Source organism: Camellia sinensis, chromosome 13, assembly GCF_055761805.1.
Source record: "Camellia sinensis isolate YWXY chromosome 13, ASM5576180v1, whole genome shotgun sequence".
Classification (NCBI taxonomy): domain Eukaryota; kingdom Viridiplantae; phylum Streptophyta; class Magnoliopsida; order Ericales; family Theaceae; genus Camellia; species Camellia sinensis.
This window is the reverse complement of record NC_138973.1, coordinates 146,697,501-146,769,589: the sequence shown is the minus strand read 5'-3', so window position 1 is coordinate 146,769,589 and position 72,089 is coordinate 146,697,501. Positions and strand designations below refer to the sequence as shown.

At 35.8% G+C, this 72,089-nt stretch overlaps 4 protein-coding genes and 1 non-coding gene across 10 annotated transcripts in view; 2 read left to right on the top strand and 3 right to left on the bottom strand.

Annotated features, from left to right (window-relative positions):
* Positions 1–14,867: 14,867 nt before the first annotated feature.
* LOC145805774 (cell division control protein 2 homolog) lies at positions 14,868–17,641 on the bottom strand. The gene is made up of 8 exons (XM_082900982.1): positions 17,633–17,641; positions 17,368–17,546; positions 16,399–16,513; positions 15,765–15,938; positions 15,497–15,660; positions 15,301–15,388; positions 15,156–15,209; positions 14,868–14,993 (listed from the first exon to the last, which is right to left on the bottom strand). Exons 1-8 carry the CDS (start codon positions 17,639–17,641, stop codon positions 14,868–14,870), a joined length of 909 nt encoding a protein of 302 aa, XP_082757108.1.
* An 11,062-nt stretch (positions 17,642–28,703) lies between these two features.
* On the bottom strand, positions 28,704–53,984 carry LOC114257842 (putative F-box/LRR-repeat protein At1g56400). 3 transcript variants are annotated; one of them, XM_082903721.1, is made up of 5 exons: positions 53,805–53,984; positions 53,302–53,394; positions 45,419–46,354; positions 45,167–45,310; positions 28,704–29,283 (listed from the first exon to the last, which is right to left on the bottom strand). In XM_082903721.1, the coding sequence occupies exons 3-5, from the start codon at positions 45,515–45,517 to the stop codon at positions 28,942–28,944; spliced, it is 585 nt and encodes a 194-aa protein (XP_082759847.1). In that variant the 5' UTR covers positions 45,518–46,354; positions 53,302–53,394; positions 53,805–53,984; the 3' UTR covers positions 28,704–28,941. The 3 variants fall into 3 exon arrangements, with proteins under 3 accessions (XP_082759847.1, XP_028053446.2, XP_028053445.2); XM_028197645.2 differs by having other exon boundaries at positions 53,805–53,959; XM_028197644.2 differs by lacking the exon at positions 53,805–53,984 and adding an exon at positions 53,487–53,600.
* Positions 38,390–40,644, top strand: LOC145806490 (uncharacterized). The gene is made up of 2 exons (XM_082903719.1): positions 38,390–40,108; positions 40,216–40,644. The coding sequence occupies exons 1-2, from the start codon at positions 38,529–38,531 to the stop codon at positions 40,517–40,519; spliced, it is 1,884 nt and encodes a 627-aa protein (XP_082759845.1). The 5' UTR covers positions 38,390–38,528; the 3' UTR covers positions 40,520–40,644.
* Positions 53,985–55,916: 1,932 nt separating the features above from the next.
* LOC114257841 (uncharacterized) lies at positions 55,917–68,546 on the top strand. Its single transcript, XR_003627738.2, has 3 exons — positions 55,917–56,811; positions 56,920–56,985; positions 68,031–68,546. It is a non-coding gene; the product is annotated as an uncharacterized LOC114257841 (transcript).
* A 2,517-nt stretch (positions 68,547–71,063) lies between these two features.
* The window catches only part of LOC114257899 (cell division control protein 2 homolog), a 4,848-nt gene continuing 3,822 nt past the window's right edge, over positions 71,064–72,089 (bottom strand). For all 4 annotated transcript variants that reach the window (XM_028197718.2, XM_028197720.2, XM_028197722.2 and 1 more), the window contains exons 6-9: positions 71,978–72,089; positions 71,782–71,869; positions 71,637–71,690; positions 71,064–71,473 (exon numbers count right to left, since the gene is read on the bottom strand). The exon at positions 71,978–72,089 is cut by the window's right edge and continues 52 nt beyond it. In XM_028197718.2, coding sequence (XP_028053519.1) covers positions 71,348–71,473; positions 71,637–71,690; positions 71,782–71,869; positions 71,978–72,089 — 380 coding nt within the window. In that variant the 3' untranslated portion in view covers positions 71,064–71,347. The remainder of the gene's footprint in view (positions 71,474–71,636; positions 71,691–71,781; positions 71,870–71,977) is intronic.

The following is a 72,089-nucleotide window of genomic DNA, read 5'->3' as shown; positions in this document are numbered from 1 at the left end:
GTTTTGGTTAGCATGGACATGTTTTGGAAGCAACAGACAAAATGAGAATCGAATTTGGAAACATATGGAAATATTTAGAAACACAAACTAAAACCTGTCGAGGTCTGTGCATATCTTTACATAAAGGGCACTACTATGCAATCCTGAAGTAAATGCTATCCAAGAATTGTTATACAATCTGAATGTATAAGAAGGTGCATACTTTAGGATTGCATAGTTGTAACAAAGAAAGAATTTTAAGTGATTAAACATGCTTGTTTATCTTCTCGTCTCTCTCCTTTCCTACTTCCTGATAAATTTAAGAATTTTCTTTGTTTTTAAATGTCTTTCTATTAACAAAAAGCGGCAAATAGAAATAATTATTGTTGGATATTCATAGTAGGTGGTGAAAGGACTCATTGTTTCATTGCCTATCAATGGAAACACAGGAATTTCGGTATTGCACTAGTTTTTTGTGTTGGTTTTCTAGGAAAAGGAGCCATTTCAACCACTTGATGGAAAGAAAACAAAGTTTTGTTCCATGCTTGTGTCTGATTTTCAAAATGTTTATGAGAAAATGTCATAAATCAAGATATCTCTGGGAGCTGTAACAAAGATTTCAAAAAGGCTAGACAGTTAAGTAATTTTGCGGCTCATGGTCTGCATCACGTTATTGTTTTTCATGGTGAATGGTTTTTGGGTTCATATTGGGGAGTTGTGTTGAGATTTATTTTGCAGATTGTAAGGCCTATATATATATATATATATATTTTGAAGTTTTTGCATGTTCTTATGGCTTTGCATTTTTAGTTGTGGTATGTGTCTTTGTTCTAGACACTCAGTATGACATAATGAAGTTTCGTTAAGCGATAGGTTAGGTTATCTACCATAAAAGAATATAAATATATTTTTGGTTGGTGGCAGTTGCACACTGGGAGATCCAGAGGTCGAAGAATAGAGCAGCAGTTCTCAAAACATGTACATTGTGAACTGAAGGACACGGTTTCTTGGGGAGATCGCGATAAAAAAAATGCATGTTTGGCGACTAAAATTGGCGACCAAACCAATTTTAGTCGCCAAAAACACCACATTCATCGACTAAATGACGCATTAACCAAATGATGTAATTCAGCTGAAAACATCATGAACTTAGCCGAAAAAAGGGCTTCGAGGGCCGAAAATTGACAGCAGGCCCCGAAGCACTGCGGGGATGGCACGGGTAGTTTCCTCATGTCAAATAGGACCTGTGGGTACAGACGGGACGTAATTAGCACGTGTACGTTGGGAGTTGGCGTGAAAAACGCCATAAACTTAGCCAAAAAAGGGCTTCGAGGGCCAAAAATTGAGAGCAGCCCCCGACGCACTACGGGGATGGCACGATTAGCTTCCTCGTGTCAAATAGGACCTGTGGGGACAGACGAGACGTAATTAGCACGTGTACGTTGGGAGTTAGCGTGAAAAACGCCATAAACTTAGCCGAAAAAAGGGCTTCGAGGGCCGAAATTTGAGAGCAGCCCCCAAAGCACTACGGGGATGGCGCAGGTAGCTTCCTCGTGTCAAATAGGACCTGTGGGGACAGACGGGACGTAATTAGCACGCGTACGTTGGGAGTTAGCGTGAAAAACGCCATGAACTTAGTCGAAAAAAGGGCTTCAAGGGCCGAAATTTGAGAGCAGCCCCCAAAGCACTATGGGGATGGCACGTGTAGCTTCCTTGTGTCAAATAGGACTTGTGGGGGCAGACGGGACGTAATTAGCACGTGTACGTTGGGAGTTGGCATGAAAAATGCATAAAGCTTATACAAATATATTAAAGCTTAGCAATATATATATGTTCTATAACGATCTCTATATATGTACAGTCATGAATAAAATATATGTATGTTTACACATTAGAGTAAACTTGAGTTGGGGTTGACTTGGAAATTTGTTTGCACTTTAAATAAAAGTTTACGTGTACAGAAACTATATTGAAATTCCTAAATTCAAACTATATTTACATACAATTTCAATTACAATTGACATCCTTGCAATTTGTGTTTTGTAGATGGCTATAACTTTTTGTTTACAATGGAACTAATGGGTGTAATTTTTGTTGTGTAGATGGCTTTTGGCATTGACATGTGGATCTTCTAATTTTTTCTCGGAAGATACACTTATGCAAAGTTGGGAAGTTTTTTGTCGTCCTATACTTTTTGCTGTGGACTGTGGATGCATCGAACATATAATTTTTGATGGGGTACAAAGTATTTTTGGAGCTTGTATTAATTGCTCCGGTGGTATAGCATGAATGAACCATGGAATTTGGATGCATCGTACATATAATTTATGGTGGGGTACATAATATTTTTGGAGCTTGTATTACCTTTTGTCGTGGTACATATTACCATAGTAATTTGTACCTTGTCAAATGGTCATTACAATGCATAGTATAGTGAAAATGTTGTGTATAGAGGACATAATTTTGGTAACGTATTTGGAATGTATGATGTTATTATTTGTAAATGGAATGTATATAGTTCGTTCGTACATAAGTTTACATTATTATTTGTAGTTGGAATATATATAGCAGGTGTTCATTTTTGTTTTATGGTTCTAAGTGAACCATGTAGATGATACATATAGGTTGTATACGTATTACAGGTTGCGGTGGATACATACAGGTTTGGACGAAATTTAGTAAAATTAAACAAACAAAACAAAAATATAAAATGACGCTTTTGGTGACGAATCAATTTGTAGTTAAAAAGAAAAATCTTTTGGCGACTAAATTTTTAGTAGCCAAAATGAGTAAAAAAATAGTTATGGCGACTAATAATTTAGTAGCCAAAAAAACTGGAAAATAGTTATGGCGACTAAATGTGTAGTGGCTAAAGCTCAAAAGACTTTTGGCGACTAAATATTTAGTAGCTAAAACAACTCCAAAACAGCTATGGCGACAACCTGTTTTAGTAGCTAAAACCCAACAAATTTTTGGTGACTAAAGATTTAGTCGCCAAAATATAATAAAATAATCAAGGCCGACTAAACATTAGTAGCTGAAGTTGCACTATTAGCGACTAATAATGTCGCCGCCGTAGATATTGTATTTTTTAGCGACAAAAACCTTAGTAGCTAAATAGTTGAGTTAAAATATTTAATGAACGGTTTGGGTGACTAACGTGTTAGTCGGCAATGTCACTTATCCGCGACTACGACTGTTTTCGTCGCCAATGCCTGTTATTTTTGCCTACTAACACGTTAGTCGGTATTTTGTACTACTTATGGCGACTAAATGGATTTTAGTCGCTAATTCCTTCGGCGACTATGTATGGCCGACAAATCCAACGACCAAATTATTTATTCAGGAAATACTTTCAGCGACTAAAATATGTACTTTTGGCGACGAATTTTTTAGTCGCCAAAAGTGTATTTTCGTGTAGTGTTGAATGAGATGGAGCTGCTATTTACTTGCTTAAGAATGTTGTCTCACTTGAGCGAATGATTCTGAGCACCCAAAAGAGATTGTACCATGGAGGTGGAAAGTGGACGAGCTCCCGGTGCCCATGGTTTGAATGGCAAAGAAAGAAGGCCTGTACCTATGATTTGCTCCAAAAAGAAAAAGTCAATTCACATACAGAACTACTTTTCTTATGACATATATTTATGCTACAAAATCTATTTAGCTAGAATCCATGCTTTGTAAAACATAATAGATAGTTTTTCTTTAAAATTTTAGTTTAACTATTTATTAGTGTAGACATGAATATGTGGATGTAATTTATTGGTTAAAATGTTTTTACTAATATTGTCATCTCACAGTTAGGAATGCAACATGAGCAAACTCAACTCAAGTCTAGTTTGATAAATTTTATTTCCACTTTTAAGGGGGGGAAAAAACAATTTGTTGGATTTTGAACAACTCGGGTGGATCCAACCCAAGTTGCATGGTGTACTACTTACATTTAATTCTTTTTATTTTTTTATTTTTTTTATTCATTTTTAGTGTTTTCATAAACAATGGAAATTTGAAGAAAAAAAAAATCGTTGTTTTCATATTTGTGCAAAAAAAAAATGTTGAGAATGATTTTTGGTGCTTTTTTAAAAATAAAATGGCCAAACGATATTTTTTCAGTAAGGCTCTGTTTGTTTTGACGTAAAATATTTTACACAAATAATTTTTATAAATTTGAAAATAACATTCCACTGATTTTAGAATAATAATATTTTAGTGATAAGAACATACTAGAAGCAACAAGAATCACCAAGCCTCAACATCTTACAATACTCCAATCTAAATGGATTCAGCTAAAACAGAGTATTCACTCCATACCCCCTTAAGTTGATATAGCTCATTTTTTTTTTCTTTTTTTTCAAAAATTTCAAGCCAAATACTTTAGAGGTTATTGTTCTTGGCCATAATGCCTTACTTAGCATTTTATGTTTTACTATATAATCGAAAGCTAAGCAAAGAAAAACCTCATCAAAACTTTCCATCTTCGTTATTTTTATGCCTACTAATTGCATCAACTACTTGTCTAAATTTTTTCTAAAATTGTTGAGATATTTGACTCATCATTAGTGTCACGGCTTCGCTTGTGATATTGTCTTGACTGGGATGAAGTAACAATTGAGGATGCAAAATTGTTTTCAACCTATTTGTATTTTGATATGCGTCTTCAATGTCATCATTCAAATGTACTCTTTCATACTCCAGTCTAGAGTCCAAATCTCTATCAACAATTGATTTTGCAAAATTCCCTCTTTGCCTGATCCTTGCCAACCACTGTAGCTATCTCACCGTACATCTTAATTTTCTTGTTAAGATATTTCGTATGAGATGGATGTGTAAGTTTTCAAATAATAGAAGTTATATAAAAAAGAATAAAAACTAAAAAAAATATATAGATTCAAATAATAGTGATCTAACAATCACACTGAACATATTCTAAGTAGGTTTTTGGGCTCGCTGTTACCATCTTCATATTGTTATCCCATCCAAATTTGCTTTTACCTCGAAGTTGATCTATAACAATTCATGCAGTTTTTACTGTTCTAAGATGATGTTGGACGTGATCTGCTGAGCATTGCACTTCATATTTCTCTAATATGACATTTGACCCTCGAGTGAATGAACTCATCCTAAAAGTGTAATTAGGTCTTTTTTTTCATTTTTCACCTCATCTGCAAGAATGTCGAACAACATTCACTCCATCCATTGATTTTGTCCACCTAAATTGTTTGCTCTTGCCTTCAACTTTTTTTTTTTTTCTCATTTTTGTCAACATACCACTTTGCATGATTAAATTCCAAGCATCAAGAAAAAATAACCCAAACTCCAATGTTAACAAAAATACACTGCATCATCCAAAACTAGTCAAGTAGTAATGTATATAGTCAAAGAAATATGTGTTGTAGCTACAAACATGACATGTAATGCTCCTTGCTTTGATACATTCATTTAATAAAACAGAGCATGCTATCTTCAAAATAAAGAAAAACTAATTGCAACCACCACAATTGTTACTAAATAACACTACTGCTGCAACCCATCATAAGAAACAAAATGGTCTAGAAATCATCACTACATGCTGCATTCACTTGCAACAAACCTGAGTATACAGTCCACTAGCTAACAGGTCATAAATCAAAAGCATGAGTACGAGTGAAGCAAAAACTTGCAATTCTTCAAATAACAAAAACTTAAAAATTTCCTCATTTGGATCATCAGCCATATACACAAAGAATTGGAAGTCAATGCAAATAATAAAGCTAAAAATTATCACAATCTGTGATCAATACGCATAAATGGGGAAAAATAGGAAATCAATCCAAAATTCAATTGATGTTTGTTTTTGCTAAATGAAATCTTTAACTAAAACAAAAAAGAAATAAATAAATAAATAGAAAAGGAAAGATCAACTAGTTAGTTTCTTGCATAATTCAGTGATTGGATTTTTAAGGAGCCATTCCTAGGTACCCCAAGACTTGAATTGCAAAGGCACAAATATATTGTCCACAGTTGGAAAATGCAGTCATATCCACACAATCCACAAATCAGCTTGCAAACTTGAATTGCAAAGGCACAAATATATTGTCAAATTCTGTCTTAAAATTCTATGTTTCTGCAGTTGGGTTTGGAGGTATCAGCATGCAATCACAATTCAAGGTAGGGATGGCAATTTAAACCCGGCCCGATGGGGACCCGATCCCCCGACCCCGATTAGAACGGTTTTTCCCCGAAAATTATCCCCATAGGGGCGGGGATGGTATTGAAAATTAAATCCCCGGTGATTTTCGGGCCGGGGACGGGGATAAGTTCCCCAACCCCGGCCCCGGCCCGGCCCCGCCCCCGACAGATCCCCGATTGATCCCCGGGTATAGTTATTATAATATATATATTATATTATATTATATGTTTAGGGTTATATATATATATTATATTATATGTTTAGAGTTATTATAATATATATATATATATTATATTATATGTCTTTAGGTCCTCTCTCTCACTCACATCACACTCACATCTCTGATCTGAGCCCCTTTCCCTCTCTCTCTCGGCTGTGTAGCTCTTGTGAAGATCAATGGCAGATAAGGTGTCTACAGAATCATTGCCGAATAAAGTGTCTACAGCCGACGACGACGTTCCCTCCTCCTCCTCCGACGTTCCACCGAATCAGAACCTCCTCATCCTCCTTCGACGATGACGACGACGACCGCCAACTCCTCTTCCTCCTCCTCCTCCTCCGACGAGGGCCACCTCCTTCTCCTCCGAGACCTCCGACGACGACGTTCCCTCTGCCACGCCAGATCTGAGCAGATGGATCTCTCTCTCTCTACTTAGATTTATCTCTCTCTACTCAGATTTATTTGTGTGTTGTTAATGTTGTTTGATGATATTGTTGTTGATGATGTTGATGTTGAGGATGTTGTTACTACTGTGTTTGCTTCTTTTTTTTTTTTTTTTTATGGATCCGGGGAATTTTCGGGGTCGGGGAAACCCGATCCCCGTTAGGGGACGGGGATGGGGATGGTAATAGGTTCCCCGTCGGGGATCGGGGCCGAGGCCGGGGACATTCTTACCATCGGGGATCGGGGACGGGGAGGGTGATCCCCGGCCCCGCCCCGCCCCGCCCCGCCCCGTTGCCATTCCTAATTCAAGGCCTCCAATCAAATAGGCTCGCAGAGGCACAAGGAATGATATCATGCAACATACTGGAAGTCTGAAAGGACAGAGGAAAGAATAATATCATGGCAGATCAAAGTCTAGGATGGGGTAGCTATGTGTCAAGGTAAGGCTTATGTGCAGCCGGTGTGTGACACTTGTTGGAAAAAATGATTTTTGGGGACTTTAATTTAATATTAAAGTGTGGTGACTTTAATTAAATATTAAAGTGGGTCCTAACCATTTTTTGTGTTGGGTCCAAGTGAGCCAAAAACCATTGGGTTTTGAATAAGAAATTGCCAAGAAATTGCTTCATGATGTTAGATTCATGAATAGAATTTTAAAGAGTTTTTAAATCTTTTTTCTTGGCTATAGGGTGTTAATCTTTTGGGCATCCATATTTTTCATTTTGTGGAAAGGGGCTATGGATGCTTGGTGTTTTAATGACTAGCCTTAAAGGCTGGAGGCTTTTCCTCTCTCCCCTATACATGTATAAATTGAGACCCTCATGTCAAGTTTCAATATAGAAATTTTTTGCTTCCATTTTGCAAGTCAGTTTGCCTGATAGTTCCTATTGTGAGAGAGTGCTGCCATTGTTTTGTTCGCTAAGCTAGACAGATAGTGCTTCTGCCGTAGCTGGTTTTGACCGTCGTATCATGTGCGACAGACGCCGGGTTTCCTCAAGCACTCGACCCGTGAGGCGGCGAAATCTGTTTTAAGGAAACTGCTTCCGTGCAGGCTTCGGTTTTGTCTCTTTACCCTTTATTGTTTTTTGTGTATTTCTGTTGAAATTTAGTTGTAATTATCAGCATATGTTCTTGGTATATAATTTATTTTCTTCATAAATCTATTTATTTAATTTCACAATTTTGAACAACAAGCTTAAAACAAATTTTTTATATATTTTCTATGAAATTGATCGAATAGATTTATATAGACTATTAGGTTAGCTTTCTATAATGTTACTAGGAATTGTTGCGGAATTGCTCACTATTTCAATAATTGTAAATTATGCAATGGTACTCTCTAATTGCTTAGTTTAATTAGAATGCTCTATTATAAGTTGCATACTTAATTGTATTAGTATGATCTTGTTTTATGCGTATGGTTCATCATTTCCCTACCATGATTTGCATGAATTTTAAGGTTATAAAACATAATTTATGGATGTTGCAATTTGGACATGCTAATTCTATTCTAGTCTCAATTTGTTGCATGCTTATTATTTTCTAGGCTAGATTACATAATTTAATGTATTTGGAGTTATAGAGTTTTATGAATTGTGTACATGATTAATCTAAATTATCTAATTGTGTGCATTAATATGAATTATTTAATTGGGTGCATTAATCTAAATTATCTAATTGGCTGCATTAATCTGAGTTATTTAATTAGGTGCATTAATCTAAATTATTTATTTAGGTGCATTAATCTGAATTATTTAATTAGGTGCATTAATCTGAATTATTTAATTGGGTGCATTAACTTTGAATTTGACTTATCTATTTGGAGTTATTAGTTTAAATGTTTATTATGAATTAATTTCATTCATGACTCATGAGTATTGAACTTTATTTTAAAGTTGTAATTTAATTTTGAAGTTGCAAATTGTATTTTGTTTTGGTACCTTATATTAGTTGGTTACTTATATAATTAATAGTAGGCTAGATGGTTTCAATTATTTATTATAATTAAATTTTTTAGATTATTTGTTTATATTTTGTTGTGGTTTGCTACTAACTTTCTTTGTAGGGATACCAATGCGAAAAACAAATATAAAACCAAATGAATAGTATTTGGGATGTAAAAACAAAAATGTTTGGACTACTAACTTTTGTGTTAAATAGGAATACCTAAGCGTGGAAAGGCTTTTGGACTAAATAGAATCCTTATGGATTGGCTATTTTATTTAAATGTTTGAAGAATGTTTTTTGCTTGAGATGTAGTTGGTTTGTTTATCAATTTGTGGTAGCAAGTTTTATTTGCTTGTTTTGTTAGAAGCATTTTATATGTGTGTAATTGTTATAGCAATTTTTTAAATTGTTTGTAAGTTTGGAACTTGGTTTGGTTTTCTGTGATAGAAACCAAAGTTTTAGCTTTGGCTAAAGAGTAGTTCTTATTTGTTCAGAAATGATAACTAAGACGGATTTGGTTTCAAACCTTTGGAGTTTGAGGAAGTCTTTGTATTTAATCATTTTATTCCCAAAGTGTTGGAAAACCAAATTTGGAGAAAGTCTTTGGTTATAATCTGATTATGTCCAAAGTGTTTTGGTTTTGAGGAAGGAAACCAAATTTTAGCATTAGCTAAAATATTTTTGATTTTATTCAGAAATAATGGGCTTAGTTCCAGGAGTACCGGTTAACTTTTATGAGTGGTGTAATTCTGGTAGCAAATTTTATTTGCTTGGGAATCGGTTTGTTATAACCTGGTTTATCTTCTGGAAATCTTAATTTTTAAATTGTTTCCTATGGACTAGGAGTCAACATGCTCTTGAATGTTTTGTCAAAAGGTTAACTGGGTTTTAAGTGGGACCGATGTGACCCCTCCAGTCTTCCTGGGAACATTCCTGACCATGTTCGATTCTAGGTTAAATGGTGAGACTAGTTTTGAATTAAATTTCCATCTAAGGGATTTTCTAAGGGTTAAGTTTATTTTCTGGAATCACAGAAGTGAAATTCTGTTGTGATGTTTCAGAAATGGTTTCAAAAGGTGACAAATAGAAATGTTGTTCCACCTGACAACCTTAGCCTCGCGAGATTCTTAAAGAAAGATCTTGAGAGATCAAGTATGATTAAAGGAAATCATAAGATTGCATTAAAAATTTCTCTGATTTGATCAGAGGCAATTAGTTTGGCATCCTTTTGATTGCTATGTGACTTTACTTGAAAGCAAATATGAGACAACCTGTTATAGTGGGTGAATATTTTTTTGGATTTTTAAATTCCAAATATATTCTTAAATTGGTGGTTCCTAGTGAGTACAAGATCACTGATCACAGAGATAGAAAACTGGTGGTTCCTAGGAGGTGTTAGACCACTGGCTACACAGTTATGAGATTGTGGTTCCTAGTAGTGAACAGATTACTGATCACATGTCAAGACATCATGATTCCTAGTAGTGGAGAGGCTACTGGTCATATGTCAAGACATGATGATTCCTAGTAATGAAAGAGTCTATTGACCCTATGTCAGGACGTTGTGATTCCTAGTAGTAAAGTGACTACTGATCACAGGTTAAGACATTGTGATTCCTACTAGTAAAAAGTCTATTGACCACATGCTGAGAAATTAGTGATTCCTAGTGATAAGACTACTGGCCATGTTATGAAGTTCCGAATAGTAGACTATTGAACACTGGATTTGTGTTTCCTAATAGTAAGACTATTGGCTTCAGAGTGATAGGTTGGACCAAATATATTTAGGTGCCTAATTCGGTTGATAACATTCTGAGAATGTATTTACTGTGATATGATTTTGAGAGTTTCATAATCATTGTGACACAAGGATTTGTTTAAAACTTTGTATAAATTCTACAAAGAAGACCTGATTATCCGACTCCGTAATGAGGAGGATAATAGAAAGAAAGAAGGGAGTACCTCCTCAGTGAAGGCCAATGTCATTGAGCATGGCAAATTTTCTGGGATGAGGAAGAAGCCCCCCCCTTGAACAAGGGCTCTTAGTTGGGGCCAAGGGGTGGTGTTGCAAAGAAGCTGGCATACAAGCCGCGGGAACCTGGTTCTCGGTTCTTTGGGAAGTGCTACAACTGTGGTAGCGAGGCTTTTAGTTTTACTAGGGCTACACGCCACATCTACTCCGAGAAGGAGCTGTTTACAACTTTCAAACCGGTTACAAACGGTGAGAAGTTGTTTGTGGGAAACTCTACTACCTCATTTGTTGAGGGAAAGGTGGTCCTGATGTTAACCTCAGGAAAAGAGCTAACCTTGAACGAAGTCCTGTATGTTCCGGACATTCGTTAGAATCTTGTCTCAAGGTCTCTTCTCAGTAAACATGTTTTTCGCATGATTTTTTTTTGAGTCCGACAAGGTTGTTCTGACGAAACACAAGTGTGAAACTTGTGTTGAAGCGAAGTAGACAAGATCCCGTATGAGCTATAGAAAGGCGTTAAGCCTTCTTATAAATTCTTACGAATGTGGGGGTGTCTTGTAATAGTGGCGATTCTTACACCCTAACAGGTTAGGATGGGCCCGAAATCCGTGGATTGTATATTCATTGGTTATGTACATAATAGTAGTGCATATCGATTTCTTGCACATAAGTCTGAAACTTCAGACATTCACAGGAATACCATCATGGAGTCAAGGAATGCATGTTTCTTTGAAGACATTTTTCCTTGCCGAACCCATGCAGGGGTTCCAAGGTCTTTGGAGCAATTTGATGAGCTTGCTAGTGAGGATGATCATGTTGATGATCCAGGTGATGATCAAATTGAGGTTTTAGATGAGCCCAGACGGAGTAAAAGGGCTAGGACATCCAAATCTTTTGGTCCAGACTTCTTGACTTATATGGTTGAGAACGAACCTCAAACTTTCCACGAAGGTGTGACTTCTCCTGAGAGTCCTTTATGGAAAGAAGCGATCAAAAGTGAGATTGACTCCATCTTACAGAACCACACCTGGGAGTTGGTAGATTTACCTCCAGGTTGTAAGCCTTTAGGCTGCAAATGGATTTTTAAACGAAAGATGAAGGTCGATGGGTCTATAGAAAAGTATAAGGTGAGGCTCGTTATCAAAGGGTACAGGCAACAAGAAGGCCTAGATTACTTTGATACATACTCACCTGTAACTAGGATAACATCCATTCGCATAGTGATTGCGATAGCAGCTTCGCGCAATCTTGAGATACACCAGATGGATGTAAGGACAGCTTTCTTAAATGGGGATTTGAATGAAGAAATCTACATGGAGCAACCTGAAGGGTTTTCAGCTCTAGGACAAAGCAAGAAAGTCTGTAAACTTGTCAAATCTTTGTATGGTTTGAAGCAATCGCCTAAACAATCGCATGAGAAGTTTGACAATGTAATGCTGTCAAATGGGTTTCAAATCAACGAATGTGACAAGTGTATTTATGTCAAAGACACTGACAGAGGTTATGTCATTTTGTATCTATATGTTGATGATACGCTCATTATAGGTAGTAACGATGAAATGATCAAAACTACCAAGAAGTTGTTAAACTCTAAATTTGACATGAAGGATATGGGCATTGCAGATGTTATTCTGGGAATTAAGATTACCAGAATCTCTGGCGGAATTGTACTTTCTCAGTCTCATTATGTTGATAAGATACTTGAGAAGTTTAGTGGATCAGATACGAGTGTGTCATCGACACCTGTAGACTTAAGTCTACACTTTACCAAGAATAATAAAGAGAGTGTCTCTCAGTTAGAATATTCTCGGGTAATTGGAAGTTTAATGTATCTGATGAGTCTCGGTTAGCAGGCTTAGTAGATACACAAGTAATCCTGATGCTTCTCATTGGAAGGACATTATGCGGGTGTTAAGGTATTTACGCTACACTCAGGATTATGGGCTGCATTATACTCGATATCCAGCGGTGCTTGAAGGATATAGTGACGCGAATTGGATATCAGATATAAAGGACTCAAAATCTACTAGTGGATATGTGTTCACTCTTGGTGGGGCAGCCGTGTCTTGGAAATCTTCCGCGCAAACGTGTATATCTAGATCAACGATGGAATCAGAGTTTATTGCTTTGGATAAAGCAACGGAAGAAGCAGAATGGCTTCGCCATTTCATTGAAGATATTCCACGTTGGTCTAAACTTGTGCCAGCTATTTGTATTCATTGTGATTGTCAATCTGCAATTGGTAGGGCACAGAGTAATATGTATAATGGAAAGTCTAGACATATCCGTCGTAGACATAATTCCATACGACAACTACTCTCGAATGGAGTTGTCTCTTTAGACTTTGTAAAGTCTAAGGACAACTTTGCGGATCCGCTAACCAAAGGGTTAAGTCGAGTGTTAGTCGAAACGTCGTCAAAAGGAATGGGGTTAAGGCCTTTGGAAGTTACCGGAATGGAAACCCAACCTAGTTGACTGGAGATCCCAAGATCGAGGTTCAATGGGACAACCTAATTGCGTGTAACGGTGGTATGTCACTGAGGAGGTTAAACCTCCAGCCATTCCTTCTATTAGTGATACCTGCAAGTGTGGAGGATAAGCTGAGCTTTTAATGACTCTTATGTGTTAAGCTGTTGAGCTAAGTATTGCAGGATACTTTAGTAGAGTCACCTATGTGAGTTTGAAGTGGGGCCGCTTCTAGAAGAATTGGGCAGGCCAAGATTCTTTGAAACCACTCGCTGAACCAGGCTAGTGTCCAGGGCCACACAGGGCACACCAGTGAGAACATATTGGTGGTAGGAGTAATTCCCGTGTGAGATCTATTGTCTCAGTTTACATAAACGGTAGAGCAGTTCAAGATGTCTTATTCACTGATCTGCCAGTAAACTCGATAGGTTTTCACTGGGAGAGGTTCAAAGCCAAAAGCTACCTTCTCTGATGTCGGGGTTAGTCTGTTGTACTCTCTCTCAGAGTCTTTATTGTTGAACGATGTCCGTTTGTTGAGTCTTTCGGTCAATTTTTATTCATGTGGAGGATTGTTGGAAAAAATGATTTTTGGGGACTTTAATTTAATATTAAAGTGTGGTGACTTTAATTAAATATTAAAGTGGGTCCTAACCATTTTTTGTGTTGGGTCCAAGTGAGCCAAAAACCATTGGGTTTTGGAATAAGAAATTGTCAAGAAATTGCTTCATGATGTTAGATTCATGAATAGGATTTTAAAGAGTATTTAAATCTTTTTTCTTGGCTATAGAGTGTGAATCTTTTGGGCATCCATATTTTTCATTTTGTGGAAAGGGGCTATGGATGCTTGGTGTTTTAATGACTAGCCTTAAAGGCTGGAGGCTTTTCCTCTCTCCCCTATACATGTATAAATTGAGACCCTCCTGTCAAGTTTCAATATAGAAATTTTTTGCTTCCATTTTACAAGTCAGTTTGCTTGATAGTTCCTATTGTGAGAGAGTGCTACCATTGTTTTGTTCGCTAAGCTAGACAGATAGTGCTTCTGCCGTAGCTGGTTTTGACCGTCGTATCCTATGCGACAGACGCCGGGTTTCCTCAAGCACTCGACCCGTGAGGCGGCAAAATCTGTTTTAAGGAAACTGCTTCCGTGCAGGCTTCGGTTTTGTCTCTTTACCCTCTATTGTTTTTTGTGTATTTCTGTTGAAATTTAGTTGTAATTATCAGCATATGTTCTTGGTATATAATTTGTTTTCTTCATAAATCTATTTATTTAATTTCACAATTTTGAACAACAACACTATGCCAGGAAAAAAGAATAGAACATTTTGAACATAAAGTCTGTAATAAGCTTACCAGAATGATCAAATCAATCCAACAAAATCCAAAAAGTTTCATCCATGCAACAAACTAATGATGAAGTCAAGTCAAGTGCAAAGTTGGTTACAAAACAATTATCCAAATCAAGCCAAGTGTACCCAAATAGTCAGTAACATTGGGCACCTACTTCTGCTGTAATCCAAGAAGTAATGGGAACTCAAAACATCTAAATCTCTGTTGTTTTTCATCATTTTAAACATGTTTTTGCCTTTCCTTTGTAACATAAAGTTGGTAATCATCAATATAATCCAAAAGAGTTTCATCCAACAATCCAAAGAGTTTCATCCAAAAGGGTTCTATGCAAGTGCAAAGTTGGGTGCACCAAAAGCATCCACCAAATCAGCCGTAGTTGTACTCAAGAACTCGTGCCCTAGGGCAGCTTCTGCTGTAGTCCTCCTCTCCGGGTCCAAGGATAGAAGTCCCTGAAACACACTCAAATTTAATTGCAATATGAAACCATAAATATCAAATAGAATATTTGTGTCCAATTATTACTTTTAATTTAATTAATTTTTAGAAACTAATTCAATTAAATTCCTTGTCATTCTCTTGTATAAACTAATAAACTCGGTTCTCCAACATACCGAAAGTAGATCAAGTCCAGCGGGTTCAAGGTCTTTCAAAACAGCACCAAGATCCTGCAGAGGAAGCAACATATTTCATAAAATGCCCAGGTGCATGAATACATCGATATAAAATTAATTCAACCAAATTCTAAAAATAATTTACCATAGGAGGTGACTGGATCATGTCATGAGGAAAACTAGGTAGTGAAGCCACTCCTGGCCAGCTATCCTCGTTGGGAGTTCTCAACAAACTTAATTGCCAAAACACGTAGAAAACAAATCAATCCCAAACAATACACACAAAGCGAATCGAAAAGATAATTGTAAGCTACAAAATCACATTAATGGAAGTTATAAACCTCAAAATTTCTTGCAGAACATCAATTTCAGACTGGCCATTGAACAAAGGCTCCTTCATTACCATCTCAGCAAATAAACATCCCACAGACCACATATCAACAGCAACAGAGTAATGCTCGGAACTCATTAAAATTTCTGGTGCTCGGTAACCAAGGGTTACCAGCTAGAAGGAGAGAAATCAGAATTATGATACAACTTGCAATAGTTTATTCATGGAAGAGGTGTGCTTTGCCTATATAAACAGCGCTTAAAAGTACAAGTTTATACCTTAGGAGTAAGCATCAGGTCAGGGGAAACAAATCCCCTAGCATGTCCGAAATCCGCAATCTTTAGCGTATTTGAACGTGTATCAATTAGGAGATTATCGGGCTTCAGATCGCGGTGCAGAACTCCGTTGGAGTGGCAGTAAGATATCCCACAAAGAATCTGCTTCAGAAATTTCTGCATAACAAAAGTTACAATTTAGTGGTTGCATGGTAAGGGAATAAAAATTAAAAAAAGGGACAAGAATATAAATCACTTAGGACATGGAATTGCAGCAGAACTCTATAAATTGATGTTAATGAAACTATTTCCTTGGTTCGAACTAAACTTTCAACAAGATAATTTCTTGTTTCATTTACTAAATTTTCAAATAACCAAATACTAGGACAAAATGTTGAGAATTTTACAAATTAGAACTGACAAGTGGAAAACTCTTACAACTTATTCACATTCAACCTTTTATAAGGACAATTTTCCCCCAGATTGCAGCATCATTTTGACATGAGAAATGTGGCCTCATTTTTTACACAAATTTTCCTCAGATTGAAGGATCATTTTTCACAGCAATCATATGGGTGAACATTATAGAAATATGTTAGCAAGCCTACAAATTTATAAAAAATAGCATCTTTCTCACTTTGATAATAGCTGGATATTTTTCATCATGCCATGACATGTGCACCCTCAAATCCATAGCAACGTGCTCCAAAACCATACACAAAAACCCATCTTCGACGAAAACACGCTCCAACCTATCACCCAAAACAACAAAGGTTGTTAGGCAGTGCATACTTGTTGGCTTTTTGGTTTTCGAAGGTTATTTTTGTAATTATGAGCGTGCCAGCAAGGATCAATCAGTCCTTACAGAATTTTAATTGCCAACCAATTATTCAGACGATTGTGTTATGGTTCTTTCAGCCTCAATGAAGAAGACTTTTACTGGTGGCTTACTGGTAGCTTGATTTAGGAGAATTTAAGCATAAGAACAGTTAAATAAATTGAAGCATTTCATTAGTACGAAAAAATTACAATGATCTCGGCCTCGTAGAGATTTACAGTGGCAATATACTCAAAGACTACTCCTACAAATGAAGTGCAGTGCAGGAATTTAATGTACAGAAATGTAAAGAACAGGAAATAAAACTGGAATATGTAAAGTAAGACTGGTTTTCTTTAGATTTTTCTCGCCCCATTCTCTGAAGTCCTTCCTGCTATTTATACTCTTCAAAGATAACCATCGAATTGCACTTCAAACCGTCGAACTGCTCCTCCGTGATCGCTAATCATGCTACCTTATAAGTAGTTCCACTACGCCTTCACTTGCAGTTAGGCTTCCCTCCTATATTTGAATTTGAATGTGAGTAACCGTTGAAGCCACGTCACCTTGCATCTCTTTGTTGATCCGATGCTACTCAGATCTTATACCAACCAATATTAACTGCCACGTGTATGATCAGGATTGAAGACTTGACTTGTCTCCCCAAAGTACCCTTACTTTGCCACGCGTCGAATTGTCACTGGCTTGCATAAAATATGTAGCCAACAATACTAATATGATTACTATCAAGGGGTTATGTCATGGAGTTTTAAAAAATGTCATGCTTACCTCACGATATTTTGGTGACGTGAATCAAACAGCAACGAAGCTTCACGGATAGCACTGCAAGGTATCTCATCATCAGGCAAAAAGATCTTCTTTAATGCCATTTTTGTGTTGGTCAACCTGTCAATGGCCATCAAAACAATGGCTTGACTTCCCTGTAGAGATTCGTCAAAAAGGTCATACTGCCAAGTTCAACAACCAACTCAAGAATTAGTTCAACAGAAATTCATAGAATGTCAAACAACTAGAACAAAATGAGTATACGTACCCCTTCCATCTTCAGATGCAATCTTCAGAAACACAAGAAAAATCTAACGACTAGAAAGGAAAAACAATCAGAAAAGAGGAAAATATTTTAAAGAAAGAAAACAAGTGACGTAACACACATTCATGTCTACAAAATAGTCAAAAACAAAATTTACTTTGTTCATGATAATTCACAAATTGTCCAACTGATGATAGGGAAGGGGGGAGGGGTGTTAAAATGAGTGTTCGAAGAGCAATGCAATATATCATAATAAGTCAATTAAGAAGTATTACAAAAGAAAGAACAAGCAAAATACAATCACAGGCTCAACATCACCCAGAAAAGCTCACAGTTGAAATGCATATATTTGATATTAAGTTTCTTAGGGCACTCTTTGGTATTTGAGTCAGCCAAAGTAACTTTTAATTCATGTTTAGCTTGAATGATACAAATTTTTAGAGAGCGAGAGAAACAAAATATGAAAACTTATGGAGAAGGGGAGCAGAGTGACTGGCTTTGCCTCTTTTGTGACCCAACATAAAATTAAGAATCCTTACTAAGGATCAATGATTAAAACAAGAAAGCCTTAGGCAAGGCATTCTAGATTCAAACCTTGGTGAGGCAAATCATGAACCTCAGGTCTTGAAGCATAAGCTTTACAGTTTTTGCAATTTTATATTTACAAAACATGTAATATATACTTAAAATTAGTATAAATAAGTCCAAGAAAAAAGGTGCCTAAGAGTAGATAAATTGACTAAAATAAATTTCGAAGGCAACCCAAGTCCATTAATATGGTTCCAAGGTTTTGAAAACCGGACTGGACCGACCGGTTGAACCGGTGACCAGACCTAGTTCCGATCCGGATGACCCTCCAATGAATGTTTCTATGAAGCCTCGACACTCTAAAACATGTGCCATAGCAATGTCGGACACGAGAACATAACAAGGACACGTTAATTAGTTTTTTTAAGAGACACACCAACTAGTTTTTTAATTAATAGATTATCGATAAAAAATAACTAAATAAACGACAAGCTAAGAAGCATGGATACGGACATGTTGACACGACAATTTTAAAAAAAAGCATGACATAACACGTGGAGAACACACAAAATATATAGTTTTATGTATTTATTATATGTCATATATATATATATAATATTGAAAGACAATAAAAAATGCAACTTAATACTAATTTTTGTAGATGTACATTATTTTTGTTTTGTCTTTGTACCCTAGATAATTTTGTGTATGTAACTCATGGACGTATGTATCCCCCAAGTGTCTGAAGAGTGTCCAATTCTAAAAAAAATAAAAATAAAATAATAGGATATATTTGAACGAGTGTCCGACACATGTCGGGAAGTGTTTGAAAAGTGTCGGTGTCCAACGCGGACATGCCACCTTAGAAGTGTCCGTGTTTCATAGATGACAAGAGTTAACTTAACAGTGGTCATTCTTTCTTTTCTTTTTTTTATAAAAAATTTATTCTTAATTTTTGTTAATTTTGATTGCTTATAAATGTAATATTAATCCACTAACAAATAAAAATATAATATATATATATATATATATATTTCGTCGAGTGTGTATCCCTTTTTTTTTTTTTTTTTGAAAATATGTCCATAGTTAGATATGGTTTGATCATCCATATCACATAATTATTGATCTACAAATAATGATCATGCTTTTTTTGTTTCCTTGTCTCTCTCTTTTTTTCCACGACCCTATCTTTTACCGCATTCATTTCTAAAACCTAACTGCATCAATTGTTCGCAACATTTACAGAAAAATAAAATAATATCAACTACAGAAAAATTGCAAGAACCTGGATATGCAGATATATAATCGAATGACCATGTGTGTCGATATAGAGAGAGCTATATATATCTATATTCATAGAAAAGCACGGACACAAAATCAATCACTCAAAAAAACTCAAAATCAATCGCTCGAAATTGAAAACAACGAGAGACATTATACCAATCACCATTCGTCGATCTATATATATATATATATATATATTCACAGACAAGCACAGAAACAAAATCAATCACATGAAAACATAAACAAAAACAGAAACACAAAATCAATCGCTTGAAAATTGGAAAGAATGAGAGATATTAAACAAATATATACATATGTATATATATATATATTCACAGAAAAGCACAGAAACAAAATCAATCACACAAAAACAGAAACAGAAAGTCAATCACTCTGAAATTGGAAAGAGCGAGAGATATTGGAAGAATCACCGTGCGTGTCGATAAATATAGAGAGAAAGCTATATATATAATTCACAGAAAACGTAAATGCAAATCAGAACTAAAAATGCAACATAAGAGAAATGAAAACCTTGATTCATTCCTTGGAAACAAAAGTTGATGAAAATTTTCAAAAAACTATGTGTAAATGTGAGTAAGAGGTGCATTACCGAGCCGGATTATGGTGACGAAGCAAAGAGAGCTCTTCCAAGTGCAGAGGTGTGAAAGGTGTTTGTAGAGAGAAGTGAAGTATTGTTTGTATATATATACAGGGAGGGGAAAAAATTTAGGCTCTGTTTTCAGTTCCATCGCATGTGCAGGCGAGAGACAGAGCTTTCATAATTGCGTTCAATGTGATTCTGTAGTGAATTCTAATTCTAATTTTAATTTATTTTATTTTTGGTCAATGGACTGGGCAGTTGCTTGGTAGGCCCAATAAGGGTGGAAGGGACAAGTTTTTGGGTACTTACACTTTTCCGTTGGTGGCCCATTATTTCGGTGAATGATACATGACAGGTGGGCCTTCTGGGCTTCAAATACTTCTAGTTATATATATATAGAGTAATGCTACGTAGCTCGAAATCAACCCCCCGAATCCCCCTAATTTAAAAAACGACGTCGTTTTTTCAATTTTTTTTTTTTTTTGGGTTGAATCAGAAACGAAGAAGAAGAAGAAGAGAAGGGAGAAGAATAAGAAGGGAATGGAGAAGGGAGAACTGGACAGGAGGGGGCATAAACCAGGGGTGGAGGCGCGGCGGAGGCGAGGCGGAGGCCGAGCTACTGCGACGATTGGCGAACTGCTGCGACGATCGGCGATCGGCCGACGATCGGCCGAGCTTCTCTCCCTCTCTCTCTCTATTTCCCTCTCTCCTCTCCTCTCTCTTTCTCCCTCTCTCTCTCTCTCGCCTTCACCCTCTTTTCCCTCTCTTTTCCCTCTGTTTCCCTCTGTTTCCATTTTCAGGGGATTCGGGGGGGAGCTCATTCGAGCTCCCAAGCTTTATCCATATATATATTCAAAGCAATGAGATACCATTTAGATTTTTGTTGCTATGAATGGGCTGAGTTGTAGCAATCGGTACAGTTGATTGAGGTTTTCAATTGTAAGGATCGAGCCAATTCAAATTTTAATTTAATATAATCAAGGCCTAGATAATTTTCTTTATGCATAATTATATTGTTTAATTTTTTACGCGAATTAGTTTATCGATTTGCGAGAATGGTCTTCCATTTCAATTTGAGATTTGACAGATACGCCTCGTAGATAATTTCTTTTATTTTAAAATATTGAGTTTAATTATTTTGTTAATATTTTGGAGATTAGAATAATTATTTACACATTTGGGCTCCTAAAACTGTAATATTTATACGTAATGGAGATATTTTTGAGAAGGCATAGCAACCACTGTTATGCGACCTTCTCCGCTTCAATTTTACACTTAAATTCACATTTACCATTTATTTTTTTAGATACAAAAATGTGATTTGATGAAAGGACTATCAATGTCCGATCAACTTGATTTTCTTTTTTTTTTACAGGCATATTCTACTAAATATACCCTAAAAATTGAACGATTCAGATTATCAAAATTGACCCACATGGCCTCACAACAATGATTGTTATTCCACTCGCACAACAACTGTTATACCCCTGTTCTGTATTATGTTAATTTGTCCCTAATACGTATGTGATTATATGTTTTGATATGATTTTGTGTGCCATTATGTAAATATATGTGATTTTGGAATTCTATCTATTCACCGTAGGAATATCTGTTTGAATAATCTGCTTTGGAAATTAAATTGAGGGCCTTATCGGCCACATAACCCGAAATTGATTACACCATTGTGATTAGCGCAATTTTTATAGCCTACGGTGAAATTTAATTGAAAATTTTTTTGGGTCAAATTAAACTGATTAAATTGATGTATTAAGTGCCCAAATATTTTATAATGAAATATTGTGTTGAGTGGGGCTAAAAGGGGCCTTATTATAATCAATTCGTCTCCCTTATATCATTTTGGCTGATGCTAACTCAAGAGAGATAGGAGAGAGTCGGCCTTAGAGAGAGAGGGAGAGAATTGTGTAGTTTGGCTCAAGGCTTGGAAATCTTGAAGATTAAGTCCAAGAATTGACTAGAGTTTGGAAGATTAGACTCCTTGGTGAGTAATTCATGAATTTTAGTTATCATCTTGTGAATTCAAGTTTAATAGATGGTCAAAGAGCATGAATTAGTTTGAATGTAAGGGAATTGAGTTGCTTGTGTTCAATTGAAGGTCAATGAAGGCATGCATGTATATAATTGTTGCGGAAATGCATAATCTAGCATGTATTGAGTTGAACATGGAAATAAAGGTGTTAAATCTCACATGCAAGCATGCTTTTGTTGTATTCCATGAGAATGAACACCATTTGCATTGTTTGGGATGGAAATGAAATCAAGATTAGCATGCATGTTTGAATCATTAAGATATGAGCTTTGAATGTATGATTTTGTTTGTATTAGAATGAGTTGATGGGAGATTGGGGCATGCATGTGAATTAATTGTGAATTGGGCTCCATTGTAATGTGTTTTGGTGTTTATGGCATGTTAGCATAACTATATTTGAGATTTAAGCCATAACATGCATGTTTTGTTGGTTGAACTTCGAATTGGAGCTCAAGAACACAATCTGAAAAACCCAGATTTTTGATGTCCGCTCGAGCGGGGGAATAGCCGCTCGAGCCGGAAAATCGTGCTCCCAGCACTTTTTGCAGAGTTGGATGTCCGCTCGAGCGTGCTATCTTACGCTCGAGCGGGGAGTTTTTGTAGACAGGCCTTCCGCTCGAGCGCTCTATTCCACGCTCAAGCGTATTTTTCATGCAACCAATACTTTTGCAGGCCTTAAGGGTCCGCTCGAGCGGGGAAGTTGACGCTCGAGCGGGGACCCTGTTCTCTGAAATTTTGTATGCTCATTCTGTGTTTTGTTTTCCGTTCTCTTTCACTTGTAAACACTCTTAGGCATATGTTAAGCATTGTAAATGAGTTAATAAGATAAGAATAAAGCCTAAAGAGGAATATGTGAATCAAAGAACGGATTGAACTGTTAGTGACCCCTTTTGTGTTCATGAAATGTGTAGGGTCAAGCTCCAGGGCAAATCCGCAAGCCGATCACTGTGAGTAATATCGATATTTGAAAGCTTATCAATGTCCAATTGTGTATTCCCTTATAAGCTTTATGAGTTGCTAATTGGGATTGTGGACAAAAGTCTAACATGAATGAATAGATGGACCAAAGGTCATTTTGATAATGATAAATGGACCAAAGGTCGTTCTGATAGAAATAAATGGACCAAAGGTCATTTTGATAGAAATGAATGGACCGAAGGTCGTTTTGATAGAAATGAATGGACCGAAGGTTGTTTTGACATATATGAATGGACCGAAGGTCGTTTTGACATGAATGAGTGGGCCGAAGGACGTTTTGACATGAACGAGTGGGCCGAAGGCCGTTTTGACAGAAATGAATGGGCCGAAGGCCGTTTCGACATAAGTGAATGGGCCGAAGGCCGTTTTGCCATGAATGAAAATCTGAATGGGCCAAAAGCCAGAATGTTTGGAACTACAGTTACTTGATTTGAATTTCGTATAGTTATATATATCTGTTAAATAGAGTATGAATCGGGCCCAAGGCTATTTGAAGCACGTTATTCTACATATTGTTATGTAACTTCTGTATTTGATATTATTCACTGGGCTATCGCTCACGCTCATTCATGTGTTTGTAGGCGAGCCAAGAGAGGTCCAAACCCAACCCCAGTGAAGTCTGTCAGGAACAACATGAGTTTTGGAGAGTCAGCCTTGTGTCTCACGCACGAGACCCATCATTGCCATTTTGTTATGTATTTACCTTTTGTCTTTTTGGCAGGGACTCTATGTATATTTGTATATATTCTGTTATGGGTTGACTCAGTTGAATGATCCTGTCGGTAAAGAATTTTATGGTATTGTACTTTTGATGTGGGTTATTAACGTATATGTAAGTGATTTGTTTGATGTGCATATAAGTACGGCTCTGTGGACAAAGTTTTGAATTTGTGCTTCCGTTTGGCCCCTTTACTCTGTTGAGTTACGTTTGTTTTAGTATTGAGGTCGTAGGTAATCTCAGGATTACTGGCCGGTTATGTCCTTAACCCATAGGGGCGGGTTAGGGTCATGACAACAACCACCCATTTTCCTATTGCGATATATTTGGACTCGAAATAGCAATGTGCTATAAACATTAATCGATAATTGAGACGGAATACAAGCACTTGGTTTTAATCACTTGATATGGGATCTACTTAAGATCGTGTTTAGTTGATATGTTTGTTAGTATTTTAATATTATTATTTCAAAAATAAATTAATTTTGGTTCTTGCTATAAGATTAGAGTAATGATATATACAAACCAATTTTTTATACAAAATTTCTATAAAAAAACAATTTGATATCTTGTGATTCTATCATTTACAATCAAAACTCCAACAAGTATCATCATAATTTCAAATATACCATTAACATATTATTTTGAATGTGTTTTTAATATAATCATATCGTATGCGAATCATTTTTCATAAGATTATTCTAAAAAAAATAAAGCATTTAACTCTTTAACTATAACTATGTTAAAATCTAATCAAGAACGAAAAAAGAAAATCCAATAATATCAATTTAAAGAAGAAAAACTACTAATTAATTTTATTTCCATTTATTAATAATAGTATATTTTATTTCCATTTTACCCTTCCCCTGAAAACATGAATAAAAAATGGGAAAATTAGGGAAAAGTCCCTCTACAAGTTTGTGTAAGAGTTTAAAGGACATAAATAATTTTCTTCCTAGTTAAAGTCCTTGGAATTTCAAATTATAAAATAATAAGGACAAATTTTAATTATAATAGACCAAATTACCCTCCTCTCTTTGTCTCAGTTAGTCTTTCTCCTATCTGTTTCTCGTCTCTATTTCTCTGTCTCTCGTTTCTCTCTTTCCTCTCTATCTCTCTCTCTTGTCACTCATCTCTAGCAGATCCTCATTTCTGGCAGATCTGCGGACCTCACCGTCTCTCTCCTCGTCTTCTCCACTGCTAATGTCCACAACATCATAGCTCTCCTTTCCAGCTTTCCGAACTGCAGCCACTTCATCACGAAGTCCGCCGTCGAAGAGATCGTCACCGTTTACTAAGATCCAAGCGGACCTTTGCTCTAACGACTCTCCGGCGTTGCCGTCTGTTCCCTACTGGTCTTTATCATTGTTTCTAAAGAGAGACACAAATTTGCAGGTAGCAAACAAAGAGAGAGAGAGACAAAGAGGGAGAGAGAGAGAGAGAAAGAGAGATCGACGGTGGTGCTGGATCAAATGAATATTAGATGAAGACCAGAGCTTCCTCGCCAACACTGTTATCCTTTGATTTATGCGTGCGAGTCTCGGATCGGAGAAGGCAGTCCACCGCCGGCCGCCGTTATCACCAAGTCTGCTGTCAAAGAGATCGTTGTCAGAGAGATCTCTGTTCGCTCAAGTGAAGAAGGTTACTACCGACAAGGTACGGTCGATTGAAGCCTCCTTTTTTGCGTCATGTTTGACTGGAGGTATGACTTTCTGCCAAAGCGATACGGTATTTCGGTGGCTGCCTTGTCGAGCCCTGGCTCAAAGAAGAGAAAGTAATCGCCAATGGTTTTGCTTTAGTAAGTTTCCAGTGATGGTTTTGCTAGCATGTGGGTTTGAAAACCCTTTGAAGAAAATGTTCAACACATATGTGAGTTTGAAGAAAACCCTTTGCTAGTATGTGAGTTTGGTAAAGATGTCAAGGTCAACACAGATGCGTATTTCAAAGAAATTTTACTGACTCACTCAGTAACATTTTACTAAGTGACTGTGAGACATACAAGGAGCATTGTGGTATTGCTCGCTCTCTCTCTCTCTCTCTCTCCACTGATTTAAAACTCAGTGAAGTTTAGCTGAGTAAAATTGGTGAAGTCATATATATGTATTTATACTGTTTGTTAGGTTATGAAATTTTACTAAGACAGTGAAATTAATTAATCAATTAAATTGGGTATCAAGTAATAAATCATCAGAACTCTCTCTCTCTCTCTCCTAGCCAGTGCCTCCTCAACCTGTCTTTCTCTCTCTCCCTCTCTCTCTCTCTCTCTCTCCACTGATTTGCTTTAATTTTACTGAGGCAAAATCACTCAGTAAAATTTTACTGAGACAATGAAATTAATTAATCAATTAAATTGGGTACCAAGTAATAAATCATCAGAACTCTCTCTTTCCTAGCCAGTGCCTCCTCAGCCTATCTCTTTCTCTCTTTCTCTTTCCCTCTCTCTCTCTCTCTCTCTCTCTCTCTCTCTCTCTCTTTCCACTGATTTACTTTAATTTTACTAAGGCAACCACTCAGTGAAATTTTACTAAGACAGTGAAATTAATTAATCAATTAAATAGGGTATCAAGTAACAAATCATCAGAACTCTCTCTCCCTCCTAGCCAGTGCCTCCTCTTCCACACTTCCACCACGCAGACTCAGTGAAATTTTACTGAGTCAGTCAGTAAAATTTCTCTAAGTTTGAGAAATTTTTTGATTTAACTCCATTAATTAATTATTCAATTAAATTGGATATCAATTAGTTAATCATCAGAACTAACTCTCTCTCTCTCTCTCTCCCTTCCTCCCTCTCCCTCTTAGCTAGTGATATTTTAGTTTACCGGAGGGTCGTTGGAAATGTCTCCAGCAAAGTGAAATTCCGACAAAGTGAATTTTCATTGTATTAAATTAGTAAAATTTTAGATCACCAGAGATTTGCCAGAATGATCGCCGGAAAATTATTGTTGGTGACTGGAAGTGATCGCTGGAAAATTGTTGCCGGTAACTGGAAGTGATCACTGGTCGCCGATGGTCGCCGGTGGCCCAAGGTGGGTGCCGGTGGCTGGTGATAGTTGTCAGTTGTCAAGGTGGTGGTGGTAATAAAATTATATTAAGGGTAATATTGCCCATAAAAAATTTATTATCCTTAAACTAGTAACTATATTTTAGTTGTCCTTAGACTAATAAAATATTAAACTAGGGACCTTAAACTAAAAAGCCCATAAAAAATTTCATAAACAATTTCAATTTATTTAAATTTTAGTAATAACAATAGTTTTAATTGTTTTTTTTTAAAAAAAAAAATCATAAACAAAAGCATAAACACAAGATTAATTGATTATCTTACGTATTAAGTAATATATTAATTCACCCCAGTATTATTTTTCATATCTCTATTGATGGAATTTTAATAAAATTTTACATTTTTAGATTGTTTACCATTAAAAAAGATTCATAGTTTGAAGCAGCAGAAAAATGATGAAATTTACACCATAGTTTTTTGATCCAATTGTTATTTATGATTTTTTAAATGTAATATTTATAATTTGTACAATTAAAAATTATAAATTTAAGTAAATTAATATTATTTAAGAAATTGTTGTTCATATTAAATGAGAGCAAAATTGGGATATAATTCACAGTTATGGTGAATTGAACTTTTTGAAAATATTTTATAAAAAATAAGATTTAGTTGTTTATAACGAACCTTGACAGGACTCAATGGCAATTTTTAAGCAAAATAGGACTTACTGGTAATTTTTTCAATTTAAAAAATGAATGGTGGTATATAAATAAAAAATTTGATACGAATAAAAGTGTACATAAAATTAATACAAAATAATATGATAAATTTTAATTTTATTATTTTAAAGTAAAACCTATCAAGTAACTTATATTTTAAAAAAAATCTAAAAAATTGTTTCGAATGCTATATGAACATTATTTTTATTTGAAAATTTATGTAGGCTTTTGTAAATAATAATATGGTTTAATATACTCCTTTCATTTTGAAACAATCATAAAAATAAATTCTATTTAGAAAAATGTCACTGTCACATTATTTGGACTCTAGACTGGAGTATGAAAGAGTACATTTGAATGATGATATTGAAGACGTATATTAAAATACAAATAGGTTGAAAACAATTCTTCATCCTCAATTGTTACTTTATCCCAATCAAAACAACATCACAACTGACGCCGTGACACTAATGATGAGTCAAATATCACCACAATTTTAGAAAAACTTTAGACAAGTATTGGATGCAACTAGTTCGCATGATGAAATAATGAAGATAGAAACTTTTGATGAGGTTTTTCTTTACTTAGCTTTCGATTATTTAGTAAAACATGAAATGCTTGGTAAGGCATTATGGCCAAGAACAATACCTTTCGAAGTATTTGGCTTGAAATTTTTGAGGAAAAATGAGCTATATCAACCTAAGGGGGGGTATGGAGTGAATACTCTGTTTTAGCTGAATCCATATATAGATTGGAATATTTGTAAGATGTTGAAACTTGGTGGTTCTTGTTGCTTCTAGTATGTTTTGTTCAAGTATTTTAGATTTCATTTTATAACTTCATCACTTAACACTGAAATATTATTATTCTAAAATCAGTGGAATGTTATTTTCAAAATTCATGAAAATTATTTGTGTAAAATATTTTATGCTAAAACAAACAAAGCCTTACTGAAAAAAATATTGTTTGACCATTTTATTTTTAAAAAATACCAAAAAAATTATTCCCAACAATTTTTTTTGCACAAATAGGAATACAATAATGATTTTTTTTTTTTTTCGGTTGCAAGTTTTCGTTGTTTATGAAAACAGTAAAAATGGATAAAAAAAACATAAAAACAGTAAAAATGGATAAAAAAAACATAAAGAGAATGAAATGTAAGTAGTACACCATGCTGCCTGAGTTCGATTCGCCCGAGTTGTTCAAAATCCAATAAATTGTTTTTTTTTCCTCTTAAAAGTGGAAATAAAATTAATCAAACTAGACTTGAGTTGATTCTGCTCAAGTTGTATCCCTAACCGTGAGATGACAATATTGGTAAAAACATTTTAACCAATAAATTACATCCACATATTCATGTCTACACCAATAAATAGTTACAAACTAAAATTTTAAAGAAAAAGTATAAATTATGTTTTCCAAAACATGGATTCTAGCTAAATAGTTTTTGTAGCATAAATATGCCATAAGAAAAGTAGTTCTGTATGTGAATTGACTTTTTCTTTTTGGAGCAAATCATAGGCACAAGCCTTCTTTTTGTGCCATTCAAACCATGGGCACCGGGAGCTCGTCCACTTTCCACCTCCATGGTACAATCTCTTTTGGGTGCTCAGAATCAGTCGCTCAAGTGAGACAGCATTCTCAAGCAAATAAATAGCAAGCTCCATCTCATTCGATCTCCCCAAGAAACTGTGTACTTCAACCTCTTTCAGTTCACAATGTACATGTTTTGAGTACTGCTGCTCTATTCTTCGACCTCTGGATCTTCCATTGTGTAACTGCCACCAACCAAAAATATATTTATATTCTTTTATGATAAATAACCTAACCTTAACAAAACTTCATTATATCATACCAAGAGTCTAGAACAAAAACGCATACCACAACCAAAAATGCAAAGCCATAAGAACACGCAAAAACTTCAACATATATATATAGGTTACAATTTGCAAAATAAATCTCAACACAACTCCCCAATACGAACCCAAAAATCATTCACCATGAAAAACAATAACGAGATGCAGGCCATGGAGCTGCAAAATCACTTAACTGTCTAGCATTTTTGAAATCTTTGTTACAGCTCCCAGAGAAATCTTAACTGATGCCATTTTCTCATAAACATTTTGAAAATCAGACACAAGCAAGGAACAAAACTTTTGTTTTCTTTCCATCAAGTGGTTGAAACGGCTCCTTTTCCTAGAAACCAACACAAAAAACTAGTGCAATACCGAAATTCCTGTGTTTCCATTGATAGGCAATGAAACAATGAGTCCTTTCACCACCTACTATGAATATCCAACAATAATTATCTCTATTTGCTGCTTTTTGTTAATAGAAAGGCATTTAAAAACAAAGAAAATTCTTAAATTTATTAGGAAGTAGGAAAGGAGAGAGGAGAAGATAAACAGGCATGTTTAATCACTTAAAAATCTTTCTTTGTTACAACAATGCAACCCTGAATTATGCACCTTCTTATACATCCAGATTGTATAACAATTCTTGGATAGCATTTACTTCAGGATTGCATAGTTGCGTCCCTTATGTAAAGATATGCACAGACCTCGACAGGTTTTAGTTTGTGTTTCTAAATATTTCCATATGTTTCCAAATTCGTTTCTCATTTCATCTGTTGTTTCCAAAACATGTCCATGCTAACCAAAACAACACACCAAGAAAGTTGGAAAATGATTTTAAAATGAATGAAATCATACAAAGTGTCAAAATTGTAATGTTTCAACCCTCTTGCCTTGATTAAATAAAAATTTAACTACTAGGCCAGTTAAAGCAAAATTTTGAGAAAGCCTTTCTTCTATAAAATGTGGGATGTTTCAACCCTCTTGCCTTAATTAAATAAAAATTTAACAACTAGGCCGGTTAAAGCAAAATTTTGAGAAAGCCTTTCTTCTATAAAATGTGGGGAGGTAGTTTTTGAGCAGGACCGAGTGGGTTCAAGGTTGGATGATGCACCATGACCTCTGATAGAGATACCACATGGCGAAACACGAACCACACAGGTGAGGGCAGTGGTCAAAGCCTAGTCAAAAAATGATACCCAGATGTGTAATCTTAGTGTGAGAAGGAACCAACTAATTGGATAAGGAAATGTTACCTTAAGAAGTAGAACCTAATCTACTTAAGAAGGTGTCCTTGCTAGGCAAGTGTATTCCTAGATGGAAAAGAAAATTTGTAAAAGTGGAATGACACTCCTATATAAAGGCTACACCCCCAAGCGTCGAGGTATGAGTTTCTAGTTAAGAGCATTAGAGCATTCTTGAGTATTTTGGTGTTCTTCGAGGAGTTGTTGACTTGAGCATTGAAGTGTCCTCTAGCCGACGAAAAGATCGAAGAAGTGCTCACCTCAATTTTGCAAATGTAGAGCTCAAGAGTATTAATTCACATCATCAACCATGTGGTCCAATTTTTACCAACAATTTGGTGCCATTTGTGAGAAACGAGGACAAGATGTACCAAAGCTCAACACAAAGGCATAGGCGAAGAGGACGCGAAGGACAATAGAATTGGTCACAACGTGGAACAAATTCACAAGTGAAGGCCAATGGGGCTAAGGATGTAAAGTAGCTATCACAGATGCAAGAAGTGCCGCACCACAACCGTGTCCTCGAGGTCCTCACTGGATAGGTGGTGAAGCTCGAGAAGATAAGTCTCCATGCTCAAGAAGAGCAAAGCTCATCCGAGCAATACTCACTAGAAGAATACCCAAGATTGCCATATCTAAGGTCAAGTTCACTGAAATCCATTGTAAAAAGAGAAGCCACAGCATGAGAGCAATGAGAATATAGAGTAACGACGATTATAGAAGTTGGAGCATATAGGCTCAATAATTTGGAAGGCAATTGTTTGTGTAAATTGTTGTCTTGGGCCAAGGGCCCGAAGCAATGGTATTCTCAGTCGAGATCGGTAAGAAGAAAAAGCCCAGTTTGGGAAACAACACATGTTTGGGTGCACTTCCAGGGCTCAATTGGTGTGAGGGCAGGTTGTTGTCAACTTGAATGTATTAAAGACATGTCCCTTGCAAAGCAAGAAGCTGATAAAAAGTCTAGCCAAGATTAGTAGGACCACAAACAAGGTTCGCTCAAGGAATCCATAATAGCTTTTAGAGTGAAGTACTCACATAAGCTAAGTGACTTGAGGTCTGGGACACAGCCGAGAACAATGCTCACAGTGGTGGGCATAAAGTAATCCAGCCGAGGTGATATGCTCTCACATTAGTGGGCTAAGTTGAAGTTAGTATATGAAAAGGGGGAAGGAAAAAAAAACCACAGTGGTGTCCTTGTGGTTGATGGCAACATCTGAGTCGCCACAATCTAATTAGAAAAGTATCTTGGATAGGGAATACTTGCTGGGCAAGTGTATTCCTAAATGGAAAAGGAAGCATTTAGAAGCAGGATGGCATTCCTATATAAAGGCTACACCTCCAAGGATCAAGACATGAGGGTTTTGGTTATGATCATTAGAGCATTGATGACCATTTTGGTTGAGCAACAGAGTGCCCTCTGGTCAACAACACAATCAGGCAGGTACCTCGATTTACAGGTGCAGAACCTAGGAGTACTCATTCACGTTAGCAAGCTCGTTTCTCAAACCTCAGGAACCAATTTTTCCTTCATCAACCATGTGGTCTATTCTTTTACCCACACATCAAGGATTCCCTCAACTTCATTCCAATTTCAATTTGGGACATCAGGTCCCCTACTGTAGTCTTCTCCCTACAAGAACATGGTACATAGTATTTGCTCCAATTTACATGAACATAACACATAAAACACAATCTCAAATCAGAGGTACATCACACCAACTAATTTATAATACTCAAATAGTGTGCATCTAAGGGAATATTCATGGCGTGACATATACCCGAGGGCAAAGGCAACTCAAACTTATTTGAGACCCCCAAGGCAAAAAATCTAATTGGGGCCCTTCATAAATTTTTGTACAGTTTTTTTATTTTTTAATACCAGTTTTTATTTTCTAATACAATAATTTTTTATCTAAAAGTCATAGCAATATCTCTAGCCTTCATAATCAAAATATTTTTGTAAGCAAGTCTTTTTGTCTTGAATGAGATAACAAAAGAAGTGTAAATGTAATGATGAGACTCTTTTTGAATCCAATGAAAGGTTTTGGTCAATATGCAATATGCAACCTCCATATTGTCTCCATTAAATATACTAACAAAATACAATGACGAAACTAATTTTGTTGTTTAAATGCCAAAAGTACCCTTGATATCATTGTAACCAAACACACCCATCTCATAACTTCACACCACAATCAAACACCCAATACCCCCTCTGGCCCCACTGCCTCTTCCCTCTCCATTACTCTTCCCCTCTAAACTGCGACTACCCAACCTCGTAAACTCTTCTTTATTTTTTTTCCCTCTAAAATGCATTGAATCTTTCTCCTCTGTCTCAAATGCATTTTCTCTCTCTCAAATTGTTCTCACAGATTCAACATCAAATTACTTATATATACATGTATATTGCTACTATATATATAAATATATTTACACTTACATTTGTGTATAGATAGATTAGCACAGATGTAAGTTTCAATCACCGCAACCATTGCAATTCCCAGTTCCCACAACCTTCTCTGCGAAATCCTAACACCACCACCACCCCAAGGCTTACCTATCACTAAATCAGCATCACGGATGCCACTGTAAAAACAAATAAACCACTCATTCACCAAACCCAATATCCATTCTTCTCCACCGATCACTCATGCCTCAATAATAAAAGGCCTATCATGGTTTTAATAAATAGACCAATAATCCATAAGGAGAGATATAGAGAGAGGGAAAAGAGAGTTTGTATACGTACATGTGTGGTGGTCACAACGGTGGGAGGCTAGAGCTTGTGGTTACAAAATCCAATTCACAGATCAACCGTGATGGTGGGGCTACTTTTGGGCTTGCGGTGGTGGTGCACCACATCCAATTTTCGCCAACTATAGGAAGTGGTAGTGGTGGGTTCTTGATCGCAATGGGTTGTGATTTTGTGGCAAAATAACTTGATTATGGCAGTGTAAAGAGGTGTTAGGGTGTCACGCCCCCAAACCGCCCCTAGTAGTTTGGTGCCGTGATGGCCAGTAATCCGAGATTACCGAAGGCCGACTTACAAAATCAAACACAATCAGAGTATAAAATATGGGGCTTACAAGTGCGGAAGCAATATATATATATACAGAATCTAAATAGTCCATGAGAGCCGTGCTTAAGTCCAATGAAATGACATACATCTTTACAAAGTTTTACAACTTAAATACAATAAGGAAATGAGATACAAAACACATCTTGACCAAAAGGCTTCTCAAGCCGACATATACAAGTACAAATGAAAAATAAGCCAAGAAGCATGATCTTCAAGATGGTACAAAAATGCTAATCCAAAACATGTCGGCTATGCACCCAAAACACATCGGCATCACGTCTAGGCCTCAATGCCTTCTTGTTCATCACCTACATATATATAGAGAGGGTGAGCTTGGATACTCAGTGAATGATATTAGAAATAAAGGTTTTGCATGATTGATATCCAAGATTTCTTTCAAAACAATACATAGCATACTTTACAATCAAGGAGAAATCAAGTTCATTGCCGGCCTTTCAAGTTCTTTGGATGTTATTACATCTACTTAATACAAGAGGGTGATGACAATTCCAAGACAAGAGTGCAGTTGCATTATAGTCCCCTGCAACTAAGGACTTTCAAGACAAGAGTGCAGTTGCATTATAGTCCCCTGCAGCTAAGGACTTTCAAGGCAAGAGTGCAGTTGCATTATAGTCCCCTGCAGCTAAGGACTTTCAAGAAATGTCATCAAAACAAGATAGTGTTTCATATACAAGTAGGGATAGTCATTCATGCTAGATCAAGTACTTTTCAAAACAAGCAAAGCGAAGCTTTAACAAAACGTTATAACATAGCTTTATTAGAAATACCACTCACATAGTTTCTTCACACGTCGGGGTCGAGACAAGCCCAAGTCCTACAAACACAGGGCAAAGCCTATTGAATGCACCTTCAACAAGTTTCGTATGTACACAAATGGTTTCGGAAAACATGCTGGGCACCAACCAGGTCCAGGCCGAGGTTCCATACCTCCTCGCCGAGGTGTGTTCCCGAGGGCCACATGCAAGGAAAAGAGGTCGGGAAACTCTGGGTTTCCCTCTGCTGATGAACATGAAGAACATGAGGGTGAAAACATGAAAAATATGAATGCCCAATCATAATCTGTCACCACAAATCTGGGATTTTCGTGCTATGAGTTTGAAAACATGGACCTGGGTACCCGTACTTGGAATTCTTGCGGAAATAAACACAAAAACATGATTCTTTATGCAAGCTTTCGGATCAAAACAAGACTTTCTTGAAGAACACATGAATGTCATTTTCTCTTTCTAAAATCGAACTTCAAAACGATGCATGGCTTACAAATCATATCCGATCATTCAATGCAACAACATGAACATAGAGAACATCATGAGCAGATCAAGAATCTAACCTTAGAACACGGATTTAACGGTTCGATTTCTAGGAATCAAGCTTGAAGATCTACTTCCTCACTCTAAAACTCTTTCTTCCTCCTAGAGCTTCTCTCTCTACAAGACAAGGTTATGACACCAAATGATAGTTTTCTATACCCGGTTCTGGGGTTAACCCTCTACTGAGACACGTGGCAGCGGCTGGTTGGGTTCTTCCTGAAAAGGTGGCTGACAGGCTAGACAAAGCATGGTGGAAGGGTGTTCAACAAGCAAAGCGGTATGGGCTCTCTGACAAGGCAATGACATCGGCTAACAAGGCGTATTTAACAAGCTACACGGAATGGCACTCCGGCAAGGGGTGACATCGGCTAACAAAGGACTTCGGCAACTAAGGTGACAATGACCTCGGCTAGGAAGGACAACACTTGACTAAGCTGTGCCACATCTTGGCCTAGATGCGCCACACCTCGGCCTAGGTCATACCACTCCAGGACGAGATCACTTGGGTGCAAGGTAACACCTCGGCTAAAAGTGATCAAGGCAAGGACGGAGGTCGACAAGGGGTTCCAAGATACTACTACTAGACTAAGGATGACCTCGGCTTGGAATAACATCGGCTAGCATAACTCAGGTAAGGCGTGACCTAAGTTTCACATCAAGGAAGGAACAAGACAAGCATACTACACTTAGACAAATCACAAGGCTTCAAAACAAGGCATGGATCACATTAGCTCAAGCGAAACAAATCACAACATACACATGCAAACTTAACAAGTCATAATCACACAGATGCCCACGAACATGATGAGAACATAAAATGTGGGTTCCTACATAGGGTGCCCGCTGTGCTGGGTGTGGTAGTGGGGAGGGAACAGACAAGAAGAGGAAGGGATTGGTAGAGAGACAGTGATTATGATTGTCGATAGACAATGGTTGTGACGATGGAGTGAGATGAAGAGGGGTTGTGTTGGAGGGGTGGCTGCAACTGTGAGAGCGAGAAAAGAGAAAAGGAAACACAGAGACGAAGGAAGAAGAAGATGATGATGTTTGGATGTGTGGATGATGTTTGGATGTGTGGGTAGGATGTTTAAGTTAGAAGTGTTTGGTTACAAGGATTAAAAAATAGGTTAACTAACAAGGGTAAATGTGTAAAATCACAACCATTGTCAATAATTGTTTCTTGACAACTCTGACAAGGGAGGTAGTGTAATTTCAAAAACTACAAGAGAGATCCATGTAATTGTTAGAAATCTTAAGGGAGGTCTGTGTAATTAGCCCAAAAAAGAAATTAACGTTGGCTTCAAAAACAAAATTTTCATGTAACAAACATTCTCTAGAATTTCTGCTAGATTCTAACCCATAGCTTATGGTAGAACTACAATCAATATTTTGTTTCTTACATTTATGCCCAATAGACAAGGAGTTGGTGAGTCCATCGGACTTGGATACATAACGGATGGTATAATAGTGGCCGACTCCATCCACCCAAGCCGCACTCAAATGTGTGCCCAGTGGACAAGAAGTTGGATTGTTTATTGGCTTTACATGACTGTTTGGTGCTTTAGATAGATTTATCCTACAAACCTATCAATTCTCATTGCTACCTTTTTCCTAGACCTACTTTCTTTCACAAAAACCAACAGAAAGTAAAACTCTCAAACAAGTGCCTGCTCTCAGTTTTTTTTTTTTTTTTTGTTTTACTAGTTCCAATTTATTATCAGCATATCTCATTTCTTAATGTATTTTCTCACCTTTAGGCACAAGTGAGTGGATCCCATGTACATTTATTAACATGGGTCCCATTGCATTGTGTCTACGAGTGAGACAATAGGATAAGAAATGGGATTATGTACAACATTACTCTTAAAAAACACCTTAGCAATTGTAAAAGTGAATGCACACCTTAATTGCAAGAAACTCCTACTTGGGTGACGTTTCTTACTAAGACACACGATTTTGCGCTCCCAAGTAAGAAACCTATAAGATAGAAACTCTCAAGCATACAAATCTTGAAAAATAAAATAAAATAAAATAATAATAATAATAATAATAATAATAAAACTTATTCTAGTGCTTAGTATTTACATAATATTTATTTATACTTAACAAAGACAATTTATAGTAGGCATCAATCTCCAATAATAATTCATATTTTAACAAATATAACAGTAAACATAAGTACGAGAATATATTTATATATTTAATATATACACACTCCCATAGGCGCTCCCAACCTTAGAAACTTCTATATACCCTTGCTCCCGCTCCTGTCCCCACCCTTGCTTCTTACAACTAAGATGCACACATATGCACAAATGCACACAAGGGAGGGAAGTGAGTTGTTTGAACGGATACATAGATATGAAAAAATGAATGGCTAGCTATGAAGCACGGATACTCCAAAATAGGTCACGTATGCGTATCGGATACGTATCGGATACGGATACGCGCCCGATACGCGAGGATACGTATCAGATACGGGAAATGGAGTATCCGTATTTTTTTTTTAATTTTTGAATTTCGGATACGTCTCGGATACGGGAGGATACGGTATGGATACGGAATGGATATGGTATGGATACGGCGGGGGCAAAAAAATAATTTAAAAAACTTAAAATGGGGTGAAATTGTAAAATATGAAAATAAAGATGAAATTAAACACAAAAAAATGAAAAATAACAAACCAAACTCTGTCTTACCTACGAATTCGACGCAGCCGCGAAGGAGGAGGAGAAGCAGCTCGCCGATCATCTTAAACAGCTCGCCGATCGTCTCGAACAGCTCGCCGATCGTCGCGAACAGTTGATCGTCGCGAACAGCTCGCCGATCGTCTCGAACAGCTCGCCGATCGATCTCATCTCGATCAGGTTCGTCCATCTCTCTCTCCCTTTCGCTCCCTCTGTCTGTCACGAACTCTCTCTCTCTCCCTCTCCCTCTCGATCTCGCTCGATCTGTCTGTCTCGACTCTGGTTCGAGATGTCGATCTGTTTCTGCCTTCTGGACTTGGATGTTTATTTATTTATTTATTTATTTTTATATATGTAGACTAGACTCTGCAAATCACGTAAAAAAAAAAAAAAAAACACTTATATGTTGACTCTGCAAATTGAATAAGTTTATTGAATAAAACAAACAAATAAATAAATAAATAAAATAAGGTAAAAAAAACTTAGTAATAAATAAATAAATAAATAAACTTATTAAAAATAAAATTTGTCAACTTATAAAATTATAAACTTTGTAAACTTATTAATAAATCAAATAAGGTAAAAAAAATTTATTAATAAATAAATAAATAAATTTATTGATAAATAAATGAACTTTGTAAATTTTTTCCCCCTTAATTTGGGATTGAATTGCATTATGGTTGTTATGGGTGATGCTATATTGTTAAAATTGTTGAAATTTAATTGAATCGATGAATTTTTTGTTATGGATGAGGATGATGCATTATGGTTGTTATGGGTGATGCTATATTAATGTTTTTTTTTATTTGTTTACCATAAATTTTAGGAAATGAGTTCAGGTACGGGAAGTTTAGGTTCAACAAGTGGTACACCAATGGAAGAAGATGATCATGCTCCTCTTTGGTGTTATGTTACAAAACTAGAAAAATTGGGAGGAGGTGGTAATACTAGGTTTAAATGCAATTACTGTCAACAAGAGTACAGGGGGTCATACTTTAGGGTCAAGGCACATTTGTTAAAACTTTCTGGCAATGGGATTAGAGTGTGCCCCAAAGTGACTCCACAACACCTTGCTGAAATGCAAAAGAAAATTGAAGAAGTTGAGAAGAGGTTACAGATGGCTATGCCTAAAAAAGTTCCTTTACCACCTTCCACCCAATCTACTTCAACAAGTTCAGGGGCTTTAGATATTGGAGGATTTAGGATGGAGGGGTATGAGCCAAGAAAAAGAAAAGCTACTGAAACTTCTGCTCTAGAAAAGGCATTCAACCCAGTTATTCGTGAACAACTACATTCTGAGATTGCTCGCATGTTTTATTTAGCGGGGTTACCTTTTCATTTATCAAGGAACCCATATTATGTTAGTGCATTTCAATTTGCTGCCAACAATCCAATTCCTGGTTATGTACCACCCGGTTATAACTTGTTGAGGACTACATTGCTTCAAAAGGAAAGGGCTAATGTAGAGAGGTTGTTGGAGCCAACTAGAGCATCATGGAAGGAAAAAGGGTTGAGTATTGTTTCAGATGGATGGACTGATTCTCAAAGAAGGCCCCTTATTAATTTTATGGGAGCATCAGAAGCTGGGGCAGTGTTCTTGAAAGCTGTTAATTGTGAAGGCGAGCATAAAGACAAGTTTTTTATTTCCAACTTAATTAGTCAAGCAATTGAAGAAGTTGGACATCAGAATGTCATTCAAGTCATTACAGATAATGCTCCCGTGTGTAGTGCAGCTGGTTTACTCATTGAAAGTAAGTACTTGAATATCTTTTGGACACCATGTGTAGTTCACACATTGAATCTTGCTCTTAAGAACATTTGTGCTCCAAAGGAAACAGGGGATACTGCTTTTGCTTATGATGAATGTCACTGGATCACACTTTGTGTTGATGATGTGATGTTTATCAAAAACTTCATCATGAACCATTCCATGCGGCTAGCTATTTTCAATGAATTTGTACCCTTGAAGTTGCTTGCTGTTGCAGATACACGTTTCGCATCTGCCATTATCATGCTCAAAAGGTTTAAACTTATAAAGCGTGGCCTCCAATCAATGGTTATTAGTGACCAGTGGGTTTCTTACAAAGAAGACGATGTTGGGAAAGCCGCATCTGTGAAGGAAAAATTATTGAATGATGTGCGGTGGGATAAGATTGATTATATTTTGACTTTTACATTGCCTATCTATGAGATGCTTAGGTTTTGTGACACTGACAAACCATGCCTTCACTTAGTCTATGAAATGTGGGACACCATGATTGAAAAGGTGAAGGCAAGCATCTTTAGGCATGAAGGGAAGCTAGATCATGAGGAATCAATCTTTTATTCCGTTGTGCACAATATACTAGTTGAGAGGTGGTCCAAAAGTAACACTCCTCTTCATTGCCTTGCACATTCTTTGAATCCAAGGTAATAGCTTAATTCATACTCTTACTAATTACATTTCTTTGTTGACATTTGTCTTTTAATATGAATAACATAATTTAATTTTAAAACTTTCTAATGTTGTAATCTAGGTATTATAGTTCAACGTGGCTTGATGAAAATCCCAATCGTGTCCCTCCTCATAGGGATGAAGAAATTTCAAGTATGAGAAACAAGTGCTTCAAGAAATACTTTCCAAATTTAGAGGAGAGACGGGTTGTAAATGTGGAATATGCCAAGTTTTCAGGAGGTTTGGATATGTTTGGAGATTTTGACTCAAAGATTGATAGAGGAGTATTGGATCCACATATTTGGTGGTTTACAGATGGGTCTCCTGCTCCTATGCTTCAATCTTTAGCATTAAAATTGCTTGGCCAGCCATGTTCCTCATCATGATGTGAAAGGAATTGGAGCACCTACTCCTTTATTCACTCCATGAAAAGAAACAAAATGACACCACAACGTGCTGAAGATTTGGTTTTTGTGCACAACAATCTTCGTCTCCTATCAAGGAGAAGTCGACAGTATATTGAAGGAGAATCTAAGTTATGGGATGTTGGTGGAGATGCTTTTGATTCATTGGAGGGTGCAGGCTTACTTGAAATTGCAAGCCTTTCTCTTGATGAACCAGATATGGAAGCTGTGATATTCACTGATGAAGGGGAACAAGTTGAACCTATTGATGTTGAAGACTCTTAGTTCATAGGAATCTCTCTTTTTTTATCAAGTTGTCTTTTGTTTTAAGTTTTATTTTTATGTATGCTACATTACTAAAAATTGTTGAAGTTTTATTTTATGTATGTTACATTACTAAAAATTGTTGAAGTTTTATTTTTGTGTATGCTACATTACTAAAAATTGTGAAAAAATATATTTTTTTTGAACGTATCCCCGCCGTATCCGTATCCTACTTTTTTGAATTTTGCCGTATCGCCGTATCCGTATCGTATCGTACCCGTATCCCATATCCGTATCCGTGCTTCCTAGATGGCTAGTAAAGACCTACAAGGAACAAAATGGGTTTCCAGAGTGAAGGCTAACAAAAAAATCTAAAATAAGAACAAAAAATTTGATATATTGATGAAAATCCCTACAAAATCAGTTTTTCCCTTTCCTATTTGAAGTATAATCTTTGAATTCACTATGCAAAAACACATATATAGTACCACTATGTTAAATCATCACCAGAGACAGATACGCAAGACCCCTAAGGTATTACTTGTCCTTGAACTCGGATGGCATTTAATTTGGACGTCAAATTTGCATTTTTAAAAAAAATAATACATTGGTAATAAGGATATTTTCTATACTTGCATGATTGTACAGGTCATTTTAAACATGAAAGTGTTCTCAAACTCTCTTTCTAAGATGTTCTTATTGCTACCTATTAAACATGCAAGTTATTTTTGTGGTTTTTATGACAATATATCAGTCTTAATAATGAAAGAGTTCCCAGATGACCCAACTAAAATTATGGCACAAACTAGGTATGTTATCTGAGAAACATTAGCATGGACCCCCTATTCCCACTAAAAAAGAATAACAGCAAATAGTGTATCACCAAAATACGATAAAGACACTCCTATAGTTAGTAGGGGTAATTGCTGGTCTCCATGGAAATTGATAAGTGCCTAAATGCACACATTTAGACCCCCTATACTACGCTTGTTAAGTCCATAATTGTTATTTTTTCCTTATTCTAATGAATTTGTGTGTTGTGTCGGTTAATTGGGCTTTTGTGATGAAATGAGAAGAAATGGTAATATTAAAGGACCACAAGGTGAGGCCAAGCAAAGCAAGATAGAAAGTGCTCAATGTTGAGGTGAGCCCACGCTCAAAGTTGTAATGTGCCTTGAGCCCAGGCACACAAGAAGCTGAGTACTATCCGAGTGAGCCCGGGCGCAAGCCGTGGTGAGCTCAGGCGCACATGAGTGAAGCTACTGTCCAAGTGAGCCTGAGTGTAGGTCGTAGTGAGCCCCGGCGTAGGAAGTCCAAAAAATATAATTCTCATGCTTGTTTTGAGCCCAATCCCACCCTAATTAAAAGGGAATTATAAAAGGATGACTTAGGGTTAAAAAAATGGAGTTCTTCACATATTGAAAGACGGCACAATAGGCAAGAGGGAGGCAACCCAAGGTTCCAAGGATGGAGTTCTCCACATCCATGGCGTTCTTCACCTTCTCCATAGGCAGCTAATCTTCTTCCTTAGAGTGTAGATGAAACCCTAGCCAAGTAACCTTATTTTGTGTATTTGCTTTTGGGATTGATTATTAATACAATGATTGTATAATTGAGACAATTTTCTACTCAATTGAATTTATTCTTCCAATCTTGTTTGATGTATTTAATTTCTGTGATTTTAAATACATAGTTAATACAATAGTAATCTTTGTGCATGTATTTAAGAGTTGAGATAATTCACGCCTAGAGAAGACGAGACGTGCTACAACCCTAGTTCAGTGTAGACGTTTCTTGCCAATCTAAGATGAGTTATACATGATTCTTAAATTCATGAATCCTCTTGAAGACACTGTTACGGCTGGCAGCAACAACGAGTCACTATTGACTTAAGCAATCAATTCCCGAAATTGATAAAATGATTATCGTTGTGAAGCTAGAGGTGGATTCAAATCCCCGAGTCTTTTTATATTGAATCCCCCATTTAACTTTTATTTTTAATTAGTTTTCATCTATCACTTCATCAAACCTCATTCTCTCCAATTAATTTAAAAAGAGATTTCCAAGATTTAAAACAACTCAACCTTTTGTCCCGGAGGATCGACATCTGGACTCGAACCGTTATTCTATTTGAATTGGGGTTTAAGCTCGGTTCAATATTTTATTATTTATTTTTGGTGTGCAAAACGATCCATCAGAAATCTATGTCCCAGTTGCTTACACTTGTATCCAGATTTTTTTTCTCTAAAAGTGGGTAATGGAGAGAGTTTCCGATTCAGGGAGGATGTTTGGGTGGGTAATTCCTCTTTCGATGGGACATTTCCACTTTTATTTCGTATGGCTCGTCCTCATAATGCTTCCATCACTTCTTTAGTTTGCTCTAGTTTGGCATCGATTTCGTGGAATTTCAATTTCACAAGAAATCTTAATGATCGGGAAATTGTTGAGTTGGCATCATTGTTGTACTTCATGAAGTCTCATTGTGTCCAAATGTGACTGATAAGCGGGTTTGGACAATTCACTCTGGTGACTTTTTAAGCAAATCTGTCTTTGACAAAATCAGTGATAAACCTAAGGTTCCTCCTTCTACTCACAAAAGAATCTAGAAAGCAGCAGTGCCTCTTAAAGTGGGGATTTTTATGTGGTCTTTGGCTCATGGTAGAATCATGACTAACAATACCTTTCAAAAAAAGAGGCTTAATCGCTATCTTTGTCCTCAATGGTGTATCATGTGTAGACAAAGTGGGGAATCCTTTGAGCATTTGTTCTTGCACTGTCATATGGCCTTGGATCTTTGGCACCAACTCTTTTGTTTGGTTGATACTTTGGGTTGTGTCAGGCACTAGTGTTCAATTGATTTTAACTGATCTTTGTGGATTTCAAGGTAAAAAAAGAGCAAAAGTGCCGTGATTTTATGGCATTGTCAATCTTTTGGGTCATTTGGTTGGAAAGGAACACAAGGAAATTTGAGGACAAGTTTGAAGACACGGAGTCATTGTGGGATAGAGTGTGTTACTCGGCTACATTATGGGCCTCCATTTCGCCAGTGTTTAAAGGGATTCCATGTTTATTGATATCGAGGGATTGCACACCTATTTATGATGTATAGTTTGTTTATCTTTGGTTAAGCTTCTTATTGTGTATATTCATTTTGAGAGGACTCCTTGTCCTCATTATGTACTTATTAATCTATAAAAATTTCCTTTTGTTGTTGATCCAAAAAAAAAAAAGGATGGGAGAACAAAGAGATGCAATGAAACAATATAAAAAACTCCAACAATTTTAATGTAAAAATATTTTTTGATAAACTCAAGACAACTAACTCCAAAATATCACAAATAATATTTTTTTAATGTTTGACTAACCAAAATCACCAAAACTAAAATAGCTAATTTGATTGTTAGTTTTAAATTTTGGGGATTTACTCACTATTTTATTTTAGCTAAAAAATAAAAATAGCTAGTTTGATGGAGATGCTCTCAATAATGTTGAACAGAAGCATGCCACTGCTTTTAAATCTGTGTTTTGCCTAAGAGAAATAATAAACAAAGAAATTATGGAACCCTCAACAAATTACCAAATTCAACTAATGGCAACATAATGAAGGATCAACACAACCAAAATAACTATGTCAACAAGAACAGTATGTAGATAAACCAACCAACCACCACCCTAATCAATAAAACTAACGCTCCATTTGTTTGGTCGGAAAATTGTGTTTCTGCGTTTTCTAGTGTTTGGTACAGTGAAAAACAAAAGTCAACAAACACTTTTTCCGTGATCAACAGAAAACAAGCCTATATGAGAGGAAGATGATTTCCACTTTTAAAAGGAGGAAAACATTTTCCTGTGGAAAACATTTTCCGGATTTAAGTATTACCAATGCAACCACACCACCACCACCACCACCTCCATTGCTGCCACCACCACCACCCTCCCCTCAACACCAACACCACCACTACCACCCCACCACCACCACTCCACCTCCGCCTCCACTATCACCAACCCACAACCACTAATGCAATCATTAGTACATTAGTTTCAAGAACCCAACCAAACATAAGGAGACATTTTTTCTAAAAATGTTTTTCGTAGAAAATGTTTTCCATTGAAAAATGTTTTTTGTTTAAACAAACGGAGCACATGTTACAGTAAAAATACAAGTAAAGAGGTCCATATTTGTTGCATTTTACTAGGATAAATGAACCAATAAGGAAACGAACAATATATAAAAGGTAACGTGATTTATAGGAAATTGCTAAAAAAACATGAAACTATCATTGCAATTGTAGGAATTTGTATTCAATTCACTACACCATAACAATATCAAATTTTATCCTCATAAGAATGATTCTAATGACTCACCGACAAATGGAGCTTCTGCAGAAGAGGAGAAGCATTTAAGAGCGAAGTAAGAGAGAGAAGGTTAAAGTCTGATGATACCATAACAAACAACTCCAATTGTTTGAGAGAGTTGAATCTAGTTATCCTTGCAGGTATTGGGAGGACCTGAAGAGAAAAAAAGAACAAAGTTTTATATAGAAAAATATCCCATCTTCATACACAAAATGAAAAAGTACACAATAAAGAGTAATAATTCTTTCATTTTTTCCTCACCTCATCTGTTGTCAAGACTAGTGATAGGGTTTGAAGCCGAGGAAGATCATTTGCAATTCCATTGAACATATATTGTGTGCCCCTCTCATATGCAACCATGAACCTGATATGCACTTTTTCCAGCCGAGGAATGTCAAGAAACGAGAAGTTTTTCACTTTACCAATATATTCAAATGTGGTAAGACCAATAGCAGAAATCTCAAACTACTCTACTCCATAGTATTCATGCACAATCAAAATCTTCAAATGGAGGGATGGACCATGAATGCATAAAGTTTCAGGTAGAATACTATTCTTTAGCCTCAACCATTCAAGGTTTAAACAACTAGAAAGGATACTGTTAGCACAACTTTGATTTAGAGGCACATGTTCTAAATCAAGGGATTTTAGGGAGTTGAGACTGCTTACGAGATTAGGGGTTGGCCCTAGGTTGCATGATTTTAGGCACAAATACTTTAATTGAGATGAATCACCTTGAGGAAGAAGTTGACAGGGAAAATCATATAAGTTATTACTTTGACTTTCAGGACTAGCGGAAAACTCAAGATCAAGCTTTTCAGTTTTCATTATAATTGCAAATCTAATCCACCTATCAACATAACCAGCGTACTCGTTACCAAGACAAAAACAGATCCTGAGAGAGTCTAGCTTTTGACCATTGTATAGCTCCAAAAATTGATCAACTCCACTTACAAACTTACTCTTATCCTCCCATGAGATATCTGAATCTCCATTTGAGTACCTTGCTTTGTAGTTGATTCCGAGCACGGTATGAAGATCAAAATCAAGATTCAACATGAATGGACAGATATATCTCCATCTTCTAGACAGTATCCTTGCCTTGACAGAATCTCTAATACTCAAAAACGAGAGAATGCAAGAGAGAATGTCATCTGGCATTTCAGTAAGACGATCAATGGGTTTGAGGTCATTGCCCTAACATATTTCAACCAAAGAACATGTATATTAGTAATTAAATAAATTACTTTAATGGGCACAAGTATTTTCACAATTTCTAACCACCATACAAAAAGCCAAAGTGGCATAGATTGGTCTTTTTCCCAGAAGAATTATTGAGGGATTACGTTCCTAGGAGAAAACTGAGACAAAAATAGCATTAGCAGTGTTAGCATATCTACACTTATATTCATGTATGGGTCATCTTATAACGTACAGCATCTCTATATAGTATAGTCATTAAGGCATTTACTTTCTAACGATGGTGAAATATCCTGTTATCTGTTGTTGTATTAGGCAAGTTTCATTGCCAAGGAATGAAAGATCATTAACCACCTCCCTTTGGATCTCTTTGCAACGTCAATATAAACATTTTAACACTTATCTACATCGTTGTTGACGGTTTCAACTTTCAAGCAAGATGTAGTGCAAGCTCTAACAAAAACTGCTTGATTTGCGAAACTAATTGGCATAGTAGTGTAAATCATATGTGTTTTTCTCATGAGGCATTGACAATACACACTGTTGGGGTTGTAGTTTGACCTAGTAATGCTCTTCCATGAGACAGATAGGGAATGTATTGTAAATTGGTCTCATTAACTTGTTCAAATTGTCTGACCATTTACAGACAAAGATAATCTATATGTTATTATTTTAATGGAAATAGAATAAAGTCGAAGATAGTATTTCTCATATAAAATTTCTAACTCTCAACGGTAATTTGGTTGGATCATTTTCAATATCAAGACTTTAATATATTGTCCAAAAATTAGGACAAAATAACTTGCATTTTCTCCTATAATAAGGCAGCAGTTAACACTCATCCCGTATAGAAATCTGCAAAGTAGGGTCATGCTTACAATATGGGGCAGTTATGGACCAGTTCTATGAACCGGACTTATTTACCAATAAAGCCTGCTCAAACTTTCAACGATTAAAAATAAATCAAAACTCACAAACAAAAACCAAAATGTCCCAATCATTTATCACTTTTATAAATTTTTCACTATCATTACCAGTACTAAATGATTATTCCACAAACAAAAAATATAAAATATACATCTATAAAGTCTAAAAAAATTCTCATTATCAAAACGAAGGCAAACACATAATTTTTTTTACTAAAGACCTATGAGTCTGGTCCGGTCCATAAGATCCGAAGGTAGGACCACGAACGGAGACAGGATTTTACACTGAGGGGGGCAACCAGTGCCGTCTCCATAAATTTTTATTCACTGCAGTGTTCAACAACAATTTTTTTCGACTTAACCGGCCTTGGTAGTTTGAAATTTTCATCACCCACATCCAAATCAGACTGGCCAGTGAGTTGAATTCTTTAAGCGATTTCAATTTGGTAGATTAGGCAGGTTGAGTTTGATTAAATCTGGAATCCAAAATCTGGACTTTTTTTTCTTTTTGACACTATTAAAATCTTCAATGCCGACCAAGGAAAAGAAAATTAAAAAAAGCTTCATATACATCCTTAGAATACAAGCAGCTTCCAATAATCATAATCATAAACAAAATACAAACAACAAAAATAGAAATATAAAAATTATCGAAAAAACATATTAGTTAAAAAATAAATGAACTTTGTATACAGCTCACAAAATCAACATTCTTACGCATCAATACAAGAAAAAATTGAAACAAAAAACATAATCTATACAGACAAGAAAAGCAAAAGCAAATCTTTATTTTTAATTGGAGAAAAAAAACGCAAAAGTGGGGGGTTTTCTGTAAATGAGGTCCAAAGGGTGCTTGAGGGCAAGGGTTGCAGACTTGCAAAAGTGTGGGCATGTGGGGAGGCAACACCGGAGTGACCGGTTGATGTGGCGAACGCCAGTGGTTGGATGAGTCTGAGGGGGTGATCAACATTAGAGAGACATCGAGATCTGCATGACAGAAGAGCCGTTCGAGTGTGTGTGAGAGAGATATAAATTATCACCAATTTCCCTATTTCATACCCAAATTATTAATTTAGTCTACTTTTTTTTTTTTGTTTATGTTCATGTGATTTAATTGGAGACGATTCTACAAATTATTAACCGTTGAACCCTAATTAATGGGCAAGAAGGTATTTTTTTTATTTGAAACAACTTAAATTATACAACCAAACACTCATTAAATTGGTTGTGAGGTGTTGTTTGTTCAAAATAATAAGAAAAATAAGTATTTTGTTAAATGATTTAAGTTGTTTAAATTTTGAAATAAAATTTGAAGAAATTATAAATAAATAAAACCCAGGGTTTGCCTTTAGTGAAATATCAAACCCTGAGATTTTTAATTCTTCAATTCCAACCGTAAGTTTTTGAAACAAATTCAAATTGAACCATCCGTCCATATCTATTTAAAACCATTAACAAAAAAAATTATTTTGCAACATGTAGCATTATATTATTCACTCTTCCAACTTTAAGTCAATTACAATTTCACCTAAACGACACATGATCACAACCATCTTTACCAATCATCATAACCATCTTTACCAATCATCATGACCTTCCATCACAACCTTATTATACATCCCACTATACTTGATTATCCTCTTCCACTCCTTCTCCTTGCCCATACCCTATCGTGATCCAACCCTTCCTGTTCAACTTCACATTCCGCCATAGCCATCGCCAATCTCCCTTTCCCTTTGCCCGCAACCATCCATCACTATCCCTCAATTCACTGCCTCCTTCCACTCCTCCCACCACCAGTGCCCCTACCTCAATTGCCATTGTTTTTGCTATATCTTCCTCTCATTCATCTTTAATCACCACCACTTCCCTCCCCTTCCATCAACGACAACCACATCCTTCATTCCCTTCCACTAGCGACTACCACTTCTTTTTTTCCCCAATGGCGACACCACCTCCTCTTACTTTCCACCTATGACCGCCTTTTTTCCACCAACGATTACCACTTCCTCCTTTTCCACAACAATCGCCACTTGCTTTCTCTTCTCCACCAATGACTACCACCACCGTCTCCCCTTCTCCGTTCGTTCCCATTACTCATTCTCATTGATCACTATTATTATACTTCTTGATCTACATTCCCCATGCCTATTGATCCCCATTCCTTCTTTCCCTTTTCATATACAACCAGTGCCTCCCTCGCCAAATTCATACCTATATTAAAGATGAGTCAAATGCAGATTTTTAGACTACAAATTTTAAAGATTTTCAGATCTCTATCCCCATAAATGCCTGCGATTTTGCTTGTTGAATTTGTTTAGATCGAGAACGGGAGATGATGAATGTAGTGTTGGGGAAGGAGAAAGAATAAATAGGGTTGTTGTCAAAGAACAATAGAAGGAAGAGTGAGAGTGGTGGATCAAGGCAATGGTGGTTGCATCTGAGGGAAGAAAAGCATTGTTGAATGTTGAGGGTGGGTGAGAGAGAGGAAAGAGTGGATGTGGAAAGAAATAATGAAAGTAAATGACTAAAAGACCATTTTCTGTTTATTTTACTTAACGACGATGGACGGATGTATGAAATTGGGATCAAATAAAAAACTCAGGGTTGAAATTGAAAAAAATAAAACCTCGGGGTTTGCTCTGTTACTAGAGTCAAACGTTGGGGTTTTTTTTTGTAATTTTCCCAGTATTTATTTTTTTTCAATTAAATTAGACTTCAACGGTTAATGATTTGTAGAATCATCTCCAATTGTACTACATAAACATAAATTAAAAACTTTTGGACTAAATAGACAAAATTAATAGTTTAGGGATGAAATATAATAAATGGTGATAGCTTGGGGAATAAAAGTGAAATTAACCCACTCTATTACTATATAACATTATCCCACATCGAGAAGGCAACGAAGCATTAGTTATCCCACCTTCTATAAATAACGGTGATTTATCATTTTGGCACAATTAGGTTCACATCACCATTATCCTATCAATTATCCTTTTATCTCGTTGATCTAGATGAATATCAAGTTTTTGATTTTGTGATTTCTTATTGTTTGAATAAATTGTGATTTGGTGTAATTAAACTTTTATAATTATAATTTTTAATATTTTTGAGTTTTTTCAATTTGTAGAATTTTCTAATTTTTAGATTTGAGTTCTGATGTTGCATAAAATGACTTTGCCAAACTTGTAGTTTAAAACCAATTTTTTGGCACTAATATTGGCATTGGAAGGATTTTTGTGACGTCTATTCATTTTTTAGCTTTGCCAAGCCTTTTGGCTTGACCATTGAAATTGTTCGCTTGACATCAGCTATAGAAGACAGAAGAAAATTATGTTTAAATGAACCACCTAAATAATAAGTCTTTATGTGTATTTATAATAAAAAGGAATCTTAAAATCTAACTTAATTAGAAAAATAATTATATTATTATTAAATTAAAAATGATAATAAATACTCTCTCCGTTGCATTTTGTTTGTCCTTTTTTGGAAATTGCGCTGTTATTCGGATCAAGAAAAAAGGGCATTTTTGTGAATATATATATATATATATATATATTTTGCACAATCAAAAGAACAATTTTTTCTTGATTCGAAAAAAGGCACAATTCTAAAAAAAAACAAACAAAATAAGAGAGAGGGAACACTTATTAAGAAGTTTAGTTCTGTGCGGCTAAAGAGCTTGCGGGGCTGGAACAGGGTTTCTAAGTGCGGTAAAAAAAGGTTTGTAATCTCAATGGCTGGGCGTATTGGTTGGATAAGGAAGTGAGAAAATTATTACAAACATGGGACATCCACGTATTGGCGGTGTTTGGCAACTTTGTTTTGGGATTTTTTTTTTGATTTTTTCCACTACAAGACAAAGGTTTTGCAAAACAAAAAAAAAAAACAAATCTAAACAAAATATCACATCAAACCCCATAATCATTTCACTTTTTCTCTCACAAACATCACATCCAACCACAAAAAAACCCACTATCTTCCCAAACACAAAAAAAAAAAAAAAAAAATCTCCAATAATATCCTACAATTAAAAAAATCTACATAAAAACCCACTTCCCAAACACTCACATTGTAATCTTAAAAGTATTTACTACTATAGTAATAACAGACATGTTGTAATTATTTTCTCAATTTCTTGTCCAACTAATACGTGGATGACCCATCTTTTGAGATTACAAACCTTTTTCTAGGCTCTGTTTTTAATTTCATCGCATGTGCAAGCAAGAGACAAAGAAGTGTGTGCGCCTTCACAATTGCGTTCAACTTGATCATGTAGTGAATTTTTATTTATTATTATTATTATTATTTATTTTATTTTTGGTCAATGGACTGGGCAGTTGCTTGCTAGGCCCAATAGGGGTCAAAGGGACAAGTTTTTAGGTGCTTATGCTTTTCCGTTGGTGGCCCTTTATTTTTGTGAATGATATATGGCAGTGGGGCTTCTGAGCTTCAACTTTGTGATGGTATTTTTGGGCCCAAATAAAGCTAGGAACATTATCTATCTATTCTCTATTCCATATTATAAAGATAACAAGATAATTAATGTAGATGAAACCGGGTATCAATAACTGCCTCGAGCAGCTGTTTCACATAAATAGTGTGTCAAATACTTCTAATTATATATATATATATATACATATATATATATTTTCAAAGCAATGAGATGCCGTTTAGATTTTTGTTGGGATGAATGAGCTGAGCTGTAGCAATCGGTACAGTTGATTGAGGTTTTCAATTGTAAGGATCGAGCCAATTCAAATTTTAATTTAATATAATCAAGGCCCAGATAATTTTATTTATGCATAATTATAATGCTAATTGTTTAATTTTTCTACGCGAATTAGTTTATCGGTTCGCAAGAATGGTCTTCCATTTCAATTTGAGATTTGAGAGATACGCCCAGTAGATAATTTCTTTTATGTTAAAATATTGAGTTTAATTATTTTGTCAATATTTTGGAGATTAGAATAATTATTTACGCATTTGGGCTCCTAAAACTGTAGTATTTATACATAAATGGAGATATTTTTGGGAAGGCATGGCAGCCACTGTTATGCAACCGTTTGGGCCCAATTTGTGACCCATTTTGATGATCCGAATCGTTCAATTTTTAGAGTACATCAAGTGGAGTATACCTATAAAAAATCAAGTTGATCGGACATCATTATCCCTTTATCGAATGACATTTGTATTCAATTTTACACTTAAATTCACATTTACCATTTATTTTTTTAGATACGGATGTAATTTGATGAAAGGACTATCGATGTCCAATCAACTTGATTTCTTTTACAGGCATATTATACTAAATGTACCCCAAAAATTGAATGATTTGGGTCATCAAAATTGGCCCAAATGGAGGTGGTTAATGATCTTTCATTCCTTGGCAATGAAACTTGCCTAATAGAACAACAGATAACAAGATATTTCACCATTGTTAGAAAGTAAACGCTTTAATGGCTATACTAAATAGAGATACTATACGTTATAAGCTGACCATGCATGAATATAAGTGTAGATATGCTAACACTGGTAATGCTACTTTTGTCTCGGTTATCTCCTAGGAACATAATCCCTCAATAATTCTCCTGGGAAAAAGACCAATCTTTGCCGCTTTGGCTTTTGTTTGGTCCAGATTGGGTAAAACCAGGACCAATCCATTATCTACGGTTCTTGAGAAATTAGAACCAATCCAATCCGTTTAAATCGTGGAACCAATCCGTTTAAACATAGATTGGATCGGTTTAGGACTACGGGTTCACACAATGAAATAACAAAAAAAACATATAGAACATTTAAAGGAAACAAAAGCAAACAGCATCATGTGTTAACTGATCAACAAAAACAGCAACATATAAAATAACAAAAACCCATTAAAACAGTATCACCAATTCTCCAAAATGTCATCTTATGTAACAAAATTCCAAGCAAATTCAGCACTAGTAGACATTTCCCTTTCCACAAATTCTAAGCAAACAAACAGAGATAAACTGATTTTAGAAGGGGGCATACCTTTGAACCAGAAGGAGTTTCAGGCTGAGGATCATACTCTGGCTCAGACTGAGAGAGGTCGATGACATCATTTGTCTCTCCAGTACTTGACATCTATCAAACAAGACAAACAAATACATCAAAAAAAATAGGATTAATATTATTAGAGAACAGAAATCATACCAGAAATCAAACAAAAAATATACACTGTTTCTCTCCGTGCCACGGAAATCATACCAGAAATCAAAGAAAAAAAATTTATCCACACCACAGAAACCAAAGAAAAAAATAAAAACAGAAATCATATAATATACACACACCCATTTAAAGTACACTGTTTCTCTCCTTGAATACAGAAATCACTGTTTCAGTAAAAAATAAAAACAGAAATATATATATATACACACACACCCATTTAAGATAAAAACTGAAAAAATAAATAAATAAAAACTCTTACTTACACACCCACACCCATTTCAGAAACAGAAAAACAGTTCACCGAGAGAGAGAGAGAAGAAGCTCACCGATCTGATCTAAGACGGATGAGAGTGTGAGAGACAGTACCGAGAGAGACAACTCAGTCTGAGATGAGAAAGCGAAGAGAGAGAGCACCGAGAGAGATGAGAGTGTTAGAGACAGAGACAGAGACAGAGACAGTGTGGCGTGAATGAATTAGGGTGACTTTAGCTTTTATGGGAAACAATAAATTATATTGCGTGGGAGGGCACGTAGCATAAATATAAATTATTTCTATTTCGGTTCCAATTTAGGGATATTTGGAAAATTTGATTTTTAGTAACTTTTTTAAGTTTGTAGCAAAAGCTAAAAGTTAGATTTTTTATATTTATTTTTTTCATTTGAGAAGTTGAGTTTTAGCCACTAGTGAAATTATAATTCTACTCTTCATGGGTCAAAATGTGTTATGTAGACGAAGTTGTAAATTTTTTAAAATTGAATTGAGGCAGTTTAATCATTTTATTGTGTTTTGAAATCGTAAATAAATATTAATAAAAAAATAAAAGTAATTTTTTACCAACTTTTCAAATCATTTGTCTAAAAAAATCAAAAAGTTACTTTTCACCATCTTTTCATAATAGGTCTTAGAACTGTAGGGTTCAATCCGAAATCGACCTGTGGCTTATAGATTTTAAAATTTCCAATCTGAAACCAAACTATAGATTTAAAAAACTAATATAAACCTACCAAATTAGACTAGATTATATCGAATTATAAATTATACAGATTCCTTACTCAATCTTAGAAAATACTGTACCCATTAAAGTAATTTATTATTTTCTAATAAGTGGTACTATTAGCACCTTGCGAATTATTTTCAACCCTCCACTTATAAATTTTGAAACTCTAAAAAAAAAAAAATCCCTCAAAATAATATCAAAATTATCATTGTGAAAATATTTCACCCATTGAATGCACACCCTCCACATCTTAAAAAAATCTCTCTTCCAAAAAAAACTAACAAAACCCACAAAGAAGGAGAAGAGTCAATGTGATTGCGTTCTCTGCTGCCTCATCTAGTACTGTCATAGTTGGTAGGGTTTCTTTATATATATACATAATTTATTAGTTTTCTTGTAATAATTTATTCTCTTGCAGGGGGAAAAAAATATAATAATTGGTTTGGTTAGTTTTGTTGATATATATTATAAAATTGTGAGTTCAATAGAGAACTACGCATAAATATTATTAAAATGACGCGATAAATTAATAATTTTTGAACTTGATAATGGATTTGGGTTATTTCTGATAACTTCTGCAAGTGTTAAAAGATTTGACCATTCAATGTATCAAGAAATTTCTATGTTCGGGCCTGTATTCTCGAATTTGAAAAAATGAAAACTTCTATAGGCATTTACAATTTTGACCATGTTAACAAATTTTCGTGTTCAGACTTGCATTTCCGAACATTGTTTATTTGTTCGAAAATGCCTTTTCTGAACAAATACGTAATGTTTAGGTCTGTATTTCCGAACTTGAAAAAATGAAAACTTCTGTAAACGTTAACAATTTTGACCGTTCAATTTGTTAAGAATTTTTCATGTTCGGATTTGCATTCCCAGGCATTACTTATTTGTTTAGGAATGCCTTTTTGAACAAATAAATAATGTTTGGACATGTGTTCCTGAATCTCAATCATATGTTCGGGAGTTCAATCCAAAAAAATATAACGAACACATTTTTTTTTTTGCCGTTTTTTCAAAAGCTTACCCTTACAATGCTAATCTCCTCTGGGTCAAGAACAATATCAAAGTTATTAATCTCCTTATAATATTTTATTGTTGTATTTCTCTTGTCTTATGAAGTTGTGGTTACCAAAAAAATTTCACTCACTGTCATTGCTAGAGAAGCATAGGTAGTCAAATGGTTGCTATTGTTACTGTTTAAATATTGCTGTCAATGGGTTTTCAAGGTTTTGAGGGTGTGTAGGTGTTGAAGGTGAAATTTGGAAAAGATTGATGAGTGGTGATGGAAGTATGTACTCTCATAAATCCTAATTAATGATGTAATGAATGTGTAGCGTGTCCTAAAATTAATGATATGATTTTTATTAATTTTATTTAAGATTATCATTGTAATAAAAAAAAAAAAATTTAAACCAAAGGGGTCAAAATAAATTATGGGGGCTAATAGGCACACTATTTTGCTAATATTCATGTGCGTTGGTTGAAATATGTTAGGGCAATGACCTCAAACGCATTGATCTTCTTACTGAAATGCCAGACGACATTCTCTCTTTCATTCTCTCGTTTTTGAGTATTAGAGATTCTGTCAAGGCAAGGATAGTGTCTGGAAGATGGAGACATATCTGTCCATTCATGTTGAATCGTGATTTTGATCTTCATACCGTGCTCGGAATCAACCACAAAGCAAGGTACTCAAAGAGTAAGTTTGTAACTGGAGTTGATCAATTTTTGGAGACATACAAGCTAGACTCTCTCAGGATCTGTTTTTGTCTTGGTAACGAGTACGCTGGTAACGTTGACAGGTAGATTAGATTTGCAATTATAATGAAAACTGAAAAGTTTGATCTTGATTTTCCCTGTCAGCTTCGTCCTCAAGGTGATTCATCTCAATTAAAGTATTTGTGCCTAAAATCATGCAACCTAAGGCCTACCCCTAATCTCCCTAAAATCCCTTGATTTAGAACATGTGCCTCTAAATCAAAGTTGTGCTAACAGTATCCTTTCTAGTTGTTTAAACTTTGAATGGTTGAGGCTAAAGAACAGTATTCTACCTGAAACTTTATGCATTCATGGTCCATCCCTACATTTGAAGATTTTGATTGTGCACGAATGCTATGGAGTAGAGAAGATTGAGATTTCTTCTATTTGTCTTACCACATTTGAATATACGGGTAAAGTGAAAAAGTTCTGTTTTCTTGACGTTCCTCGGCTGGAAAAAGTGCATATCAGGTTCATGGTTGCATGAGAGGGGCACACAATATATGTTCAATGGCATTGCAAATGATCTTCCTTGCTTCAAACCCTATCACTAGTTTTGACAACAGATGAGGTGAGGAAAAAATGAAAGAATTATTACTCTTTATTGTGTACTTTTTCATTTTGTGTATGAAAATGGGATATTTTTCAATATAAAACTTTTTTCTTCTTTTCTCTTCAGGTCCTCCCAATACCTGCAAGGATTACTAGATTCAACTCTCTCAAACAATTGGAGTTGTTTGCTATGGTATCATCAGACCTTAACCCTCTCTCTCTTACTTCGCTCTTAAATGCTTCTCCTCTTCTGCGGAAGCTCCATTTGTCGGCGAGTCATCAGAATCATTCTTACGAGGATAAAATTTGATATTGTTATGTTGTAGTGAATTAAATACAAATTCCTACAATTGCAATGATATTTTCACATTTTTTTAGCAATTTCCTATAAATCATGTTACCTTTTGTATATTGTTCATTTCCTTATTGGCTCATTTATCCTAGTAAAATGCAACAAATATGGGCCTTTGTACTTGTATTTTTACTGTAACTTGTGCTCCGTTTGTTTAAACAAAAAACATTTTTCAGTGGAAAACATTTTTGACGAAAAACATTTTTCAGAAAAAATGTCTCCCTAATGTACTAATAATTGTATTAGTGGTTGTGGGTTGGTGGTGGTGGGGTGGAGGTAGTGGTGGTGGTGGTGGTGTGGGTGTTGGTGTTGAGGGGAGGGTGATGGTGGTGGCAGCAATGGAGGTGGTGGTAGTGTGGTGGCATTGGTAATACTTTAGTCCAGAAACCTTTTAAAAGTGGAAATCATCTTCCTCTCATATAGGCTTGTTTTCTGTTGATTGCGAAAAAAGTGTTTTGTTCAGTGGCATGCTTATGTTCAACATTATTGAGAGCATCTCCATCGAACTAGCTATTTTTATTTTTTAGCTAAAATAAAATAGTGAGTAAATCCCCGAAATTTAAAGCTAACAATCAAATTAGCTATTTTAGATTTGGTGATTTTGACTAGTCAAACATTAAAAAGATATTATTTGTGATATTTTGGAGTTAGTTGTGTTGAGTTTATCAAAAATATTTACATTAAAATTGTTGGAGTTTTTTATATTGTTTTAGTCAATAAGGGTATTTTGGTCATATGTATTGTAGTGATAATGTAAATATCAATTACGGTGTAAAGTCTCATTACTGAAATCCTAGCCTTGCCTTTCCATATCTTTGTTCTCTCATTTTTTTTTTAATTATTTTAATTTTTTTTGAATCAACATAAGGAAAATTTTATAGATTAATAAGAAGTACATAATGAGGACAAAGAGTCCTCTCAAAATGAATATACACAATAAGAAGCCTAACCAAAGATAAACAGACTATACATCACAAATAGATGTGCAATCCCTCGATATCAATAAACGTGGAATCCCTTTAAACACTGGCAAAATGGAAGCCCAGAATGAAGCCGAGTAACACACTCTATCCCACAATGACTCCGTGTCTTCAAACTTGTTCTCAAAGATCCTTGTGTTCCTTTCAAACCAAATGACCCAAAAGATTGAAAATACTATAAAATCACAACACTTTTGCACTTTTTTTACCTCGAAATCCAAGAAAATCAGTTAAAATCTGTTGAACACAAGTGCCTGGTACAACCCAAAGTATCAACCAAACAAAAGAGTTGGTGCCAAAGATCCAAGGCCATGTGACCGTGCAAGAACAAATGCTCAAAGGATTCCCCACTTTGCCTACTCATGATACACCATTGAGGACAAAGATAGCGATTAAGCCTCCTTTTTTGAAAGGTATCATTAGTCATGATTCTACCATGAGCCAAAGACCACATAAAAATCTTCACTTTAAGAGGCACTGCTGCTTTCTAGATTCTTTTGTGAGTAGGAGGAACCTTGGGTTTATTGCTGATTTTGTCAAAGAAAGATTTGCTTAAAAAGTCACTAGAGGAGTGAATTGACCAAACCTGCTTATTAGACACATTTGGAGACAACGAGACTTCATGAAGTAAGGACAACAATGATGCCAACTCAACAATTTCCCGATCATTAAGATTTCTTATGAAATTGAAATTACATGAAATTAGTGCCAAACTAGAGCAAACTAAAGAAGCGATGGAAGCATTATGAGGACGAGCCACACGAAATAAATGTGAAATGTCCCATCAAAAGAGGAATTACCTACCCAAACATCCTTCCTGAATTGGGCACACTCTCCATTACCCACTTTCAGAGAAAGAAATTTGGATACAAGTGGAAGCAACTGGGAGATAGATTTCTGATGGGTCGTTTTGCACACCATAAATAAATAATAAAATATTGAACCGATCTTAAACCCCAATTCAAATAGAATATCAGTTCAAGTCCAACTGTTGATCCTCAGGGACAAAAGGCTGAGTTGTTTTAAATCTTGGAAATCTTTTTTTTAAAATTAATTCGAGAGAATGAGGTTTTATGAAGTGAAAGATGAAAACTAATTAAAAATAAAAGTTAAATGGGTAATGCAATATAAAAAGACTTGGGGATTCGAATCCACCTCTAGCTTCATAACCATAATAATTTTATCAATTTTGGGAATTGATTGCTCAATACAATAGTGACCTGTCGTGGCTACTAGCCATAACGGTGTCTTCAAGAGGTTCATGAATTTAAGAATCAGGTATAACTCATCTTAGATTGGCACGAAACGTCTACACTAAACTAGGATTGTAGCACATCTTGTATTCTCTAGGCATGAATTATCGCAACTCTTAAATACATGCATAAAGATTACTATTGTATAACTATGTATTTAAAATCACAGAAATTAAATACATCAGACAAAATTGGAAGAATAAATTCAATTGAGTAGAAAATTGTCTCAAAGTTATACAATCATTGTATTGATAATCAATCCCAAAAGAAAATACACAGAATAAGGTTACTTGGCTAGGGTTTCATCTACACCCCAAGGAAGAAGATTAGTTGCCCATGGAGAAGGTGAAGAATGCCATGGATGTGGAGAACTCCATCCTTGGAACCTTGGGTTGCCTCCCTCTTGCCTATTGTGTCGTCTTTCAATATGCGAAGAACCCCATTTTTTTAAGCCCAAGTCATCATTTTGTAGTTCCCTCTTAATTAGGGTTGAATTGGGCTCAAAACAAGCATGAGAATTATATTTTTCGGACTTCCTATGCGTCGTGCGCCCAGGCTCACTGCGACCTGCGCCCGGGCTCACTCGGACAGTAGCTTCACTCATTTGTGCCCGAGCTCACCACGGCTTGCGCCCAGGCTCACTCGGACAGTACTCAGCTTCTTGTGCGCCTGGACACACTACAACTTGAGCCTAGGCTCACCTCAACATTGAGCTCTTTCCATCTTACTTTGCTTGGCCTCACCTTGTGGTCCTTCAATATTACCATTTCTTCTCATTTTCATCACAAGAGCCCAAATAACCTACACAACACACAAATCCATTAGAATAAGGAAATAATAACAATTATGGACTTAACAAGCGTAGTTTAGGGGGTCTAAATGTGTACATTTAGGCACCTATCAATTTCCATGGAGACCGGCAATTACCCCTACTAACTGTAGGAGTGTCTTCGCCCCTAGTGATGGATGGGTTGAATCTACCAAAAGCCCATTTCTATGCTTCTAATTGGCTGTTCTCTTCCCCCCATATAATGATAGAGCAGTGTCTAGGGCTTCTAAACTTTGATACCAAGCCAATTTACTTGAGGGAAAGAGACAAAATATCAGAGGAAATTGCAGAGATTTGAGGTAAAGTGATATATGGCTACCAAAGAAAGCAGTAACAAATTGACAAAGCCCTGAATTGCTGTTTCTCCTTTATTCAAATTTCTAGAAACAACTGCAAAACCAAAAGTTAAACCCTAATTCTCTCACTGATTTACTTGACAGAGAGACAAAAAAATAGCAGAGGGAATTGAATAGAATTGAGAGAAACTAAGATGGCTACCAAATACAAGCAGCCTTAACAACAATAAGGAAGCCCTGAATCGGTGTTTCTCTTTTAATCAAATCTTTAGAAATAATTGAACAACTGAAAGTGAAACCTTAATTTTCTGCTCTTATAATCCCAAAGCTTCACTAATTCCCAGCCGGGCACCATAGACTTTAATAAGATGTCCCAATCCCCACAGGCTAAAACTATGCTTGTGCTCCGGAAATTATCTCCCTACTGTTGGTCATTTCAAAGGTAGTAAAGTATAAATCGTATATGCTTTCATGAAACATTGAAATACACACTTTGGGATTGCTGTTTGACCAAATAGTGCTTTTTAATGAGACATATAGGGAATGTATTATAATATGGTCTGGTTAACTTGATCAAAATGTCTGACCATTTATAGTCAGAGATGCACTATTTATTATTATTATTATTTTTGAGGGGAATAGAAGGTCCATGATAGTGCTTCTCAGTTAAATTATCTAGTCTTTACTGTATTTTGGTGATGCACTATTTGCTATTATTTTTTTTAATGGAAATAGAGGGTCCATGCTAATGTTTCTCAGATAACATACCTAGTCTTTGCCATAATTTTAGTTGGATCATCTGGGAACTCTTTCATTATCAAGACTGATATATTGTCATAAAAACCACAAAAATAACTTTTATGTTTAATAGGTAGCAGTAAGAACATCTTATTAAGAGAGTTTGAGAACACTTTCATGTTTAAAATGACCTGTACAATCATGCAAGTATAGAAAATATATCCTTATTACCAATGTATTATTTTAAAAAACAATGCAAATTTGACATCCAAATTAAATGCAGTCCGAGGTCAAGGACAAATAATACCTTAGGGTCTTGCGTATCTGTCTCCGGTGATGATTTAACACAGTGGTACTATATATGTGTTTTTGCATAGTGAATTCAAAGATTGTACTTCAAATAGGAAAGGGAAAAACTGATTTTGTAGGCATTTTCATCAATATATCAAATTTTTTGTTCTTATTTTAGATTTTTTTGTTAGTCTTCACTTTGGAAATCCATTTTGTTCCTTGTAGGTCTTTATTAGCCATTTAACTTTTCATATCTATGTATCACTTCAAACAACTCACTTCCCTCCCTTGTGTGCATTTGTGCATGTGTGTGCATCTTATAGTTGCAAGAAGTGGTGGTGGGGACAGGAGCGGGAGCAAGGGCATATAAAAGTTTCTGAGGTTGGGAGCGCCTATGGGAGCGTGTATATATTAAATATATAAATATATTCTAATAATTATGTTTTTTGTTTAGTTGTAATATATTTGTTAAAATATGAATTATTATTGGAGATTGATGTCTACTATAAATTGTCTTTGTTAAGTATAAATAAATATTATGTAAATAGGAAGTGCTAGAATAAGATTTAGCGTTTTTTTTATTTATTTTTATTTTTTATTTTTAAAGATTTGTATGCTTGAGAGGTTCTATCTTTAGATGGGAGAGATTTTTTTCCTCGATGGGAGTGAGTTTCTTATAGGTTTCTTACTTGGGAGCGCAGAATCCCGTGTCTTAGTAAGAAACGTCACCCAAGTAGGAGTTTGCATTCACTTTTACAATTGCTAAGGTGTTTTTTTAAGAGTAATGCTGTACATAATCTCATTTTTTATCCTATTTTCTCACTCTTAGACAGAATGCAATGGGACCCACGTTAATAAATGCACATGGGATCCACTTACTTGTGCCTAAAGGTGAGAAAATACATTAAGAAATGAGATATGCTGATAATAAATTGAAACTAGTAAAAAAAAAAGAGAGAGCTGAGAGCAGGCACTTGTTTGAGAGATTTACTTTATGTTGGTTTTTGTCAAAGAAAGTAGGTCTAGGAAAAAGGTAGCAATGAGAACTGATAGGTTTGTAGGATAAATCCATCTTAATCTCCAAACAGTCATGTAAGGCCAATAAACAATCCAACTCCTTGTCCATTGGGCATACATTCGAGTGCGGCTTGGGTGGATGTAGTCAGCCACTGTTATACCATTCGTTATGTATTCAGGGCTAATGGACTTGCCAACTCCTTGTCTACTGGGCATAAATGTAAGAAACAAAATATTGATTCTAGTTCTATTATAAGTTATGGGTTTGAATCTAACAGAAATTCTAGAAAATGTTCGCCACATGAAAATTTTGGTTTTGAAGCCAACGTTAATTTCTTTTTTGGGCTAATTACATAGACCTCCCTTAAGGTTTCTAACAATTACATGGACCTCTTTTGTAGTTTTTGAAATTACACGGCCTCCTTGTCAGAGTTGTCAAGAAACAATTATTGACAATGGTTGTGATTTTACACATTTACCCCTGCTAGTTAACCTAACTTAAACATCCTACCCACACATCCAAACATCATCATCTTCTTCTTCCTTCGTCTCTGTGTTTCCTTTTCTCTTTTCTCGCTCTCACAGTTGCAACCACCTCTCCAACACAACCCCTCTTCATTTTCCTCCATTGTCACAACCATTGTCTATCGACAACCATAATCACTGTCTCTCTACCAATCCCTTCCTCTTCTTGTCTGTCCCCTCTCCACCACCACACCCAGCACAGCGAGCACCCTAACACCTATCTCCACTGCCATAATCAAGTTATTTCGCCACAAAATCACAACCCATTGCTATCAACAACCCACCACTACCACTTCCTATAGTTGGCGAAAATTGGATGTGGTGCACCACCACCGCAAGCCACGGTTGATGTGTGAATTGGATTTTATACACTGCAAGCTCTAGCCTCCCACCGTTGTGACCACCACACATGTACATATACAAACCCTCTTTTCCCTCTCTCTATATCTCTCCTTATGGATTATTGTTCTATTTATTAAAACCATGATAGGCCTTTTATTATTGAGGCATGAGTGATCGGTGAAGAAGAATGGATATTGGGTTTGGTGAATGGGTGGTTTATTTGTTGTTACAGTGGCATTTGTGATGGTGATATAGTGATAGGTAAGCGTTGGGGTGGTGGCGGTGCTAGGATTTCGCAGAGAAGGTTGTGGGAACTGGGAATTGCAATGGTTGCGGTGATTGTAACTTTGCACCAGAGCTATTGTGAATTTCGCAAAGAAACTTTTCTGTTAATTGAATCAAAAGCAGCAGTGCTATGCATCTGTGCTAATCTATCTATATGTAAATGTAAGTGTAAATATAGTTATATATAGAGTAGCAATATACATGTATATATAAGTAATTTGATGTTGAATCCATGAGAACAATTTGAGAGAGAGAAAATGCATTTGAGAGAGAGGAGAAAGATTCAATGCATGTTAGAGGGAAAAAAAAGGAAGAAGAGATTTATGAGGTTGGGTAGTCGCAGTTTAGAGGGGAAGAGTAATGGAGAGGGAAGAGGCAGTGGGGCCAGAGGGGGTATTGGGTGTTTGATTGTGGTGTGAAGTTATGAGATGGGTGTGTTTGGTTACAATGATATCAAGGGCACTTTTGGCATTTAAACAACAAAATTAGTTTCATCATTGTATTTTGTTAGTATATTTAATGGAGACAATATGGGGGTTGCATATTGCATATTGACCAAAACCTCTCATTGGATTCAAAAAGAGTCTCATCATCACATTTACACTTTTTTCGTTATCTCATTCAAGACAAAAAGACTTGCTTCTAAAAATTATTTTGATTATGAAGGTTAGAGATATTGCTATGACTTTTAAATAAAAAATTATTGTATTAGAAAATAAAAACTAGTATTAAAAAATAAAAAAAACTGTACAAAAATTTATGAAGGGCCCCAATTAGATTTTTCACCTTGGGGGTCTCAAATAAGTTTGAGTCGCCTTTGCCCTTAGGTGTATGTCACGCCATGAAGATTCCCTCAGATTCACAATATTTGAGTATTATAAATTTGTTGGTGTGATGCACCTCTGATTTGAGATTGTGTTTGTGTTATGTTCATGTAAATTGGAGCAAATACTATGTACCATGTTCTTGTAGGGAGAAGACTACAGTAGGTGACCTGAAGTCCCAAATTGAAATTGGAATGAAGTTGAGGGAATCCTTGATGTGTGGGTAAAAGAATAGACCACATGGTTGATGAAGGAAAAATTGCTTCCTGAGGTTTGAGAAATGAGCTTGCTAACGTGAATGAGTACTCCTAAGTTCTGCACCTCAAAATCGAGGTTAGTTCCTGACTGATTGTGTTGTTGACCAGAGGGCACTCTGCTGCTCAACCAAAATGGTCAACAATGCTCTAATGATCATAACCAAAAACCTCATACCTTTGACCCTTGGAGGTGTAGCCTTTATATAGGAATGCCATCCTGCTTCTAAATGTTTCCTTTTCCATTTAGGAATACACTTGCCCAACAAGTATTCCCTATCCGAGATACTTTTCTAATTAGATTGTGGCGACTCAGAGGTTGCCATCAACCACGAGGACACCACTGTGGCTTTTTTTTTTTTTTTTTCCCTTCCCCCTTTTCGTATACTAACTTCAACTTAGCCCACTAACGTGAGAGCATATCACCCCGGCTGGATTACTGTATGCCCACCACTGTGAGCATTGTTGTCGGCTGTGTCCCAGACCTCAAGTTACTTAGTACTTCACTCTAAAAGCTATTATGGATACCTTGAGTGAACCTTGTTTGTGGTCCTACTAACCTCGACTAAGCTTTTTATCAGCTTCTTGCCTTTGCAAGGGACATTACTTTAATACATTCAAGTTGACCACAACCTGCGCTCACACCAATTGAGCCTTGGAAGTGCACCCAAACATGTGTTCTTTCCCGAACTGGGCTTTTTCTCCTCACCTTTCTCGACTGAGAATGCCATTACTTCGGGGCCTTGCCCCAAGACAACAATTTACACAAACAATTGCCTTCCAAATTATTGAGCCTATATGCTCGAACTTCGGCAATCGTCGTTACAATATATTCTCATTGCTCTCATGCTGCGACTTTTCTCTTTTTACAATGGGTTTCAGTGAACTTGACCTTAGATATGGCAATCTTGGGTATTCTTCGGGTGAGTTTTGCTCGGATGAGCTTTGCTTTTCTTGAGCATGGAGACTTATCTTCTCGAGCTTCACCACCTATCCAGTGAGGGCCTCGAGGGCATGGTTGTGGTGTGGCACTTCTTGCATCTGTGATAGCTACTTTCCATTCTTAGCCCCATTGGCCTTCACTTGTGAATTTGTTCCACGTTGTGACCGATTCTATTGTCCTTTGCGTCCTCTTCGCCTATGCCTTCGTGTTGAGCTTTGGTACATCTTGTCCTCGTTTTTCACAAATAGCGCCAAATTGTGGGTAAAAATTGGACCACATGGTTGATGGTGTGAATTAATACTCCTGAACTCTACATCTGCAAAATTTAGGTAAGCACTCGTTCAATCTTTTCGTCGGCCAGAGGACACTTCGATGCTCAAGTCAACAACTCCTCGAAGAACACCAAAATGCTCAAGAATGCTCTAATGCTCTTAACTAGATACTCAAACCTCAACGCTTGGGGGTGTAGCCTTTATATAGGAGTGTCATTCCACTTTTACAAATTTTCTTTTCCATCTAGGAATACACTTGCCTAGCAAGGACACCTTCCTACGTAGATTAGGTTCTACTTCTCAAGGTAACATTTCCTTATCCAATTAGTTGGTTCCTTCTCACACTAAGATTACACATCCTTGGTATCATATTTTGACTAGGCTTTGACCACTGCCCTCACCTGTGCGGTTCGTGTTTCGCCACGTGGTATCTCTATCAGAGGTCATGCTGCATCATCCGACCTTGAACCCACTTGGTCCTGCTTAAAAAATACATCCCCACATTTTATGGAAGAAAGGCTTTCTCAAAATTTTGCTTTAACTGGCTTAGTAGTTAAATTTTTATTTAATTAAGGCAAGAGGGTTGAAACATTACAATTTTGACACTTTGAGAAATGTATGATTTCACTCATTTTAAAATCATTTTCAGACTTTCTAAACTTGGTGGAATATCTACCCTGCCACGATTAAATTTGGTTTAGAACCCATGTCCTAACACAAGTGCGAGTTGGTTTGGGGAGGGGGCTTTATCTTAGGGCTGGTTGACACAATGGCACCCCATTGCAAACCTGACCCATTGCGACCCCCTAGAGATGTCAATTTATGGTATAACAACCATTGTTTTGCAGTCTGGTAGATATGTACAATTGAAAATTGTGCTTATCTTTGTATGTCAATGTGAATGATAACAACATTTTTTGTAGTGTTGCTGAGTTTGCATTGAAAGTTCCAATTACCGCTGGTATTTGACCATTTGGTTTGATGTGGTCTACCATTTAACCCACTAATTATGCATGCTAGAACTAAAGTAAACAGATGCTACAGTTGAACCTTGAGCTTGAATTCAATTAGCATTTCTTTTATGCAAAATTATGGCCAATGATCAAATTTTGTTTTGGCGTGTTGTTTTGGTTAGCATGGACATGTTTTGGAAGCAACAGACAAAATGAGAATCGAATTTGGAAACGTATGGAAATATTTAGAAACACAAACTAAAACCTGTCGAGGTTTGTGCATATCTTTACATAAAGGGCACAACTATTCAATCCTGAAGTAAATGCTATCCAAGAATTGTTATGCAATCTGGATTTATAAGAAGGTGCATACTTCAGGATTGCATAGTTGTAACAAAGAAAGAATTTTAAGTGATTAAACATGCTTGTTTATCTTCTCCTCTCTCTCATGTCCTACTTCTTGATAAATTTAAGAATTTTCTTTGTTTTTAAATGTCTTTCTATTAACAAAAAGCGGCAAATAGAAATAATTATTGTTGGATAGTCATAGTAGGTGGTGAAAGGACTCATTGTTTCATTGCCTATCAATGGAAACCCAGGAATTTCGGTATTGCACTAGTTTTTTGTGTTGGTTTTCTAGGAAAAGGAGCCATTTCAACCACTTGATAGAAAGAAAACAAAGTTTTGTTCCTTGCTTGTGTCTGATTTTCAAAATGTTTATGAGAAAATGTCATCAATTAAGATATCTCTGGGAGCTGTAACAAAGATTTCAAAAAGGCTAGACAGTTAAGTGATTTTGTGGCTCATGGTCTGCATCACGTTATTGTTTTTCATGGTGAATGGTTTTTGGGTTCATATTGGGGAGTTGTGTTGAGATTTATTTTGCAGATTGTAAGGCCTATATATATATATATATATATATATTTATATTTTGAAGTTTTTGCGTGTTCTTATGGCTTTGTATTTTTGGTTGTGGTATGTGTCTTTGTTCTAGACACTCGGTATGACATAATGAAGTTTCGTTAAGTGATAGGTTAGGTTATTTATCATAAAAGAACATAAATATATTTTTGGTTGGTGGCAGTTACACACTGGGAGATCCAGAGGTCGAAGAATAGAGCAGCAGTTCTCAAAACATGTACACTGTGAACCGAAGGACATGTTTTCTTGGGGAGATCGAATGAGATGGAGCTTCTATTTATTTGCTTAAGAATGCTGTCTCACTTGAGCGAATGATTCTGAGCACCCAAAAGAGATTGTACCATGGAGGTGGAAAGTGGACGAGCTCCCAGTGCCCATGGTTTGAATGGCAAAGAAAGAACGCATGTACCTATGATTTGCTCCAAAAAGAAAAAGTCAATTCACATACAGAACTACTTTTCTTATGACATATATTTATGCTACAAAAACTATTTAGCTAGAATCCATGTTTTGTAAAACATAATTTATAGTTTTTCTTTAAAATTTTAGTTTAACTATTTATTAGTGTAGACATGAATATGTGGATGTAATTTATTGGTTAAAATGTTTTTACTAATATTGTCATCTCACAGTTAGGGATGCAACTTGAGCAATCTCAACTCAAGTCTAGTTTGATAAATTTTATTTCCACTTTTAAAGGGGGGAAAGAACAATTTGTTGGATTTTGAACAACTCGGGTGGATCCAACCCAAGCAGCATGGTGTACTACTTACATTTAATTCTTTTTATTTTTTTTTATTCATTTTTAGTGTTTTCATATTTGTGCAAAAAAAATGTTGAGAATGATTTTTGGTGTTTTTTTAAAAATAAAATGGCCAGACTATTTTTTCAGTAAGACTGTTTGTTTTGAGGTAAAATGTTTTACCCAAATAATTTTCATAAATTTGAAAATAACATTCCACTGATTTTAGAATAATAATATTTTAGTGATAAGAACATACTAGAAGCAACAAGAATCACCAAGCCTCAACATCTTACAAATACTCCAATCTAAATGGATTCAGCTAAATAGAGTATTCACTCCACACCCCCCTTAAGTTGATATAGCTCATTTTTTTTTTTATCAAAAATTTCAAGCCAAATACTTCGGAGGTTATTGCTCTTGGCCATAATGCCTTACCTAGCATTTCATGTTTTACTAAATAATCGAAAGCTAAGCAAAGAAAAACCTCATCAAAACTTTCTATCTTCGTTATTTTTATGCCTACTAATTGCATCAACTACTTGTCTAAAGTTTTTCTTAAATTGTTGAGATATTTGACTCATCATTAGCGTCACGGCTTCGCTTGTGATATTGTCTTGACTAGGATGAAGTAATAATTGAGGATGCAAAATTGTTTTCAACATATTTGTATTTTGATATGCTTCTTCAATGTCATCATTCAAATGTACTCTTTCATACTCTAGTCTAGAGTCCAAATTTATATCAACAATTGATTTTGCAAAATTCCCTCTTTGCCTAATCCTTGCCAACCACTGTAGCCATCTCACCGCACATCTTAATTTTCTTGTTAATATATTTCGTATGAGATGGACATGTAAGTTTTCAAATAATAGAAGTTATATAAAAAAGAATAAAAGCTAAAAAAAAATATAGATTCAAATAATAGTGATCTAACAATCACACTGAACATATTCTAAGTTGGCTTTTGAGCTCGCTGTTACTATCTTCTTATTGTTATCCCATCCAAATCTGCTTCTACCTCGAAGTTGATCTTATAACAATTCATGCAGTTTTTACTATTCTAAGATGATGTTGGACGTGATCTGCTGAGCATTGCACTTCATATTTCTCTAATATGACTTTTGACCCTCGAGTGAATGAACTCATCCTAAAAGTGTAATTAGGTCCCTTTATTTTTTTTATTTTTATTTTTTTTTCATTTTTCACCTCATCTGCAAGAACGTCAAACAATATTCACTCCATCCATTGATTTTGTCCACCTACATTGTTTGCTCTTGCCTTCAACTTTTTTTTTTTTCTTTCTCATTTTTGTCAACGTACCACTTTGCATGATTGAATTCCAAGCATCAAGAAAAAATAACCCAAACTCCATGTTAACAAAAATGCACTGACATCATCCAAAACTAGTCAAGTAGTAACGTATATAGTCAAAGAAATATGTGCTGTAGCTACAAACATGACATGTAATGCTCCTTGCTTTGGTACATTCATTTAATAAAACAGAGCATGCTATTTTTAAAATAGAGAAAAACTAATTGCAACCACCACAATTGTTACTAAATAACACTACTGCTGCAACCCATCATAAGAAACAAAATGGTCTAGAAATCATCACTACATGCTGCATTCACTTGCAGCAAACCTGAGCATACAGTCCACTAGCTAACAGGTCATAAATCAAAAGCATGAGTACGAGTGAAGCAAAAACTTGCAATTCTTCAAATAACAAAAACTTAAAATTTCCTCATTTGGATCATCAGCCACATACACAAAGAATTGGAAGTCAATGCAAATAATAAAGCTAAAAATTATCACAACCTGTGATCAATACGCATAAATGGGGAAAAATAGGAAATCAATCCAAAATTCAATTGATGTTTGTTTTTGCTAAATGAAATCTTTAACTAAAACAAAAAAGAAAAAGAAAAAAATAAATAAGGAAAGATCAACTAGTTAGTTTCTTGCATAATTCAGTGATTGGATTTTTAAGGATCCATTCCTAGGTACCCCAAGACTGTAGTTCACATAGACCATGGGTTGGGGCTTCTTTCAGAAATATCCACAGTTGGAATATGCAGTCATATCCACACAATCCACAAATCAGCTTGCAAAGGCACAAATATATTGTCAAATTCTGTCTTAAAATTCTATGTTTCTGCAGTTGGGTTTGGAGGTATCAGCATGCAATCACAATTCAAGACCTCCAATCAAATAGGCTCGCTGAGGCACAAGGAATGATATCATGCAACATACTGGAAGTCTGAAAGGAAAGAGGAAAGAAAAATATCATGGCAGATCAAAGTCTAGGATGGGGTAGCTATGTGTCAAGGTAAGGCTTCCGTGCAGCCGGTGTGTGACACTATGCCAGGAAAAAAGAATTGAACATTTTGAACATAAAGTCTGTAATAGGCTTTCCAGAATGATCAAATCAATCCAACAAAATCCAAAAAGTTTCATCCATGCAACAAACTAATGATAAAGTCAAGTCAAGTGCAAAGTTGGTTACAAAACAATTATCCAAATCAAGCCAAGTGTACCCAAATAGTCAGTAATATTGGGCACCTACTTCTGCTGTAAACCAAGAAGCAATGGGAACTCAAAACATCTAAATCTCTGTTGTTTTTCATCATTTTAAACATGTTTTTGCCTTTCCTTTGTAACATAAAGTTGGTAATCATCAATATAATCCAAAAGAGTTTCATCCAACAATCCAAAGAGTTTCATCCAAAAGAGTTCTATCCAAGTGCAAAGTTGAGTGCACCAAAAGCATCCACCAAATCAACCGTAGTTGTACTCAAGAACTCGTGCCCTAGGGCAGCTTCTGCTGTAGTCCTCCTCTCCGGGTCCAAGGATAGAAGTCCCTGAAACACACTCAAATTTAATTGCAATACGAAACCATAAATATCAAATAGAATATTTGTGTCCAATTATTACTTTTAATTTAATTAATTTTTAAAAACTAATTCAATTAAATTCCTTGTCCATTCTCTTGTATAAACTAATAAACTCGGTTCTCCAACATACCGAAAGCAGATCAAGTCCAGCGGGTTCAAGGTCTTTCAAAACAGCACCAAGATCCTGCAGAGGAAGCAACATATTTCATAAAATGTCCACGTGCATGTATACATCAATATAAAATTAATTCAACCAAATTCTAAAAATAATTTACCATAGGAGGTGACTGGATCATGTCATGAGGAAAACCAGGTAGTGAAGTTACTCCTGGCCAGCTATCCTCGTTGGGAGTTCCCAACAAACTTAATTGCCAAAACACGTAGAAAACAAATCAATCCCAAACAATACACACAAAGCAAATCGAAAAGATAATTGTAAGCTACAAAATAACATTAATGGAAGTTATAAACCTGAAAATTTCTTGCAGAACATCAATTTCAGACAGGCCATTGAACAAAGGCTCCTTCATTACCATTTCAGCAAATATACATCCCACAGACCACATATCAACAGCAGCAGAGT

Excerpts from the sequence above, each read along its gene's own strand:
- LOC145806490 (XM_082903719.1), top strand. The coding sequence starts at position 38,529 with ATGAGTTCAGGTACGGGAAGTTTAGGTTCAACAAGTGGTACACCAATG. Across the intron at positions 40,109-40,215 it reads GCACATTCTTTGAATCCAAG|GTATTATAGTTCAACGTGGC; the intron begins GTAATAGCTTAA and ends GTTGTAATCTAG.
- LOC114257842 (XM_028197644.2), bottom strand. The coding sequence starts at position 53,585 with ATGATTTCTGTTTTTATTTTTTTCTTTGGTTTCTGTGGTGTGGATAAA. Across the intron at positions 53,395-53,486 it reads GTGGCACGGAGAGAAACAGT|ATGTCAAGTACTGGAGAGAC; the intron begins GTATATTTTTTG and ends CTTGTTTGATAG. Across the intron at positions 46,355-53,301 it reads AAACTCCTTCTGGTTCAAAG|GGCAATGACCTCAAACCCAT; the intron begins GTATGCCCCCTT and ends GAAATATGTTAG.
- LOC145805774 (XM_082900982.1), bottom strand. Across the intron at positions 15,939-16,398 it reads AATATCCAGCTATTATCAAA|AAATTTCTGAAGCAGATTCT; the intron begins GTGAGAAAGATG and ends TTTGTTATGCAG. Across the intron at positions 15,210-15,300 it reads TGATCCAGTCACCTCCTATG|GATCTTGGTGCTGTTTTGAA; the intron begins GTAAATTATTTT and ends CTTCCTCTGCAG.